Source organism: Balaenoptera musculus, chromosome 7 (assembly GCF_009873245.2).
Source record: "Balaenoptera musculus isolate JJ_BM4_2016_0621 chromosome 7, mBalMus1.pri.v3, whole genome shotgun sequence".
NCBI classification, from domain to species: Eukaryota; Metazoa; Chordata; class Mammalia; order Artiodactyla; family Balaenopteridae; genus Balaenoptera; species Balaenoptera musculus.
This window is the reverse complement of record NC_045791.1, coordinates 53,152,254-53,202,787: the sequence shown is the minus strand read 5'-3', so window position 1 is coordinate 53,202,787 and position 50,534 is coordinate 53,152,254. Positions and strand designations below refer to the sequence as shown.

The window sequence follows — 50,534 nt, the reverse complement described above, 5'->3', positions numbered from 1 at the left end:
CTTACCTTTCCTCCAAGGTGTGTTGTGATGTTTAATTAATGTTTACAAAGTATGTAGTAAGCTGCAGATGAAAGATGCTACTGAAGCATAAAGTAGTGTCATTAGTCCAACTCATCAGTTACCCTTATTAGGTATGCAAAATGAAAGTCATGTTGCTACAACTAAAATAGTTATAAATACATAGTAGGTCAAATATAAATCCCAGAGAAACTTAAATCTATATACCACATCTACAAAGCAAACACCTGAAGCTCCTTATTATTAGAGCATTGTGCTTTTTTTCTCTAACACTTGAAACCCCTTAAGTTTTAAGAATAGAAACTGATTAGAATGTTAGGGTAATGATGAAAATACGATATCTTTGGTAAACATCTGAAGTTCTTTATATCTTAATATGAATATAAAGGTTCAGTCTGAAGTTATGTGAAACTCTATACAACTTGGAAAAACTTTTGATTCTTCTGCAATTGAAACTAGCAAGAATACTCTGAATTTCACAGGAAATTTAAACAATAAAATGATAACCTTAAAAGTTTAAAAAAAAAAAAAAAAAAAAAGAAATGTGTGTTTTTTTTTAAAATTAATTATTTATTTATTTATTTTATTTTTGGCTGTGTTGGGTCTTCGTTTCTGTGCAAGGGCTTTCTCTAGTTGCGGCAAGCAGGGGCCACTCTTCATCGCGGTGCGCAGGCCTCTCACTATCGCAGCCTCTCTTGTTGCGGAGCACAGGCTCCAGACGCGCAGGCTCAATAGTTGTGGCTCACGGGCCCAGTTGCTCCGCGGCATGTGGGATCTTCCTAGACCAGGGCTCGAACCCGTGTCCCCTGCATTGGCAGGCAGATTCTCAACCACTGCGCCACCAGGGAAGCCCCAAGAAATGTGTTTTAAAGGTGCCAGATGTAAAATCTTAAAAGCAAAGTGTGGGAGGAATGATAGTAAAAGCTTAAAACCTAACGTTTTTTAACAAGACTGAAGAAGTTTATCATAAGTATGTAAGAATCATATCAGTACACATTAACATATCACAACTAAGCATTTATTACACTGTTTAAGAAGGGAAGCAAGTGCAGTGGTATTTCAGAAGCTATATCTTTTTTTAATGTAATATATGCTCATAGACTCTAAACAGTATTTTAAAATATACAATCTCTCCAAAAGAAAATATTTAACTAAAGATAACTTTTAATGTAAGTAAAATGTTACAAGATTTTAAAATTAAAGTCATCATCTGATTTTTCACAACACATGTACAGAAATTTTCAAACTTCCTGTACAGAGAAGTATAACCTCTACTCTTGAGCAAGGCGTTCAATAACACGTCGATAATCTTCCACAAGTTCCTGAAAGCTTTCTTCCAGCTGTTCATGTTGCATGCTTATTTCTATTTGGTTCATCTGGTTTGTCAGTTCTTCTGGTCTGAGACATTTTCTCATTTTAGCAAGATCTCTCTGTTTTTTCTAAGCAACAAACACAATTATTGGTTAGACTAAGAAAACTAATAAAATTCTAATATAAAGAAATATAAGTCTCCAATGTTAAAAATAATAGTAGTAGAAATATGCCCGAATTTGTCCCATACAGTTTTTTCTTAAGGAAGCCTAAACATAATGTTAACCGTGAATTATAAACTCTCTAAAAGGAAGGTTCCAGAAGACATGTAATTTGTGTCAATTAATGGTAAATATAGATATGTGACTAACAGCCCCCTCTCCAAAGCATAATAAAGAACTGGCCAGTATAGACACTCAAATACTTCTTTAATAAAAAAAAATATATTAACTGAAGAAAGACAACTGAGATTAAGTGCTATTGTTTCATCTCACTATTTAATCATTAATTACATTAATTTTCATTCCAAACTGGCTTCTGCCACTAGGCTCATTTTTGAGTTCCCTTACCCAGAGATGTATTTATGGACCACATGTTAATTTCAACATAAACTGTTGGAAGAGCTTCAGAAAGATGAGCCCAAAACTGTCACATTTTAAAAAACAATATTAACTAGCATTTATTGAGTCTCTACTGTCCAGACATACATTATCTTATTAAACCCTCTCCATTTTACTGAGAAGGAAACCACCATGCTGAAGAGTTTGCACCACACTGAGGGGCTGGTAACAACTTTTAAACAGGACACTGTATCAGAACAATACTGTTAGTAATGCTGAGGACAGGACTGGGGTGCCAGGTCAGCAGCTCCTGCAGCACTTCAAGTAAGAGATGATGAAAGTCTAGACTAAGTCAGTAGCAGCAGAGATGGAAGGAACAGAACAGATTTAGGGAAGAAAACACTGGGTGATGTGGGGAAAGAAGAATGAAGAAGGACTCCAAGATTCCTGGGTGGGTGGCAACACTGCATTATATAAAACACTGTAATATATGAAACCTTCATACATTTTGGATAAACTGTTCTAGATTATACCAATCCTCTTTTATTAAAGCATATAACGAAGAGCTAACTCTACATAGAGATCAGAAATCACATATATTAACTCATGTAATCCTAACAACTCTATAAGATAGACACTATAATTTTCTTCAATTGATAAAGAAAAAAAAAGATGCAGGAGTTAAATAACTTACAGAGGTAGTAAGCTGAGAAGCCAGGATTCAGCTCCTAATGATCTGCTTGGAAGTCTGTATTCTGAGTCCCTATATCTAACTGACTTCCAAAGACATTTAAAAAAAAAACACACACAACACCCTAAAAACGATATCTTAAATCCATCCTAAAAACTAATAAATGTCCCCTTAAAGGAAACCCTAATAATTCCGGAATATAGACATATACAGTGCTTCTCAAACTTAAATGTGCACAAAGATCACCTGGGAACCTTGTTAAAATGCAGATTCTGATTCAGCAGGTCTGGGGTGGGGTGAGATTCTGCAGTTCTAACAAGTTCCCAGGTGATGTTAATGTTGCTGATCTCCCCCCCCCGACACCCCCCCACCCCCAGCACAGCTTGGGGGATCTTAGTTCCCCAACCAGGGATAGAACCGGTGCCCCCTGCAGTGGAAGCGCAGAGTCTTAACCACTGGATTGCCAGGGAATTCCCAATGTTGCTGATCTTCTAACCACACTTTGAATATTCTAGAGAAGTGATGAAAATTCAAATTTATTGCTCCCAAGGCCTGGAAGGACAGTATATTTCTTACTCTTCAATCATGTGGATGATAAATGCTTTGTTTCTGCTGTAAAAGTTATTTTTTCTGCCAAGAGGCACAACTGCCCTATATAAGAGCATCTAAGTTAAGGAAACAGCTCAGGAACTAAAGGGTCATGCATCCAAAAATTATTGTGGTATGTGGTAGGAATAAAAGCTATTTTTCTTAACTGCTAATCAGTTATAACATTTATGAAATAATCTAACCATACTGCTTGAATATGCCTCCAATCATATTAAATTCTTATATACAATAGAACCATATTAATTCTTAAATATTTCTTGACTATCAATTCTGTTCCAAATAACCTATAGAATGAATCATGTGCCAGTAACATACTGTTTTAAAATATCTTGTTTTTAAATTTCTAAGAGTGCTTACTTCCCCAATTTATCTCCCCCTTCCTTGCCACCTTCAATTTCTTCATTGTCAGTTTTTTTCAGATGGATGTCAGAATTAATCTCTATTATAATTTTTATGGGCATGGCAGTACATCTCTGAATTAAATTTAAGAGTTCTAAGTACCTTGGAATAAAAAATACATGTACTAGCTTTATGGAAAACTGTGCAACTATTATACAGAAGCTCCTCATGAGCATGTAAACTGTGGTTCAATTTTTAAAATAACTTGTTTATTGTTCAGGAATATTAAAATAATTTTAATATTCCTGAAACTATATATACACAACACTTTGTATATGTATGAAATATTACAAATTAATCTTTTAAATAATGTGTTTTTAAAAAAAACCTTAAAAAAATAAACTGGGACTTCCCTGGTGGCGCAGTGGTTAGGAGTCCGCCTGACAATGCAGGAGATGCAGGTTCGATCCCTGGTCCGGGAGGATCCCACATGCCGCGGAGCAACTAAACCCGTGCGCCACAACTACTGAGCCTGCGCTCTAGGGCCCGTGTGCCACAACTACTGAGCTGACATGCTGCAACTACCGAAGCCCAAGCGCCTAGAGCCCGTGGTCCATAACAAGAGAAGCCACTGCAATGAGAAGCCCACACACCACAATGACGAGTAGCCCCCGCTCGCCGCAACTAGAGAAAGCCCACGCGCGGCAACGAAGACCCAACACAGCCCAAAAAACCCCAAAAACAAACAAACAAAAAACTGATTTGGGGAACACCTCTATCCAGCAAAGTGACATACATTGGGAGTACAAATTAAATACTGAAAGACAGAACTCCTTAAGATTGAAATAGACCTCCTGTAGGCTCAGAATAATTCTCACCCTCCAAAAACAAAAAGTTAATTCCTTCATAGATTAGGGCTGTTGATAATTTTAATTAATGCAGACAAATTAATTAAAGATGGTATTAGTGTCAATTTATTTATGTTAACATTTGGCTTTAACACATGTAATGTGTTAAAAGTCCAGAAAACAATTCTTCTTGCCTAGTTTTCACAGGTTCCAAGAGGGTTTACAAATATAATCTCAAAAATGCCACCACCTCTAAGGGTTCCTTAATTTCTATCTGCTGAACTAGTCTCTTTTGTGAACTAAAGAGATAAGGTTCTTTTGTAAGAATTTAAAAATAATAATGGTGTGGAGGCATTGACGAGTCCTAAGACTTCTCAAAAGATTATCTTTAAACACATGTACAATGCATTGTATTTCTTTCTCTTCAGTTCCTCACTATGGAGGCATTTCCATTTTAGAGGAGCCTAATACCCAGACGTTAATAAGCTGTGGACACTCACACAATTAGTAAAAGGCAGAACTAGACCTCAAGACGGAGTTTTCTGATTCCAAATCCAAATCCAAATATTATAATAATGATTCTAAATTTTATACTTGTAAACCAATTATGAATTAAAATATGCCCATGAAACAATATAAAAACTTTAATGCTAAAACCAAGCAGCTGCACCAACTTTTCTTTTTTTAGCCAAATTGTTCAAATTTATTTTTTGAACACCTGAAAATTACTTCTGTACTACAGAGTTTCTTTTTGTGCTTTTAAAAAATGATTCTAGTTAATATAGGTTATTTTTATCCCTTCTTGGCACAGATACAGATGAATTATCAGTGTTTAGAGAACTTTTAAAGTAAGGTACAACTACTACTTTTTTTTTTTTTTTTAATAAATTTATTTATTTATTTATTTATTTTTGGCTGTGTTGGGTCTTCGTTTCTGTGCGAGGGCTTTCTCTAGTTGCGGCAAGCGGGGGCCACTCTTCATCGCGGTGCGCGGGCCTCTCACTATCGCGGCCTCTCTTGTTGCGGAGCACAGGCTCCAGACGCGTAGGCTCAGTAGTTGTGGCTCACGGGCCCAGTTGCTCCGCGGCATGTGGGATCTTCCCAGACCAGGGCTCGAACCCGTGTCCCCTGCATTGGCAGGCGGATGCTCAACCACTGCGCCACCAGGGAAGCCCCAGTACAACTACTTCTAATAGCTACCCAAAAAATTTCTTAGTGGAACAGTGTGATTAAGCTGATACGGAAATTTGAGCCCTCAAATAAAGGCAGCACAGAATTGGTGGACTTTGCTATCAATAAATAATTTCATACCTCAGTAATAACTTATGACAATCTAAATTAGAATTTCTTTTCATAAAATATGTTGAAGTAAAAATGTAAATTCTAAACTCCAAACTTTCCCCATTTGGCATACACTTTAAGACCTAAAAAAATTTGAAACCACACTCAATATTAAGCAATTTTACTTTATTCTTAAATATAATTTTGCATTTGAGAATGCTGTGATAGCACAACAAAGTATATGAGTATCAACTTGGAATGACAAATTGGAGAAAATCACTTGCGTACATTCAACGAAGAAATCTTATAACTCCTCCCATGCCTATAGGGCATTCAACTATTTCTAGGCTTTTACTAAGTTTGTGGTAAGTTTTCAACCACACTGTGGCTATCAACCTGAAGCAGGGGAGAGGACCCTCAAGATTTCTTGGTTTTCTCAATGAGAAAGAATACTGGATAACTAAACTCATTAAAATGTGCATACTATAACTAGGGTTTGAGCAAGTATCTGAAGAATTTATAATTTGTGTATGAGCTTTAGTGCAAGGATGGTGATACCCATTTTGGCTGTTAAGAATTTAAAGAGTTTAATAACCAGTCTTTGGTTGTCTTTTAGATGAGGTGAACTTGCTGGACAGGTGAGGATACTTAATATAAAAAATCATCATTCTTTAAGAGTAGACAATACTTGCTTTTATGAACTACAGAAATTCCCATTGTTTGGCATAACTTCATGACTACTGTATATACTTAGAATTCATCCTCTCTCATTTGCTACATCTGCCTATATAAAATATCACAAGTATCTGAGATGCATAATTCAATAAATTATTTCACTTTACTAAAACAGTTTTAATACTCTTAAATGTTGTCATGATAACACCTAATTATATTGTTCTACATGCCTAATTTCATCATAAAGAAATTTTCTAGCTAACAAATTAATATTAAAGATCAAAATCTTTGGAAAGTACCATTTCTACCAATTTTCTGATGTTTCTGAATTGATAAACATAAGGATTGACAAAAGAATAAAATGTTACTTCGGACAATTTTTGGGAACAGAGACCATTATAATTTATTACAACCTGTTATATGCAGATGGTAGTTCATACGATAGAAAATCAATCCATTAAATTGCTTAATAAAATGGCACTATGAAGAAAAAAACATATATATGAATTCGAGATACAAGGATGTATAGTCATAAGCAAATAATTATTTTTATATACAGAATGTGATATGTTTAGAATTACAATAACAAATTAGGAAATACGGCTGCACTGCAAACAAGATGTGATAAAGGAAAAGAGCTGGGATTCAACGAGTAGTACAACCTATATACCATCAACATTCAAAAGACTGCTCTATAAAGCAGAATCTATGATAAATAAAACTTGGATTAATTTAGAAAAATCAGGGACTTCCCTGGTGGTCCAATGGCTAAGACTCTGCGCTCCCAATGCAGGGGGCCTGGGTTCGATCCCTGGTCAGGGAACTAGATCCCACATACCGCAAGTAAGACCCAGTACAGCCAAATAAAATAAATAAATAAATAAATAAATATTAAAACAAAGAAAAATCAGAACTATGTGTACTTGATATATTAAGTACTCATTATTAATTGACTTTCTCCTTCAATCTTAAGACAGATTCGAATTTGTCATTTATGTTCCCAGCTATTGTGCTGTATAAGCTTCTAGGTATAGTGTATTCAAATGCAGCAATCACATGTCAGGTGCTCAATGATTAGTTGTTGAATAAATAAATGAATATTCTCTACAATCAGATTACTGTCCAGCTACAAGAATCACAGCAAATCCTCCTCCACACAAGCTGGCGTGGACAATATCTACCTTAATAATGGCCAAATGATGATGAGGCCAGACCTGATCTAGGAGGGGAGATTTTTGAGCTAGAGGAAAATAAAGGAGATGAAAAAAAGCGGGGGGAATGGAGCAAGAATAACAACAACAACAACAAAAAAAAAAGAGGTAAACAACACTAAGCTGCAATTTCAGCTATGGTCAAGTATAGAGGTTACAAATGGCAACCAAGGCCACATTAAGGAAGAAAGGAGCAAAGGTAAACAGAATATATATGACAAATGGGAAGACAATTAGAAAAAACTAACAAGATAACTTTGTTAGGGAAGATTCTGGGCATTCAGTTTTTAAAAAGATGCATACAAATGAAAGAAAAAAATAACCATGAGTAGACTCTCCTTGGGATTAGTTTTTAAGTGAATGGAAACAGATTTATAGCTTACATTGGAAAATTATGACAGGGAGAATTCTTATAACTAACTGGAAGAATATTTTCACTTTTGTAAAAGTTAATTTAGCAAAACAATTTGGACTCTCCCATACACTGGCATTTGCTAGATTTTCTTCTTTATTTTAAACAGTGACAAGAATATAATGTTTAAGACCCTTGAAAGTCCTACCTTATATGGGCTAATTAGTCTTCTTTTAATATCCAGTCTATAGCTTCTGTATTGTTCAGCATCACTCATGTCAGTTACCAGTAGTCGAAGAATTTCATAAACCCGTCTGGCATGTTGCTAATAAACCAAACAAAAGAAAAATATGAACATTTCAAATTACAAAATAGTAACACCTTCCCAAAAGAACACAGCATATATTGAATAGCTGTCATAGGCCAGAAATTGTGCTAGATGCCAGACAAAGAGCAATAAAAGATATAATCTTTGTCCTCAAGGAGCTAGCAGTCTAGTGGGTAATACAAATGACTAAGGTATGGTTAATTTAATGATAGAAATATGCATAGGATATTATGGTAGCACAGCCTGGGAATGGGGGAAATGTTAGAAGAGGATTCCCAGGGGAATAAAACCTGAGTGACTCTTAAAGGAATGGGAGCATGCTATACTTGAAAGAGGGGAGGGCACTATGTGTGTGTGCATGTCGCGTGCACACACATGCAGAAGCAGTCTGACACTGCTGGAGCACAAACTGAAAAAACAAAGCGAGAAGTAGCAGCAGAGTGAGGATGGAGCGAGAGCACTGAGCCGTACATACTGGGCGAAAGAGCTGGGTTTTATCTAGTTGGTAACAGGTTTGAGTTTTAAATAAAGCGTTTTCTCAGCTACATAAAAATGGCAGCGAAAGAAGGGGAGGGAGACCAATTAGGAAGCTCAGTTATTAAATCAGGCAAAAAATGATGAGGTGGCACAGTGGTTAAGAATCCGCCTGCCAATGCAGGGGACACGGGTTTGAGCCCTGGTCAGGGAAAGATCCCACATGCCACGGAGCAACTAAGCCCGTGAGCCACAACTACTGAGCCTGCGCTCTAGAGCCCATGAGCCACAACTACTGAGCCCACGAGCCACAACTACTGAAGCCCATGTGCCTAGAGCCCGTGCTCCACAATAAGAGAAGCCACCGCAATGAGAAGCCCGTCAACTAGAAAAAAGCCCTCATGCAGCAAATGAAGACCCAATACAGCCAAAAAAAAAAAAAAAAATGATGAGGGCATGAACTGAGATAGCACAAATAAGAATACTAAGGGAACAAGGATTCTAGAAATATAGAAGAGGAAAGACTGGCTGTGGAGAAGGGTATGGAATGACAGTTTTCAGAGTAGGAGAGATTTAGGAGGCAGCAGAACATATAAATCTGAAGAAAATTCTAGTCTAAGGGTAAGGATTTAAGCAATATCAGTATACAGGGCAAGAGTTTAAACCATAAGACTAGTTAATGGTTAAGATCACCCAAGGAAAACATACACAGTGAAGACAGGGGAGAGGTCAGAACCCTGTAGTACAGTGACAGTTAAGGAGCAGACAAAGAACAAAGAAAAACAGTCAAAGAAATATGAGAAGAATCAGGAAGTTTGGGTAACACTGAAGCCAAAGGAGTAGGCCTATAGTTCTCCTATTTCTGTTATTTCACTTACCTATTTATTGGGAGTGGGGAAGAGGTCAGGTATACAGAGGTTGAGAAGATAACACTGAACTTTCTGGAAGAAACACTTGAGCTGAGCCTGAAAAAATGAGTACTATCTGGCCAAGCAAAGATGGAGGAACAGGAGAAGGGGGGGTATAAGGGCAAAGGGAACAGCTTATATGCAGGGACATAAAAGGCGGAAAGTTGTAGCATAGTTGGGAAATGACATGAAGTTCAGCAAAGCCAGAGCGTGTGGGAAAGCGGTAGGAAGCTCAGGCTAGCAAGGTAGGCAGGGGCCAAATTATGATGGGATCTGTGTGCCATACTAAGGAGTTTTAATCCCAATAATGTGCTCATATTCTGTCTTTTAAAGGCTGAGCTATTAAATAAATTCTCATTAATAAAGGTTTAATACAGTCTGGAAATATAAATTATTTCTAAAATCACATTTTATCTTAAAGCCAGGAAGCCATTAAAGTGTTTTTATGCAGGAGAAGATGGAAAGTTTCAATTCAAATTAAGTTGCTTCTTGAAGGTCAGTGACTAGTAAACTTTTGGTATACAGTTTTGGAGCTCAGGAGGAAAATTTGGATTGAAGATTTCGATGAGCTCTCCCAGGTAGAATTAAGTAGAATGAGAAGAAATGAGGATTGGATAAAAAACTTTGGGGAAGAATTATATTTAGGGAGCATACGGAAGAGTAGAAGCTAGTAGACAGTATCGGAAAAAAGATGAGCACAGTGGTTAAGGGGAAAACCAGGAACTGTAGTACCTTAGAAGTCAAGGGAGGGGAGGTCAACAGTATCAAGTGCTAGTCCTTTTTTTTTTAAATTTTGTTTTATTTATTTTTTTATACAGCAGGTTCTTATTAGTTATCTATTTTATACATATTAGTGTATGTATGTCAATCCTAATCTCCCAATTCATCCCACCACCACCACTAATTGCTAGTCCTTATTACTGGAATACTCTTCATCCCTCATACGTTTATAATCCAAAACCTACCCATTCTTCAAGGCTTAGATCAAATGCATCCCTTCTATGAAATACTCTGATTTCTTGCTTACGTAAATATAACAAATTCCTCTGAACTCCCATATTATTTTTTCTGTACTTAAGATATTTACTACTTTAAAATTCAAACAAACATCTATAGAAGTATAAAAAGTGAAAGTTATGTGTTTTATTCCAACCCTCCTCCCCACCAATACAGTCTCCAGGGGCATTAACTACTTTACCAGTTTAGATAAACATTTTCTTAAAAAGCAAAAATAAGATCCTACTATCCATCTTTGTTCTGCTTGTTACACTTAATATAGCCATGAAATCAATTATCTTTCCATTCTATTAATGAGAAAATTGAAGCACAAGGAGGTAAACTAAATTGCCCTAAGAGCAAGTGGTGAAGCCAAATTTGACCCCAAGCAATTTGGCTTCAGGGCCTGTATTCTTAATGTATTTGCAATGTTTAAATTACGTAAGTACTTAAAAAATTTTTTTTTCAAAATTTGAATGTTTTCCTCCTACAGACTAAAAATACCTTATTTATTTTGAACTTCTGTTGAGCCTCTATTGCCATATCTTCACTGAATCCTTGCATTAACTTCTCCCGGGAAAAACAGGGCAAATCTTGACAAAGCTTTACAAGCACAAAGTCTCTTAATTTCACGTAGCTTTTGGATGGATCTTCCGCTAAAGAAATAAAGCAGAATAACATTTCCCTTACCTAACATAATTTCTTCATCATTTGCAACCTCAATATACATGCTAAGCTTAGAAAGGCAAATATTCTTAAAAGAATTATATATATATATATACAAAAGTTACAATGTGAAAGGATTATTCCTTATAAATCAAACAATAGCACTATTAGTCAAATAAAATTATAGATGCAATCCTTTTGCAAATACATATATATTATTTGTGAAATTAGAGCTACTCCTTTTCAAATGTAAACTTTTTGACTGGTTTGTTATCATATATATGTACCTTAGTTTTATTTTCAGTTAACGTAGCTGTATAAACAAGAGATTCAAGTTTGGATAATCAACTCCAAAAGCAAGTATTTTCTGATACCTAAGGGTTCCAAAGCTCAATTTATAACTCCCTTCTTTAATAACCTTTATAGTCTGCTAGGCTTCTTTCACCCAATTAAAAAAATTCTTCCTTTTACAAAACAAATCTTTTTTATTTAGAGAATAAAATGAAAATATGATTTTGATTCTTTCTTCATTGCATCTGGATAGCATAGATGTTCCTTTATGTTTGTCTATGTTAGCTACATTAGACTAAGTAGTGGACAAGGAAAATATCAAAACATGATAGGCAGAAAAAATACTGCAGTCAGAGAACATGTGTTTGAGTCCCGGTTCTGTCATTCACAGATGTAGGACTTTAGGCAAATTACCTCACTTCTCTGAGCCCTCATTTTCTGATCAGTAGAAGACTTGAAACAATGTTAACGTTTGAGGTAGTACATAGGTCACAAGACAGTTTTGTTACAATAGCAATACTCTACAAATTATTCAATGCAATCCCTATCAAAATCCCAGCTGGCTTTTTTTGTTGCAGAAATTAACAAGCTCATCTTAAAACTGATATGGAGATGCAAGGAACTCAGAATAGCCAAAACAACTTTGAAAAAGAACAAAAGTTAGAGGACTCAGATTTCCTGATTTCAAAACTTACTACAAAGCTATAGTAATCAAGACAGTGTGGTACTGACATAGGATGGACATGTAGATCAGTGGAACTGAGTTGAGAGTTTAAAATAAACCCATACATTTATGACCCATTAATTTTTGAGAAGAGTGCCTACACAATTCAATGAGGGAAAGAATAGTCTTTTAACAAATGGCACTTGGACAACTGGATCTCCACAGCAAAAAGAATGATTTGGTTGGATGCCTTTTCCTCACACAATACACAAAAATTAACTCAAAACGGATCATAGACCTAAGTGTAAGAGGTAAAACTACAAAGAAGAAAACATAGGAGTAAATCTTCATGACTTTTGGTTAGGCAATCGTTTCTTAGACAACGAACCAAAAGCACAAGCAACTAAAGAAAAAGTAGATAAACAGGGCTATAACAAAATTTATAACTTTTGGGACTTCCCTGGTGGCACAGTGGTTAAGAATCCGCCTGCTAGTGCAGCGGACACGGGTTCGAGCCCTGGTCCAGGGAGATCCCACATGCCGCGGAGCAACTAAGCCAGTGCGCCACAATTACTGAGCCTGCGCGCCACAATTACTGAGCCTGCGCTCTAGAGCCCATGAGCCACAACTACTGAGCCCGCGAGCCACTACTGAAGCCCGTGTGCCACTACTGAAGCCCGTGTGCCTAGAGCCCGTGCTCCACAACAAGAGAAGCCACCGCAATGAGAAGCCTGTGCACCACAACGAACAGCAGCCCCCACTCGCCACAACTAGAGAAACCCCGCACAGAGCAACGAAGACCCAACACAGCCAAATAAATTAATTAATTAATTAAATTTTAAAAAAAAATTGTACACTTTAAATAAGTGGATTGTATGACATGTTAACTATATCTCAATAAAGCTGTTTATAAAAGAGTCTGAGCTAAGGGTAATGTTTTATGATTGAGTTATTCATTCATTCAATCCATATGTACTTAAATACCATCTTATGCTTCTATGCAGCACTTCATATACATGTAATTATTAGGTAAACATTATATGACCATGGCTTTAAGGTGGTAAAGAAGTGAAATTCTGTCATGGCATCAGCTTGTTATGAAATTATGATCTATCAGGAATGTACAGATAATGTACACAAAGGAATGTACAGATTCCCCACAAAGGCTGGGCTAGGCAGTATTTGAGTCCCAAGGAGACCGACAAAGAGCTCCAAGCTGAAAAGCAGGCGGCCAGGGAAGAAGAGAACCAAGGAAAGAGGGTAGAGATGGGGCTGCAGGTGACTCCAGAAAGAAGAAATCTCTAGCCTCAGAAGACAGTGAAGATGAAGTTGACCACCAGCAAAGGTGCAGGAGGACTCATTAACATCAAGAACCCCAACCACGTGGCACAGACGATCAGAAAGGTCACACAACTAGATCTAGATAGGCCAAAGGAGCTTTCAAGGAGAGAAGAAGATGACATTGAGAAGAAAAAGCAGAAGAGCCTTACATGAAAATGTATTTAGCGGGGGAAACGGAGCAGGCCAAGGCCACCTTGCCTGGCTAGTGATCGATCATTCAGAAAGAGCAGAAAGCAAGAGAGGCAGGAGGTTGCTAGGAAGAAAGAGGAAAGGAAAACAAATGATAATGTAACTCTGTCAGGAAATGAATGCAGTCGCTCACCCTGAACAAGTAAGCGTGGCTTGTGGGAAGAAATACCAGGCAACTGGGTCCCACTGCCAGGACCTCTGCCCTGTCTTGCCCACCCTATACCCTGGTACCACTGCAGCAGGCCCTCACAGCTAGGAGCCCCTCACTGCACGGGGCTTCCTCTTCATTATCTTGCATGTAAAATCATTTGGGGGAAAAGGAGGACTGTGCTGCAGGGAGGGAACAGCTGCTATCTTTGAGACAAAAAGATGAAGACTATTTCTTCTGGAACCATTTGAATGTTTTTGCTGCTTTCAGAATCTAGAACCTTTTTGGGAGGGGCGTTGTGTGTCTGAGAGGTGGGGTAAGAAGAGTTTCCACTGGTCACATAGATTGCACCTCCGGGGCGGCTGTACCAGGGTCAGCTGCTGATGAGTTTGCGACAACCAGCCCTAGTCTGTGTCGCCTGGGTGCTCACTCAGAGAGGGACTATCTTCTGGGAGCCAGTGCCTCTGGGTCCCTGAGGATCATGGCTCGTCCCAGGCCAGGCCCCTCTGACTGAGGCCTCTCCTCTCTGCTCCATTCCCACCCACCTGGCCAGGGACAGTACCCATTTCTAACTCTACTCATCAGTCATTTGAAGAAACGTCTGTTTATTCTACAGCAACCAGGCTGAACATGCTCCACAAATTCAACTTACATATTTAACAGGTTAAACTTGACATTATCATTAAGGCAAAACATACACACACGAAAAAAACTCATATATAAAGCTACAATAAAAAATCAAGATGGCGTTCTGAATAAACAGCCTCTATTTCTTAAAAAAAAAAAAAAATCAAGATGGTATGGTACTGGCAGAAGGATAGACATAGATCATTAAAGAATCCAGAAATAAATCTTTACATTTATGGGCAACTAATTTTCAACAAACATACGAAGGCAATTCAACAGGGGAAAGGACAGTCTTTTTAACAAACTGCTGGGAAAACTGGATGGCCATATGTAAAGAAGATTAATTAAAAAAAAAAAAAAAAGAAGATTAATTTAGAAACTTTCCTCACATAATGCACAAAAATTACCTCAAAATGGATCACAAACCTCAATACAAGAGGCTGGGGATGGGGACTGACTGCAAATGGACAGGAGGGAATCTTTTTACAGTGACAGAAATATTCTAAAACAGGTTGTAAAACTAGGCAAGTGTACTAAGAATACTGAACTGTACACTTAAAATGCATGAATTTAATGCTATGTATATCATACCTCAATAAAGCTGCTTTAATTAAATCTCTACTAAGTGACAAACTCTTAAGCAAGCATCTCTTAAAAAAATGTTTTTAAGTGCTAATAGTGAGGCACATGCTTATTCAATGTCAGTTTTTCCAAGTCCACCTCTTCTTTAACTGGTTTAGAAAAACTGTGTTGCTAGTATCAGTTTAAAATAAAATTTCGTATGAGTGAAAGCTTAAGTAACTTAAGTAACTTATATACCCCCAGAATTTTAGGAAAAAACACATCAAAGGTAAAAGAATTACAGTTGAGAAAAATCTAAAAAATCTCATGCCACATTCTTATCTGAAATTTTCACATATATTGAAAAATTGTGCAAAAAAAATTTCCACTTAGCTTTAAATAAGCCATTATAGACTAACAATATTTTGTTTGCAGCTTAATATAAGGGGCCAAGTCACCACTCAGTCTTTCAGCACTTTAACTGAAGGTGTCAGCCTGAAAATGAACCTAAAATGGTAACACCCATTAATCTGTGACATCCTTCACAGATGAGTGATGCATTTAAAAGACGAAATTTGCTTGGATATAAATCTATAGTGATACGTGGGATCAAAACTTGAGTTTTTTCCCAAGTTAAATACATCATCTACCAACATAAATGCTCTTCTATCATTTAAAAAAAAAACTTCATATTATAAAAAATTTACAGATAACATTCTAAAAAGCCATGTAACATATTCCAGTACTACAAGGAACATTTAAAGGACAGATATAATTAGTTCTTAATATACAACTAACAGGTTAATAACACTGAGATATATTCTAGCCCAAGATCAATTTCTATTGCCAAATGCAACTCTCTTCATAATTCTGGAAGAAACAAATCACCAATTCTATATGTAAGGTCATACAACCAATATGTGTTCAAACCCTGTATATCTTATGATACCGACATCCTCAAAAGGAAGATGGCACATGATATAAAGAACTGTTTTCCAGTATTTTACTTTAAGTGCTTAAAAAAAGGGAATTCCCTGGCAATCCAGTGGTTAGGACTCGGCTCTCTCACTGCCGGGGCCCGGGTCCAATCCCTGATTGGGGAACTAAGATCCTGCAACCCAAAAGGCGCGGCCAAAAAAAAAAAGTGCTAAAAAAAAAAAAATGGGTGGCAATTACACCACAAACACCTATCTATCCTGTAACATAGGCCATTGATGGTTAAGTTTTAATTTTTACTATATCTGGCTATATGTCAAGTAAGCAAAAGGCCATCTCAATATAAAGAATATCCTGGATTGCAAAGGGAAATCCAGAGCCTCATAAAGATCCAAAAAGTTTAAAAAATATACAAAATAATGGAGCTATAGGCAACTAAAACAACCAAAGAGTAGAAAATTCTGTACTTTTCTTTTTTTAAAGGACTGGGTATGGAAATTGAGGAGAAATATCTTAGAACAGCTGATAAGGCATTTTTAGTAATTTATAATGCTAAGAAATGTTAACACTGAAAATAAAGGCCAATACCCAGTTTTCAAATTCACAAGTCCTTTAGCATGTTTAGCATTTTCTCTTTAGAGACTTCAGTTTGCAATGCATAAAGGCTACCATTATTGATGACTCTTCACTGAGATTTAAGAAATAAAATTCTTTATCTGCTAATTGGTGCTAAGTATCAAGGACTTTATTGGTTGGAGTAGACAGAAGAAAGTGGTTAAGAGGCTGCACAGAAACAACCCCTGCTGGCACATTACCCACTAGAGAAGACAAAGACTACTTATGTGAACTCTAAGTCTCTAGATTAAAATCACCAAAAAAGTCCCTTCATGTAGTACCAAGTCCAAGCTCTATAAGTAAACAGAAGCTAAACAATTTTGAGCTTAGCTAAAAAGAAGTGTTATTGTTTGTATTATGTTTCTATAATTTTACAAGTCACTAAGCTAGTGAAGGTGTCACTTAAACAATTTATAACTTTTGATATAAACTAACTTTAGTAATCACTTCTGTATCTCCCAAGTTTCCAAATCATTTAACAGGAGCAGTAAAGTTAGATGAAAAGATACATCAACTTTATAAACTGTTTGCCAAATAAACTGAACAAATAAGTCATACCACACTTGCAACATATATATGCCTAAGATTTCCCATTATATATTCAGTTCATTATCCTCAATTTGTTCAATTAATGAGCACTTCATGCTCAGAGATGCAATCCAATCCCACAAAGGCTTATGATTTAAAATGTAACCTTAAGCCATCTTTAAACAGTTCCAAAAAGACCTCAGGAGACTGCTGCTATTTAAAATAAAATAGTTATTTCTGACAAAACCAAGATTAGTAAAGAAGAGATTTTTTAGAAAGGCTCTTTCAACAACAAATCAAAATTTACATACCTGTAATATCAAGAACAGAAGGAGATGCAATGTAGTATCTATGAACTGTTTCAAGAAGTTGAGCACCATGGCCTTGACCTTGAAATGGAGTCAATATCAGCATCTGACTATAGTAAAGAAATTATATTCAAATATCACAACATGACCGGTTTACAAATTGCAAGTCACTATAGTAATATAAACACTTTAAAGTTAGTGTGATCTTTTTTTCAATCCACCTTCAAGAATTCCAAAAATTATTGAGCTACTCAAAACTGTAAACATTTAATCTTCCACACTGTTTCAAAGGGAACAATGAAATAAATCAGTACACAGCCAATGAATAATGGTGATTTTTTAAAAACAAATCAACACTATTATAACAAGTATTGGAAACTTCAGCAGTTCCTTCTTCTGAAATAAAAGACAAGGCACGTGTTATACTGCCAATTACCTTACACGTGGCCGGGTTTTGTCTGGGTACACATAGTAATTATAGACTGTCATGTAGCCTACGGTCGCAAAGAGTGTAGCTCCATCCTTATTATACTTCTCAAATCTGCAGATAAAACAGAAAGCCAAGCAGGTCAATTACAGTCGCGCTCCCATGCAGTGTCCATTTTCTTTTCCATTCTCTGACTGAATTTTCAGTGTCAGCAAGCTACTCTGTGAGGGCCCAATGGGTACACCTGCTATGTTCTGAATATACAATTCACTTAATTGGTGTGCAGCAACTTGGATAAATCAGACCTCTTTACATCACTTCAGTGCACTTGCCTATTATAAAGATGAATAGGTGGCAAGTAAAAGAAAACACAGGCAAAGCTCGTTTTACTGTTTAAGCCTACATTCAGGGCCCTAACGGACAACAGCATTTTATTCAACTCTATTCTCAAGGTCTCCCAAAGCATAATGAAGGAAAACTCAAGCCTCATAAACAATAGTTTTTCTTTCCTGGGAAAAATATCATTATACTGTCCTAATAATTGGGCCGCCACAATTAAAATGCTGGCTTTGTGGAGGTAATAAGGTCTACTGTTGCTTTAGAACTGTACTTACACTAGAAAGTAGTGCCATCTTTCATCATCCACGTCAATAAAGCTAGCAGTTTCAATAAACCACATCAAAAAGGTCTGAAGCCTTTCATGATATTCTCGAAAGCCTCTACATGTCATGTCAGCCTAGGGAAAAAGCCAGGAAAAGTCAGGTGAAACTCATCACAGAGGTAAGTGAAAGTCTGTAGAACACAAAACTATTCTGTGGGAAAGTGTTTAGAAGTCTCAGATTAAGACGTGTACACAGACACACATACAAAACAGATCTTTGTTTTTAATGCTGACAAAGACTTGTTTCCTGAAGTTAGAATAAATCACTGAAAAAAAACACATCAAAACAGGATACAGGTTTCAGGCAAATGAGGTACTTTCACCCAGGGAATATTTAGATTTATCTTTACCTTATAAATCTGAAAGGTAAAGTTTTCTCCTCCTGTTGGACTGAGAACAGAGTATGTATGAAGTAAGGTTCCAAATGGCTTGAAATCAACTTCTTTTTCCAGCAACGAAAGAAAATCATTCGTGTTTGTGCAAAATCCAGGTGGAATGATTTGTCTAATTTTGCCCTCAACATCATCTGCCTAAGGAATGGAGATTAAAGGACACAAAAAAATTAATAAATTTGACTTAGTTGAATATGCTTAGTTTTTCTGAAATGGACAAAAACCACAAAAATCACAAAACTTCAATTCACTGTTAAGCTAAAGATGCAAACACACAGCGAACTGGGAAAGGATGAGTTTCATGTGTACGAGATGCTGCCACAAAAATGTCAGATGAACACAAGTATAACACAGAAATAAAAAAGAGGAGGTGGGTAGCCTGAAATCAACTACAAGAATGAGGGCAATCCTATAGAAATTTCTAACATCATGTAGAAAATGCTGACCATGTCCCTTCAAGACAACTTGAACTGGCCAAAACAAAAGGCTGCTTATTATTTTACACGGCTGCTTATTATGTTACATGTGTCAAGGAGAGTATATTATCCAAGACATGAAAGGATCACCAACAGTAGTGAGGTGAGGCTAGAGTCTGACCAAACAAATGGCAACCTCACAATGAGCAAGTAGGTCATAACTCCCTCGTACACGAAACTCAAAATTAAGATAACTTAAAAAATATACCCACTTAGGAAATACATAAATTATATGAATGGATATATTATCCACTCATCCTATAATGTGACACAATTTTTATAGAGTTGGATTTGTGACAGTAAAAAGAGGGAAGCCTGGACAACAAAATTAAACTCAGAGATTAAAATTATCCTTGTTAAATAACCTCAATGAATGTTAAACTATCAGCTGAGCAGACTTCATAATCCTTTTCAAAACCCCAAAAGACCACTTGATTGAATACATTTACTACTTCTCTTTAACCATGAATATTTGATGAAGTCTTACAATAAAGTATTACTGCTTCTCACCAGGCAATAAAACTTAATGAATTGGTCTCAACTTAACAAAACCTTATCCCTCAATACAGTCCCTAAAAGCCTGACATTACATTCAACAAAATGAGCTTGCATTCTATTCAAACTTTTTCCTGAACAATGAGGCCAGGTTTTTACTTAATGGAGTTTGCCGTGAGTTCAGCTGTAATGTTTGTATTGTATCTATTTCCACAAGGACTGACACAAGAACACTTTGTGTTAACTTACTAAGCAGCTCTTTCATACCGTTTACATGCATGATGGGTATTAGTTCTAAACCAAGACCCTTGCTACTTAGCATTCAAAACAGGGAAATTAAGATGCTTAGGACAAAATACACTACAAAAGGCTAATACAACATGCTACTAATTCCTGTCCTTTCAACCATCTTTTAACTAAGCAGAAGCAATGCACCTGCAGATGAATAGCACTTTATTATCATTCAGTTACATTTTAGGATAGAGAACGAAGGATGGAATTTATCACAAACAAGTTTTATTTTCAATGGTCTGGTACTACCAACATTTATATATAACTTGTTTATAGCTATAAAAAAAAGCTATTATTTAAAAATATAGCTCTTTGACATTTTGCCCAACAGCTTATTTCTAATATGTGCACCAGTCCTTACAATCCATTCACCCTCAAGATCAAATAAACTGCATTTGACAGGACCACTTCTGCTTATTTTTAAAGTACTATTTGATAAATTATTTTTCCTTGATACTGCTATCTAATGTGAAGAGACCATCTTAAGCATATTTTACAGAATTTGTACAATTTCAATAATTACAAGAGGAAAGTGTAATAATAAGGGATAGGTTTAATAGGTCTGTTGTGTGGCAATTAAAATCCAAAGTAGCGATGGGTAAGTAAAGTAGTATTAATTCAAGTTTTAAAAAGTCAAGAAACACTACTTTTAAATGAAGAGGTTTACAATCTATCAATTTCAAAAGAAAACACTTCAAGGCATGTACAGTGTATATAATTTTAACTTTTAAAAACTTTCCCTATGTCCTGTCTTCTCAACAAGGCATTGCAAAGCATGATCAAATAACTTCACATATCAGGCACCAAATGTACTTCAAAGATTTCTCAGAAACTCTAAGTTTCAAGTAGCAGTTCAGATAGAAGATAAAGCAGCCAAAGATTTGAGCTCAACAAAGTTGAAAGAAAGTTAGTGTTTAACTTTCAGCCTTCAAAGGATACCTATTTATTGTAATAAATATCTTCAAATAAATATTTTGCTCTGGGCAAGTATACACATTAAGAACTTTTACAGGGGAATAAAAGGCCAAGTTTAAAAACAAGGACTCTGTTACATATAATACATTAGAGAAAATGTATATGTACTACATAAAATACATAACATAAAACCAAACAGCTCTTCAAACCCAGAATTCAGGACTTTGCACCACTAAAGGAAAAATGTCTGCATTTCTCTATTAAATGGATTCTGCTTTAAGAAAAAAAAATCCTATAACTGTCATGTCTTACAGATCTGTACTCTTTTCTAAAAGAATAAATATATTTTAGTTCAGTTAAATATTCATTTTTCATATTGGATTACTGGCCAGACAATAAATTACCACTAGAGAAAACCCCCATATACTCATTTTCAATTGAATTTAGAATTAAAGATTAACTGAAACCTTTTAGTTCCAATGCTAGTGGCTAAAACTTTAGATTCTGTTTCTGAAGATCCCTGAAAAATTCCCTATCTTCAAGAATATTCTAAACTTTAATTAAAATTATTTAAAAATACAGTTCTAGAAAGGATAAGAAATTAAGCTGACTAGATCAAGAATCTAGAATACAACCTGATATATTTAATAAGGATATGCCTTACAAATGTTTTCCTAACCCTTGGCAATATCTTTTTAATAAGGAAAGCATAAAAGTAACTCTTCTATTCAGGTCTTCTCTTAGGTGACTCAAGATGAAATATTTTAGATTGTATACTTTCTGACTATGGTCATCTCAATTTCCAATGTTCTGTACTTTGTTACACATGAGATGTTTCCATGAAGCAATTTTTACTATTCTTCATCACTGCATAAAGCAATGTACCTGAGACTAACTGGTAGTCTGCTATAATACAAATATGTTTACACTTGTACACGTGTACTTATCACATTCGAAAACCAAATTACCTCTTTAGTGTCTTATCTTAAACAGCAGCATTTGTCTAAATTTGTCTATGGTGCTTTAGTTTTGAAATAGCAATTTTAGAGGCATGTTAAATAGTAGTACATGCTATCCTTTACTTGGCTAAAGTGGTGAAGACTTAACATTAACTATAATTCTAAGAATATGCTATAAAACAAGCAAAAAACCTCCATATCTACATAATTTGCTCAAGACATGCTACAAAAACAAGCAAAAACACTCCATATCTAAATAATGTGCTCAATCTTACATTCTCTGACAATATTTAAGCTGTAGAAATTTCCGTATTGTTAGAGAAGTAGAGAAAAAGCGTGAATATTTCAACTACTGGAAAAACAAAGGTCACATTATGTTAATTTATACTGCATTAGTGTTTTGCAACCTAAACTCACAACAAAGTTCCAAGATAAAAATCTAAATACATAATTTTAAAGCTTTTTATGATACTTCATAAAAAAATTACTCATTAAGAATGCTGACACCCTTATCAAAAAAAGAATATAGTGGAATATACTGAAATATTATTAGTCTACCAAAGAGTTATTTTTTCACTTCCTCAAGATTAAATTTTTATAAGTACACAGGATTTTTCTATTAAAAAAGCCCTAAGGAATCCAGAAAATTTTAAAAATCTGCTCTCATCTACTCTCAAATTCAATCCATATTAATGTGAGACAAGAATAAAATAGATGACTGAAATTCAGTTAATACAAACCTTATCCATGTATTTCAACTTTCTCCAACAAAACTTTCCCTAAAATGTTATTAGCAGTTAGAAAGACTGAACAATCTTAGTTACACACCCTTCCACTAAAAAGCAATGAAATTACCTCAAGAGAGGGCAGGAGGTATTGATAAAGGCAAAGATCAGGGACAACCATAAGATGAACAAACCATCAGTGTCTGAATAATCAAGTTTATTGTATCGCAAAATTCAAAATAATTATGTTGTCTTTAAAGAGGATGGCTAGTGGAGATGTTTTACAGGCATCTTAATTGTAACTAAAAAATTTCAGGTGCCACTGGAGAGCATGTAAAAGAAAAAGAATGGATGATGAAAGATTAATATAATGGCAAAATTCTAACAAGCAAATAACTTCTAAGCAGATTTGCTGTGGCTTCTGACCACCTAAAAGGGTATATTTTTCATATGCAAAAATAATGCTACATAGTAGAGCCTGCAAAACTCAATTATGATATATTATATAATAACCTCAAAACAATACATCTAAAACAAAAATCTTGGGCTTTTCCCACTTAAATCTACTTCTCCCATCTTCCCCATCTCAGTGAATAGTACCACTACTGCTTAAGCAATGGGATCCTCCTCGTTCCTCTTTCCCTCATCAATCACATTTAATTCAACAGCAAATGCTACTGGCTCTACCTCCAAAGATATATCCTCAACCAGACAACTAAATGCAGTGTGGCCTATAACACTGCAACATTCTGGTCTCCCTTCTTTCACTCTTGCCCCCTACAGTGTGCTCTCTGCACAGCAGCCAGAATCATCTTTTATAAATATAAACCCTATCATATAACCCCCAGCTACTTAAAACCTCCAACGCCTATCAACTACTCTTACTCCATATGACCTAGTTTTGCCAACCCCCTTCAACCATCTCCTACCTTTCTCTCCGTCACCACAACGACTTAACAACAGTGATCTTTCTGGACAACAAAAATGCCAACAATGTTCTCATTCAGGGCCTCTGCATACGTTGATCCCTTCAGATTATTACATGGCTGTCTCCTCTTCATTCAGAAACCAGCAAAATGTTTCTTCATACATTAACGTATTTTCATACATATTAATTTGTTTATTTAATATTTGTTCACTGACTGCTCCTCTTGACAAGAAGGTAAGCTTCATGAGAGCAGTGACTTTGCTTTGTTTGCCACTAGGTTCCTGGCATCAAGAACACAGAAGGCATTGTGAAATGAACATTCTCACTGCAAACTGAGAAGAGGCAAGCCCATTCCTCCCACATCTGCTACCCATTCTTTTTTTTATAAGGGGAAAAAGAGGTCTCTGCTTGAACGTGTAATTTAAATAAATGATCTTTGACCATGAAGCAAATAAATAGTCCTACAAAAAGGCATTATAAAAGATTGATTCCTTACTCCTAACACAGTACTTCTAAATGGAGAAAGCTGGTTTTCAAGAATGGAACAATTAGAAGTCAATGCAAATACATAGCTATTTTCACTGCACATAATATTTGAAAGATTCATCAATAACTAAGTCAATAGTTCCTTTGGAAGAAATCGATTCAGCACTACCAGCCGGAACTTAAAAAAACAACAACAAAACAAAAAACCCAAAACCAGCAAACCCCTCAAACAAAAGTGAATTTTGTACAACACAAGAAAAAAAACCCACCACTGCATTTTTAAAGAGTATCTAGCCAGGCTTGAAAATTTAACAGTCTAATAAGAAATATTTGATTATAAAAAGCTCCATTTTACTAAGTCTGTGTTAAATGCTAGTTTAGCTCCATTTTACTAAGTCTGTGTTAAATGCTAGTTTATCTAAGATTAAATCTTTTCAAGTATCAAATCACCACAACTACAGTATTATTCAGAATCACTTTTATATCTGCAAATTTTCAAAAATTTCCAAGGGACACAAACCACTGAATAAAACAAATATTAAGTGCAGTTACATATTATTTATCTGACAAGCTTAGTCATCTCAAACAGAGTGGGAAATGGGAACAAAAAAAAGTAAGTGCTCAAAGTATTTCTGACACTGAAGTTGAATAACAGATATAAGAGACTATTTTAGACCTCTTTATGCTATATACGATTCATGTTACAATTCCATTAAGTTTACTAATATGGTATTTTTATAAGGGGACTGTTTGCAAGAGGAAAGTCCCTCACACCAGCAGTAAATTGAGAGCTAAGAGCATAAAAGTATGGGAGCAGGCAAAAATAAATACACATTGTAAAAAACAGAAATAAAAACTAATAAGCACAAGCGCCTGGGCCCATTTAGAACAGGTCATAAACAGTTCTATAATCACATCTTTTAAGAGGGTATTACTATATATTATGCATAGTACAACTAAGTGATTCTCTCCCATGTACAATACGAATCATTTATTGATACTAGTTGTGGGACTTTGGGCAAGTCCTTTACAATAAAAGAAAACCAAAAAGAAAAAATAAATAATAAAAAGGGGGCAAATCAACCAATGCAAGTAATGAGAGAAGGTTTTACAATAAAAGGGTGGGGCACAAGGTTGGCAAAAGGCTTAAGTCAGAAATTTAAAGTTAGTTAAAGCCTTGATAAAGTTGGCTTCAATATCTTTAAATAGGAATGCCCAGGAACAGAACAAGTCTAAAATATATAATTTTTGGGGACTTCCCTGGTGGCGCAGTGTTTAAGAATCCGCCTGCCAATGCAGGGGACACGGGTTCTAGCCCTGATCTGGGAAGATCCCACATGCCGTGGAGCATCTAAGCCCGTGCGCCACAACTACTGAGCCTGTGCTCCGCAACAAGAGGAGCCACCGCAATGAGAAGCCCGTGCACCGCAACGAAGAGGAGACCCCGCTTGCCGCAACTAGAGAAAGCCCGTGCACAGCAATAAAGACCCACTGCAGCCAAAAATAAATAAATAAATAAATTTATTAAAAAATAAAATAAAATACATAATTTTCTGAAGGTCTCTCAGAGATTCACGTCCATCCCAAACATGCCAAAGACACTCAATGCATCCCAACATCCCCCAAAGTTTCCAGGATCAACTCAAGTCCAAAATCTCATCATTTAAGTTATCTAAATCAGGTATAGGTGAGACCATGGGTATGATACATCATGGAGCAAAACTAAAATTCCTTTCCACCTGTGAAACTAGAAAACAAGTTATCACTTCTAAAACACAAGGGCAGGACAAGCATAGGATAAAAGTTACAGACTCTGTCATTCCGAAAGGGAGAAAATGGGGACTTACCTGGTGGCGCAGTGGTTGGGAATCCGCCTGCCAATGGAGGGGACGTGGGTTCGAGCCCTGGTTCGGGAGGATCCCACATCCTGTGGAGCAACTAAGCCCATGAGCCACAACTACTGAGCCTGTGCTCTAGAGCCCGTGAGCCACAACTACTGAGCCCACGTGCCACAAATACTGAAGCCCACACGCCTAGAGCCCGTGCTCCGCAACAAGAGAAGCCACCGCAATAAGAAGCCCATGCACCGCAATGAAGAGTAGCCCGCGCTCACCTCAACTAGAGAAGGCCCACACGCAGCAACCAAGACCCAAGGCAGCCAAAAAAAGAAGTGTCTTTTCCACAAATATTTAAAAAAAAAAAAAAAAAGGGAGAAAATGGTAGGAAGAAATAAGTCACCAGTACCAAACAATTTCAAAATCCAGCTCATCTAATCCATATTCCATTAGACCTGGGAATACTGTGGCCTGTGGGTACACCCTCTGAGCCTGAAGCTCCACCTTCAAAACTGTTCTTCCTTTTTCTTGAAAGGTAGCACATGTTTGCAGCTGAATAGTGCTATCAGCCTGTTTCCTGCCTATAGAATTTTAGAAGTCCATTAGCCTTCCTTCATTCTGTCAGTCCAAACTGGCCGTGTTTCTGCTGATATAACACTCTCGAAAAACCTTGTGGGTAATCTGTGTATACCATGAAGGTTCATGTCAATAGACAAGACGGTCCTCCACAGATGTTCCCTGAATTCATATCATAGAATTCAATCCCTATTCCTAGCTTTGTTGAGATTACTGAGGAGAACAGTAAGTCACATGCCTATCTCTTCAGCAAAACAAGATTACTTAGCCATACTCTTGGCTTTCTCCCCACAGCACACTTCCCTGACAATGAATCTTCTAATTTTAGTGTCTTCAGAACAGGCTGAGAATCTCCCAAATCATCAAGTCCTAGATCTTTTTTGCTTAACAGTTCTTCCCTCAATTTCTCTCTTTCCTCTCACATTTTACTAAAAGCAAGAAACTAGGCCAAAGCTTCAATACTTTGTTTGGAAAACTCCTCAGCTAAGTATCCAAGTTCATTGCTTACAAGTTCTCCTTTCCACATTAATGCAGGACACAATTCAGCTAGGCTTTATACAACAAAGATCTCCTTTCCCCCAGTTGCCAATAACATGTTCCTCATTTCCTTCTGGGCCCTCACCAGAGGCACCTTTTACTGGACTGTTACTAGTACTAGAAGGCATTCCTATTTCTATCAACATTCTCTTTTATAACGATATAGTATGTATTCTCTAAGATGATAAAAAAGTTTTCTCTCCCATGTTCCTAACTTTGCTCTGAGTCCTCACCAGCGGTGCCTTTAACATCCATATTTCTGCCAACAGTTTGTTCAAGGCAATTTGCTTTTTCTATCATGTGTCTCAAAATTCTTCCAGTTTCTACCTATTACACATTTCTAAAAACATTTCTACAGTTTTAGTTGTTACAATAGTATCCCACTTCCTGGTACAAAAATCTGTATTAGTTTCCTGTGGCTGCTGTATTAAATTATCACAAACATGGAGGCTTAAAACAACAGAAACATATTCTCTCACAGTCTAGAGGCAAAATCTAAAATCAATATCACTGAGCTGAAATCAGGGTGTCATCAGGGCCACACTCCCTCCAGAGGCTCTGAAGGAGAATCTGTTCCTTGCCTCTTCCAATTCCTGGTGGCTACTAGCGTTCTCTGGCTTGTGGCCACATTACTTGGCCTCTGTGGTCATGCTGCCTTTGGTGGAGCCATAATTCAGCCTGCCACAGATGCATACGCTTCATATTCTCTGCCTTTACCCTCTTTTGGTTCATTTGCTTCAAATAGTTTTATAATGTAATCAGCTTAATTATCCATGTTCATAACGGAATATATATTAGGAAATTTGGGATTAGAAATATAGCAAGAGAAATTTTAATAAGAAAATTGTACATGAAGTAAATGCAGAAAATTTAGCTAGTTCCCTCCATCTTATTTAACTTTTGGGAAAATAAGTACTTTTAATGTCCAAAATAAAAAAACGAAAGTTGGTAAATAAAATGCAACTCTGATCAAGTGAAGGTTTTTATGGAAAAGGTCCACTCAGGAAACAGATCAGGCTAAGGACCATGATCACAGGGTTAACTGGAATGACAGGCAGACAATCATTTCCATAACTAAATATTAAATATGTGGTTTTAAAGCTGCTATATAACAGATTCTCCCTTCCCTCAAACCTTTACATCTTATAAACTGTTTTATACTCAATTGGAAAACAGTTAAAAATAAATTTATTTCTGTTCTTACCTCTACACAGTCAAAGTTCTCATCAACTTTAGATGCATATTCAACACGGAACATTGTTGACAGGCTACCAGCAATATAATATAACAAGATCTTCAGACCCTTGTAACCAAAAGCAGTTTCACTAAAAGGGGAAAAACAGCAGTAATCTAAGACCCGAAAATGAATCTTTACAAAGTCATGACAAAGTATTAACCCTACATATAAACAAGTTTAACTTCATGGGTAGTTTCAAGATTTTAAACTATACTTATTAAAAACAAACACACAAACAAAGCATCCTGTAATGAAACTGTGCCTCCGCTTTCTTCATTTATAAAATGAGAGAATAATAACACCTACCTCAAGGATGTTTTATGGGTTAAATGAACAAGTTAATACATGTAAACTGTGTATAATATTGACTGGCACGTTGTACAAGTATACTACAGCTACTGTTGCTGCTCTTACTGTTGATACTACTAGGAGGCATTTCAAATCAGAGACAAGTAATGTTAAACTGATTCCTGGCTAGGCAAGCAGCTAAGACGTAGCCTTAGCCCAGTGCTTCCAACTTACCACTTGCATCCATCACCAACATCCAGAGCTGCTGAAAGTGGTGAGTGATAGTACCTGTCTGATCACACCCCACTTATGAACTCAGAAAGCAGATCTGGAGCTGCTGCTATTTTTTTCCAACCTTGCTCCCCGCTACCCATCTACGCCTTGCTATTCCCTTTTTCAGCTTAAAAAAAGTCTTCTAGGACTTCCCTGGTGGTCCAGTGATTAAGAATCCACGCTCCCAATGCAGAGGGCATGGGTTTGATCCCTGGTAGGCAGAGATCCTGCACACTGGGCCAAAAAACAAATCCAGAATAGGTAAATCTATATAGACAGAAAGTAGATTAGTGACTACCCAGGGCTAGGGAGGGTAGGGGAAAGTAAGTAGATTAGTGACTATCCAGGGCTAGGGAGGGTAGGAGAAAGAGGGAACAACTGCTAATTGGTCACAATGGGAATTCTGGTGAGAGTGATGAAAATGTTCCAAAATTGGCAGTGGTGATGATTGCGCAACTCTCAATATGTTAAAACCCATGGAACTTTACACTTTAAGAAGCTGAATTGTATGATAGAGGTTTTTTTTTTTTAAGGTGAATACTGAAAGAGTGCTTAAAAGCAGCAGTGTCATTTCCAGATTTCTGTCTAGGCTACCAAAACAAAATATGAGCAGTGTCCATTCTAGGACTCTGAAAATTATATGTAGTAGAAAGGAGTGGCAATGACACTAGGATCAAGGTCAGTGTCATGGGTCCCAAGATACAGAGTTATCACGATTATGTGATTGTCATCTGCCTACCTTAGAGGAGGGGTATGCAAGCACACCACTTTTAATGACATGCAAAGTGAGTGTGCAAAATGCCATTAAGAAGCGGTACCTGTGAAACTAGATCCTACTAAGATATTACCATAGGAAGAGATTTTAAATAGCAGTAAGAGGAAGAGAATAAAATAAAAAGCTCCTTAAAGACAGAGCTACAAAGAGAAAGCATTCTTATTTTTATGGTGTAATAAAACCTGTTTAAAATATGAAAGGCTCAAATTTTGGCACAAATCAATATATAATAAAATTCAGTTATTAATACTTAAAAGCACATAAAATGCCTAATCTGATGTATTAATAAGAAATTCTCAAGAAACTTGTTCCATGAAGAGACACTTGTCAAGTTAAAAACACATTAAATAAATATATCCAAAATGTTGAAATAATGCATAGAGAAAATAGCAATAAGAGGGAATATTTTAAATGTCAACTATGTCTAAACACCCTTTCCTACTAAAAAAACCATGGTTCCTTGAGAATATGCCCGACTCCAGAACTAGCAGAGGAAGTACAAGGTGAATGTGGGACACCTTATTGTATCACAAGGTAACATGTCCTCAAAATGATGACGATATATCAAAAGGACTCAAAAGCCAGTTTGAAAGAAGAGCCACTTGTTGAATCTGGGATAATTTGAGCATCAAATTAATAACAGTAAAAGATTATAATCCATTAAGTTAAAAAAAAGAATCCCTGAGTCTATTCTGATATAAATAATACATAAGGGGAAGAAGAGAAGCTGTTTTTTATAGTAGAATGCAAACTAATAACTGCTGAAGGTGTGGTAGAGTTAGAAAATCACCATTTTACAATCATAGTAAAATACTGACAGGAATCATTAACAGTTTTAAAACTACTGAGCGAAAGTTTGATGGGAAACAGGATATTGTCACTCTCAGACTATCTCCCCACAGATTACATATAAATAACAAAGAAAAGCCCATTAACCTTTTAGTGGGGAAACCTGGCAGATACCTCTAAACTTAATGACCCAAGTTAGCTTAACCAACAATGGGACAAACTGACATCATGGACTTTCTGATATGACACACTGAGAAGGACATAATACAACTTCTGTTGTGGTACTACAGAAATATGCATTATCAGAATTTAATCATGAAGAAACAATCAAACGAGTCCAAAATGGTTTATAAAACTAGCCTATTCTCTACAAAAATGTCAATGCCATGGAAAACAAAGTCTGAGGAACTGTTTCAGACTAAAGGGACTAAAGAGAGATGACAACTAAATGCAATACGTGATTCTAGATTGGATCCAGGATGGGGAAAATTGTTATAAAAGAATTACTAGGAATCAACTGGCAAAGTTTGAAATGTGGATGATATTTTAGAAAACAGTACTGTATCAATGTTAAATTTCCTGAGTTTTGATAATTCTACTCTGGTTACTGTCCTTGTTTTTAGGAAATACATACTAAAGAATTTAGGAGTAAGAGAAGATATATCTGCAACCTACTCTCAAATGGTTCAACAACAACCTATCAATATATTTATATAAGAGAATGATTAAAGCAAATATAGCTAAATGTTAACAACTGATGACTGTAGATAAAGGATATACAGAATATTATTCTTGCAACTTACTGTAGATTTGAAATTTTCTTCAAAATCAAAAGTTAAAAAAACAAAACGTGACGGACTATTCTAATAATGTAATGAAGGTATAGGAAATTAAAGAATTGTGCTGAATAGCCCAGGACGTATCTTTAAAGTTGCTTCTGAAAATAAATTTCTCTTAATTGCTTATTTACTTGTCACAGAATAAACCTGAGCTTTCCAGATTTAGGGGAGTGTTTTCTAAAAGAAGTATAGGGCTTCCCTGGTGGCACAGTGGTTGAGAATCTGCCTGCCAATGCAGGGGACACGGGTTCGAGCCCTGGTCTGGGAGGATCCCACGTGCCACAGAGCAACTGGGCCCGTGAGCCACAACTACTGAGCCTGCGCGTCTGGAGCCTGTGCTCCGCAACAAAGAGAGGCTGCGATAGTGAGAGGCCCGCGCACCGCGATGAAGAGTGGCCCCCGCTTGCCGCAAGTAGAGAAAGCCCTCGCACAGAAATGAAGACCCAACACAGCCAAAAATAAATAAATAAAATTAAAAAATAAAAATAAATAAAATAAATAAATAAAAGAAGTATAGCAAAATGGTAGGAAAAAAGGAGTAGTTATGAATACGGGCTCTGCAGTCAGACTGACTAAATCTGAACTTCAGCCATTCATATGCCTTAGGCAACTATCCAATCCCACCAATGTTAATGTTACAAATGATAATACCATTGCTAAGATTATGAGAATTAAATGAGATAATGTACCTATAGCACTAAATGATAGGTATTATATAGTAGATTGGTGTCTCAATGTAAAAAATGCCATTCTAATATATATTTTAAAATAAATTACATGAAAAATAACAGTAAAGAAAATAAATTCTCATTTCTAAATTAAAAAAAAAAATGTTTTTGCCATACTAATTTGACAAATATCTTACTAAGTTACTTACTCATCCCCAAAGAGTTGATGGGTATATTCAGGAAAGAAAGTTCTAATGTCATTCTCAAGATCTTCAGGAAAACGAACTGTTTAAAAGAATAAAAAATATAGAGATATTAACAATATTAAAGATGACAGGTATTTCCAGTTTGAGAATTTCAGTATAACTAGGATACAGTCAACATTTTTCTTACTTAAAATGTCACTTTTCCATTATGTGATTTACACTGGATTCTCATGAGAAAAACAATGACAATCAGAATATTACTTTGAGTGCTTCAGCGTCAAAACCGTACTGATTCTAAGAATTAGAAAACTAGGCATGACAGAGGCATCTGATTTAATTTTTACTTTTCTGGTATGTTTATATACAATGCAAAGAGTAGAAGAAAACAAAACCACAAAAGCACTTTGAGATGAGAAAAGCTACAGTACAAAGGAAACAAAAACAAAGTGCTACAGGAAACATTCTGAGAACAAGAATAATCTGAGTTTGAGGAAGCTCATAGCATCACATCATTCTTTATGACTGCAAGATGATGATGTTTATGTTGTTCCTAGTTTTTTTCCTTTTCTTTTTTGCTATTAAAAGTAACGCTGCAATGACATCCTTAACCGTGCTATACTTTTACAAGTATACATAGGGTAAATTCCTGGCAGTACAAGTGCTGAAAAAAGTACTGAAATATTTTTGCAAATACTGCTTAAGTGCCCTTTAAAATACCATAAATACACACCAGCAGTTACTTAAACTCCTTTGTTTCTCCCATATCCCTGAGAATACTCTGTACCCTCAACTTTAATTTCTACCAATCTAAGATGGAAATGTGTATCCTGTTATTTTTATTTGCATTTATTACGAGTACTGATATTACTGGACTTTTCCCCAATATAATTTATCTTATGAAGAAAAACTACCAAAAAAAAAACCCCTTAAGCAATTGAAGAATTAAAAGATAACTGCAGATGAAAAGTTTCTAACGCTGTCCTCATAGAGCAGGTCATTCACAGGGTGCCAAAGTTATCATCTAGCAGCTTACTGATTTACAAAAGGAAAGACAATCTTTTTCACTGTAGAGATCTGGTGGCCACCATCTTTCCAAGTGATCTCAAACTTAGAATCACTCATTGTGGGACAGACCAACAATATGTGCCTCTTGATTCAATGCAACATAATGCATACAGTATCACCTATGAAGTTTTCTTACTGAAAAATTTTATCCTAGCTCTAATCCAGCTTTATATACTCCAATTTACAATACAGAAGTAGGGGAACAAATTAAATACCAGCAAAAGGAAATAGACAAATCCAGAATGCAGATTTGTTTAATAATTCTATGTAATGACTTTACTCTTCCAAATAAATCAACGGCATAGGGAGGGAAAAGTTCCATGGGTAGGAGGGACTGTTCTGGATTAAAAGAGATTAAAGAAACACCCAACACAATGCCTGATTCTTGAGTGGATTCTGGTTTAAATCTTTTTTTTTTTTTTAAGCCACTGAAGACTTTCCAGAACAACCAGGGAAACCAGAAAATTTCATGATACCAAAGAATTACCACTAATTTTCTTAGGTGTGATAATTGTATTGTGGTTATATATGTGCATATTCATATATTAGGACATGTGCTATGAGCAAATGCATGATGTTCAGAAAGCTACTTTCAAATAATTCAGCAAAAATACACACACATTAAAACATATATGGAAAATGTTAATTGTTAAATCTAGGTGTAGGATATACAGGTATAATCCTATTCTCTCAATTTTTCTGTGTTTGCAAATTTTCGTAATGAAAATTGAAAGAAAAAAAAGGCCTGGGCAGGTGGCGCAGTGGTTAAGAATCTGCCTGCCAATGCAGGGGACACGGGTTCGAGCCCTCGTCCGGGAAGATCCCACATGCCGCGGAGCAACTAAGCCCGTGCACCACAACTACTGAGCCTGCGCTCTAGAGCCCGCGAGCCACAACTACTGAAGCCCGTGCACCTAGAGTCCGTGCTGCACAACAAGAGAAGCCACGGCAATGAGAAGCCTGTGCACCACAACGAAGAGTAGCCCCCACTCGCCTCAACTAGAGAAAGCCCACGCGCAGCAACCCAACACAGCCAAAATTACATAAATAAAATAAATAAATTAAAAAAAAAAAAAAAAAAAAAAAAAAAAAGGCCTGGGCAAATACAGCAAAATGCTAAGATTTGAAAAAGCTGAGTGATGGAATCACAGATATTCATTAGTTGCTTATATTTTTTGCATGTCTGTAATATTTCATAATAAAAAAATAAAGTAGTCCAATATGTCTAGATTCATTAACCTAAAAGTTCCCAACTATTGCATCTCTAATACTTTAAAATGTCTGGAAGTCTCTAGAAATTATTAAAAATTAATTTCAAGCTACTGCTTCTAACATATATAGCACTTTGGTAATGATGGGTAAAGAGACATGGATAGAGAAAAAGACAAGTAATGAATAGGAAAAGTGTCGTAAGGTTAGTTATGATAACTATTTCTATCATTTGGATTGGCCTTCTTCCATTACCCACTCCTGTCATCCAAATTAGTGAGGTTTTACTATTTTAGCATGGAATTTAGTCCACAGAAGATAGGAACTAAAAGAAAAAGTAAAGTGATGAATCTTTTAGTTAAAATGAAGTAAAACTCAAATAGCTTAAGGCAAATATATACTTAAATATTTATTGACTTGAGCAGATTTGATTAGATTTTAAATATAAGAATCCAAGAGAAACTCTTTAAAACCAGTGCTATGTAGTTAATAAAGGATTCTTTTACTATCCAATAAGTGAAGTTTTTATATCAGTCCTTATCGTGAAACTTGAAATATGAAAACTTGTTTACCGTACGAACTTTAACCACACTGGGCAGATTTCTAAAAAGTTGCCTATAAATTCCTGGGATTACACATTGAGAAAATACCATGGGTTAAACTTGATGGAGATTAGAATGAAAGTAATCTCCTCAAAAGAGGGTTTTTAAGGTAAAAATTCCTGGGCCTTAGACAAAAGGAACCAACAATTGGTGCTAGGGGCACAAAGAATGGAGGTTAGTCCTTTTAATAGATGGGACAAATGTGAGTTTTCTATTCTCATTTTAGAAACCCTCAACACTTATATAAATGTAGTAATTACTACGAAAGGAATGAAACCAGATCTCTAAATCTGCCTACTCTGGGCATATCAAATAAACAGAATCATAAAATATGAGGGCTTTTGTGTCTGGCTGCTTTCACTTAATATGTTCTCAAGGTTCATCCATGTTGTAGCATGTACTAGTAGCTCATTCCCTTCTCATGGCTGAATATTATTCTACTGTACGGGGGTGCCGTATTTTGTTTATACACTCATCAGTGAACGAACATTTGGGACTATTTGAATAATGCTGCTATGAACATATGTGCACAAGTTTTTGTGTGAAATACATTGTTATTGGATATACAATTAAGGAGGAGTCACACACAAAATAATAATATGTTATTAATAATATTATTAGTTGTCACTTGAACATTTACTGTGTGCCAGGCAATTTGTTAAGGATTTTATAAACATTATTGTAGTTAATCCTTGCAAGAGCTATACAAGGTAGGTAACATTACTACTTCCATTTTACAGATGAATAATACAAAAAAGAATAATTTGCTCAAGGTTACAAAGTTGGTAATAGTGAGTTTAAGGTTGACTCAATCTGACATATATATGTACATGAGAACACATACGAAATGCTGTTATGTCACTAAAGCAAGAGAGTAAGCAAGCAAACCAAATATCAAGCAATAGGAGAATGATTAAATAAATTATATAAATGTGAAATGGTTTATATAATCATTAAACATCATGTTACTGAGATATTTGGTGACAGAGAAAAATGTTCACAATATACCTACAGTTAAGTGAACAGAACATGACACTGTGACCTGAATTTTATAAAAGAGAAATAATATAAGTGAATATATAATATAATTTTAAAAACTAGAAAGAAATATCCCAAATTACAATACTGAAGTAGTTATTCTGGGTGACAGAATTACAGGTTTAATTTTAATTTCTTATATTCTTCAGCACTGTTCAAAATTTCTGCAAAATATGCATTATTCCAATAGAGAAACAGACAATATAAAAACTGAAGTAATTTAAAATAAGCACTAAAAATTTTCTTTCCAAGAAAAATTACGTCACTCACATCTGTGGAGAAAAATGGAAGATCTGGGCCTGGAATACTAAATGGCACCTTATTGCCAACATAGGACCTGCAATGAATTTTCTTTTTGAATATACATCCTATTGTTTCTACTCCTATATATATAGTTCCTATATTTCCTAGTTCTCAGAATCACTTCTGTAATTTTTGGAGGGACAAAGAAGCATAAAAGAAGATACATTCCACATATGTCTTATTAGCCAAAAACAAAATTAAGAAATCACCAATGCATGTTAATCAATTTTTAAAGTTTAATTAAATACTTAGGCATTTAACATATGTACAACCCACTGACAGTTGCTCATATTGCAGATATAATGGGTTCTAGCTCTCAAGCAGCTTCAGAGATGCCACATATTCCCCATTGTATCTAGTTGTACTCTAGACTATAAGTTTATTCATAACCCTGTGTTCTTTAAATAACTGAAATCTTAAGTGCTTTGGCCAACATATATTTTCCTGAGTATACTAAATTCCAGAGCTATGGCAGAAATAACACATGAGCCTAGAACATCTTGTTCCAGAAAGTAATTAAAAAACAAAGTAATCAAATAATAAAGAGGACATGTAAAAAAGACACAGAAGCCAACTTGATCTGGCCTCCCACTGGTCAAGTCAGGGACAAATTGACCACCAAAATAAATGATAGTAACAGGTTATAATTCATTAAATAAAATAGGAAATAAATGAAAGAATTGAAAGTTTAATGAAAAACTAATAGGATGCAATGAGATCTGCACATCACTTCTGTGATAGTCCTACCAAAGATGTACAATCTGAAATAAACGGTAAGCAAACATGTGCCAAACCCAAATTGAGGGACATTCCACATAATAACTGGCCTGTACTCTTCAAAGTGTTAAGGTCAGGAAAGTCAAGAAAAGACTGACAACTGTTCCAGTCTGAAGGAGACAAAAGAGACAGCCTGGAACACTCCTTGAGATATCCTTGAGATATCTACATGATTCACAGATTCACTTTACTTAGCATCTACTCAAATGTCACCTTAGTTGTAAGACCTGATCACTCTCTATTTTCTCCATAACACATATCACAATGTGTCATGTATTTAACATGTCTGTTTCTCATAACAAGAATGTAAGTTCAATGAAAAGAGGGACTGTTTGTATACTGCTCTATCGCTAGTGCCGAGATAAGTGCCTGTCACATAGTACACCTAAATAAGTATTTGCTGAATGGTAGTAAACTTAAAACAAAGATCATCTCAGTAGAACTAACAATACACTGTATTTTTGTAATTGGTTATAGGGCTTTTTAGTAGAATTTAAAAGAGTATACTGGAGAGTAAGGGATAAGGGAAAACAAAACACACACTACATAGGAAAAGAGAAATGAGAAAGTGTAAGGAAGCAACAGAAAAAAGATGACAAAAGCAACAAACAATAAATGTAATGGATATAAACTGGCTAGATTAAAAAAAATTTTACAAATCAAATCCAATATGTTCTCTATAAACGACATGCCTAAAAGGAATGACAGGTTAAAAGTAAATGGAAGGACAAAAAAATGTAGCATGTAAACCACAAAACCTGAAAATGCAATCTAAATTGTATTAAGGCAAAAAAAGCATTAAATGGCCTAAGAGGACAACCTCTTCAAAATGATTAAGGTGAATTCTTTCAAGCCTTTAAGGAACAAGTATACCTAATGCTTTAAAACTGTTGAGAGTAGGAATGGTAAAGTGGGAAGGCCATGAGAAATAGTTACAAAGAGTACAAAAGCTGACCTTCACCTCCCCTAAAAAGAAAGCAAAGAGGAGAAAAACACAGACCAAGCTCATCTATAAACAATAATGTAAAAATATTTAAAGATAATATAAAATAGTCTTCATCAAAACAAAATATCTCAAGGTATTGAAATGCAAGGATGGTTCAAAATCTAAAGATTAAAAAATAAAATTATTTAAATGTTATGTTTTACATTGTATATAAGATAATATAATCAAAATTATTTCCAGGGAAACCAAAATGGCGCTCAGTAAACTCTAATATGCTTGTTTGAATAAAAACTCTTGGCAAACTGAAAAATACTCTCCAATGTAATAAGCCAGGATCACGTTTAGTGGAGAAATAACGAACCATCATCATTAATTTAAGGAAGAGGAATGACGGCTATCATTTTTTAACACTGTTCTGAACATGCTAGCCAATGCAAATTGAAAAAATAAGAGGTATATACAGAAAAGAAAGTGAATTTACTAAAATATTCAGATGCTACGATTGCATGCTTGAGAAAAACAAAGAAAATCAACTGAAACCACTCTCCAAAACAGTAGAAGAATCCAGTAAGATTATCTGTTTCTAAAATATATTAAAACAACAACGACAACAAAAATATATTAAAGACAAACAACTCAATTAAAAAATATGCAAAGGATCTGAACAGATACTTCTACAAAGAAGATACACAAGCAGCCAATAAGCACATGAAAATATGCTCAATGTCTTCAGTTATTAGGGAAATGCAAACTAAAACTGCAGTAAGATGTCATTTCACACCTACTAGGATGGCTATATATAAAAAAATAAGAAGTGCTGACAAGGATGTGGAAAAAGTGAAACTCATACATTGCTGGTGGGAATGTAAAATGGTACAGCCACTATGGAATATAATTTGGCAATTCCTCAAAAAGCTAAACATAGAAATATCATAGGACCCAGCAATTCTGTTCCTAGCTATATGGCAAAAGAACTGAAAACAAGGACAACAGACAACTATACCTCGATGTTCACGGCAGCATTATTCACAATTGCCAAAAGGTGGAAACAACCCAAGTGTCCATCAACAGATGAATGAATAAACAAAGTGTGGTATACAACAGAATATTATTCAGCCATTAACAGGAATGAAGTTCTGATACATGTTACAACATGAAACATTTGCTAAGTAAGTTGAAAATATTATGCTAAGTAAAATAAGCCAGACACAAAAGGACAAATATCCCACTTAAAAAAATATCTAAAATAGGTAAATTCATAGAGATAGAAAGTAGATTAGAGGTTACCAGGGGCTGGAGGGAAAGGTGAATGGGGAATTACTGCTTAACAGATATACAGAGTTTCTGTTCGGGGTGATAAAAAAGTTTTGGAAACAGATAGTGGTGATGGCTGCACAACACTGTGAAGGTAGTTAATGCCACCTAATTGTATACCTAAACATAATTAAAATGACATATAGAAAAAAAGATTCACTCTTTCTACAGTAACCCTAGAGCACTGGACCCGTGTGGGAAAAGTGTGCCTATCAATCCCTCACACACGAAGTGAAAATAGCTTGCTATGGGAGAAGAATCTTGGGATAAACCTTAGTGGAATTATTGGTATGCAGTCAAGAGTTAAAGTTATCCCATGTGTCTAGTACAATGCCTGTCACATGGTAGGTTTCAATAAACATTTCTCCAGAGAAAGTAGAAGGGGAAGGGAAAGAGGGAGACAGGAAGAAAGGTTGGTTTGAGGGAAGCAAATTATTGCTGCTGACTGTAAGGGATTAGACTGACCAAATAACCCAGTCAGTTTTAGTTCTGTCAAATATGTATAAAATTTATGTAAACTAGATTTTGATGTGGGAAAAAGATATATATTAAAAATTATTTTCCATAGTTCTCCCATACACAATAAAGATAGAAAATATAATGGACGAGGAGATCCCATTTATAATAGCAGTAAAATAGATGAAATACCTTGGAATAAACTTAAGAAATGTTTATCATCTGTACATAAAATTTAAAACTCCACAGCTAGACATAAAAAAAGACCTGAATAAATAGAAAGATATTCTTGCTATTAGAAAGGAAGATTCAGCAATGTAAAGATGTTGATTCTCCCCATATTAAACTTAAATTTTAATAGGATCTCAATTTTAAAGAAATCAACCAAAGATCTCTTTGGAACTCGATAAAATGTCCCTCTAGAAGAAGACATTAGAGAAAACTTAGGAAAACTCTTAAAGAAATGAGTGGGACCCAGTCACACCATATACTAATCACAACATTTATTCTAACAGTACACTAATGGCTCAGGGAAAAAAAAAAGGCCCCAAAGTAAACCCAAGAATATATATAATACTTTAGTATGATTAAAAAAGAAATTTTAATTGTTGAAGACAACAAATCAGCAGCTAGATAATTGACTAAACCATCTGGAAAATTATAAAGCTGGATTCCTACCCTATGCCTAATCAAGATAAAGATTCAAAGGTTTCAATTTAAAAAAAGAAAAAAAATCAACAAATTATTAAAAGAAACAATAGATAAATCTTTTCATAATCTTAGAGCAGGAAGGACCTTTTTATAAGACACAGTGAAACTCATAAAAGAAAAAGAAATTTCCTTAGATAAAAAATTTTAACTTCTACATAACAAACTCACCAAAAGTCAAAACAGGGAAAAAAAGTACTTGCAACATATGACCAAAGAAGGGCTGATTCTTTTAGAATATAAAGGATATACTTCTCTTAGGATTAAAAATCAATTTTAATTATCAAATCAAAAAATGGTCAAAAACAGTGGGGAAAAAAATCCTCAGAAAATAATGTGTTGGCAAGGATGTGGAGAAAGTGGAATTTTTCTGCACTGTTGGTGGAAATGTAAAATGGAGCAGCAACCACTATGGAAAACAGTATGGAGGTTCCTCAAAGAATTAAAACTAAAATTACAATATGATCCAGCAATCCCACCTCTGGGTATATATCCAAAAGAATTTGAAGCAGGATCTCGAAGAGATATTTGCACACCCCTATTCACAGCAGCATTATTCGCAATAGCCAAGAGGTGGAAGCAACTCAAGCGTCCATCAACGGATGAACGGATAAACAAAACGTGGTATATACATGTAATGGAATATTATTCAGCCTTAAAAGGAAGGAATTCCTGCCACGTGCTACATGGATGAATCTTGAGGATATTATGCTAAGTGAAATAAGCCAGTCACAAGAATACAAATACTGCATGCTTCCACTTATATGAGGTATCTAAAGTAGTCAAATTCTAGAAACAGAATGTAAAAAGGTGTTAGCAAGGGGCTAGCAGGAGGGGGAAAATAGGGATACAGAGTTTCAATTTTGCAAGATGAGAAGGTTCTGGAGATCAGTTGCACAACAATGTGAGTATAAATGCTAAACACTACAGAACTGTGTACTTAAAAATGGTAAAAAATAGTAAATTTTAAGTTACGTGTTTTTCACTACAATTGCAAATTAAAACAAGAAGCTATTTTTCACCCATCACAGGGGCAGGGTGTTCCGCTTTGTTTTTTTTAATGATAATATGCAACACTGACCAGGGTATAGGTAAAAAGGCAATCTCAAATTCTGGTGTAAGCACAGGTAATTTTCTGGAAGGCAATTTAGCAACGGCTACTAAAGTAGAATATGTTTGTAACCCTTTGACCTAGCACAGTGGTTCTTAAACAGAGACAATTTTACACACAACCCTCAGGAGATGTGACAACGTCAGAAGACATTTCTGATTGTCACAACTGAAGGAGAATGTTACTGGCATCTAGTTAATAGACAAGGAATGCTGCTAAACATCCTACAAAGTACAGAATAACAAAGAATTATCTAACCCAAAATGTCAATAGTGCTGAAGCTGAAAAACTCTGATCCAGCATTTCAATTTCTAGCCACACACTCTACAGATCACTCACACAAGTGGGTACATACATATGAAACGATATTTACTGGAGAATTACTTTTAATAGCAAAAGAGGAGAAGGGCATCTCCCAACAGAGAATACTTAAGTTATTATACAGTCATACTATATTACATAATTTAAAAGAATGAGGTAGATCTATATAGTTACAAGGAATGATATTCAAGATACTATTAAGCTAAATAACAAAACAGCCTTACAACAGGATCCTGGTTTTAGAAAATTAATGTATGTACAAGAAAAAAAAACTTAGACCAGTATTACCTTTTTAGTGAGGCGTCAGGGCACCATTATCTGTCACTTTCTTTGTATTTCTGTTATGTTTGTACTGTTTTAAATAATAATAGCTAACATTTATTGTGAATTTCTAAATCAAATTGTTTAAGCACTTTACTTGTATTTAACCTCATATTTAATCTTTACAACCACTATACAGTAAGTGATATTAACTCCATTTTAAAGATGAGAAACATAAGGAATGGAAAGTGATGGAACCAGAATTCATGAGTTTATAATTATTTTTTAAATAGCTTTATTGAGTTATAATTTACATCCCATAAACTCAATTGCTTTAAGTGTATAATTCAATGATATTTAGTAAATTTAGAATTCTGCAACCACTACCACAATCTAATTTTAAAACACTGCCATCACCCCCAAAACAAATCTCATGCTTATGTGTAGTCATTCTCTGTTCCCACCCTTGGAACCAGGCAACCACTAATCTTTCTGTCTCATGGATTTGCCTTTTCTGAACATTCATACAAATGGAATCATATGGTATGTGGGCGGGGGGGGCTGTCTGGTTTCTTTCACTTTAGAATGTTTTTGAGGTTCATCCATGTTGTAGCATGTATCAGACCTTCATTCCTTTTTATTGTCAAATAGTATTCCATCACACGGATATACCACACTTTGTTTAACCTCTAACCAGCTGATAGATATCTGGGCTATTTCTTTTGGCTATTGCAAATGATGCTGCTGTGAACATTCATGTACAAGTTTTTGTATGGACAAACATTTTCATTTCTCTTGGGTAGATACCTAGGAGTTGAATTGTTGAGTCATATGGCAAATATATATGTTTAACTTTTTAAGAACCTACCAAACTGTTTTCCAAAGTAATTGCCTCATTTTATGTTCCCATCAGGAACATATGCGAGTTTCCCCACATTCTCCCCAACACTTATTTTCTATTATTTTTATAAGCAAATAAGTAAAAGTAAATATTTTTAAGAGGCTGAGACCACTTATACCTGTCACTTTTTGCCACACTGAACTTTCTATATGTAAACTCTGCCATCTCTCAAACATCTACCCACACCATGACATAAACCAAGAATTAATAAACTCTGAATGCGTTCAATAAGTGTAGAAAACTAAACATTAAATTGCAAAAACAATACAATAACTATACAAATGACTGCAATAAACTGCTCTTACATAAAATTCTACTTCAAATTTAAAAAGAAACATTATATATACATACACAATACACACGTAATACTACTTAGAAAAGGCATACATACCTAATTTTAGTTCAATTGCTGTGTTGGTGTTACATTTGTACTCTGCCAGTTTCTTCTCAACTGCACTCTTGTATTCAACCAAAAATTTCTCCATAGCACCAAATCCTAAGAAAAAAGGTTTTTAAAAAGTCTAGGTGGAAGTGGTTTAATTAGTCAAAACTACAAATAGGGTTCTTATTAGAACTGGAATAAAGGTAAGACTTATAACATGCTAATAGATCATAGATCTCCATATACTCCTACTTAAATGTACTGAGTATGACTGTCTCATTATAAAACAGAAAAAAGGGCTTCCCTGGTGGTGCAGTGGTTAAGAATCTGCCTGCCAATGCAGGGGACATGGGTTCAAGCCCTGCTCCAGGAAGATCCCACATGCCGCGGAGCAACTAAGCCCGTGTGCCACAACTACTGAGCCTGTGCTCTAGAGCCCACAAGCCACAACTACTGAACCCACGTGCCACAGCTACTGAAGCCTGTGTGCCTAGAGCCTGTGCTCCGCAACAAGAGAAGCCACCGCAATGAGAAGCCTGTGCACCTCAACAAAGAGTAGCCCCCACTCGCCACAACTACAGAAAGCCCACGCATAGCAACGAAGACCCAACACAGCCAAAAATAAATTAATAAAATAAATAAATAAATAAATAAAAATAAATAAATAAAACAAAAAAAAATCACTTTTGAGATAGAGGCTTGTGAACTAGACCTGCTTTACATAAATGACTAAAACTGATAACTAAAATGACAGACTACTGACATTTCTGAATATTTAATATTAATATAAATTACCTGCTAGGATTTATACCTAAGTAGCCTTTTTAAAAGAAATATAAAAAGGATGCTACTGCTCCACTAAGAATCAAGGTGAGAATGTCCTTTGATAATTACAAGATAGCATTTTATTTCTAAAACTGAAAAAATTCCACCCAGAGTACTTCCAGATCAACTATTAAAAAAACCAACAATGGGGCTTCCCTGGTGGCACAGTGGTTGAGAGTCTGCCTGCCAATGCGGGGGACAAGGGTTCGAGCCCTGGTCTGGGAAGATCCCACACGCCGCCGAGCAACTAGGCCCGTGAGCCACAATTACTGAGCCTGCGCGTCTGGAGCCTGTGCTCCACAACAAGAGAGGCCGCGATGGTGAGAGGCCCGCGCACCGCAATGAAGAGTGGCCCCCGCTTGCCGCAACAGGAGAAAGCCCTCGCGCAGAAACGAAGACCCAACGCAGCCATAAATAAATAAATAAATAAAAATTTAAAAAAAAAATACCAACAACAGAAAACAGGCATAGAGGGAACCTACCTCAACATAATAAAGGCCATATATGACAAACCCATAGCCAACATCGTTCTCAATGGTGAAAAACTGAAACCATTTCCTCTAAGATAAGGAACAACACAAGGTTGCCCATTCTCACCACTATTATTCAACATAGTTTTGGAAGTTTTAGCCATGGCAATCAGAGAAGAAAAAGAAATAAAAGGAATCCAAAGCAGAAAAGAAGAAGTAAAATTGTCACTGTTTGCAGATGATACGATACTATACATAGAGATCTTAAAGATGCTACCAGGAAACTACTAGAGCTAATCAATGAATCTGATAAAACAGCTGGATACAAAATTAATGCACAGAAATCTCTTGCATTCCTATACACTAATGATGAAAAATCTGAAAGAGAAATTAAGGAAATACTCCCATTTACCACTGCAACAAAAAGAATAAAATACCTAGGAATAAATCTACCCAAGGAGACAAAAGACGTGTATGCAGAAAACTGTAAGACACTGATGAAAGAAATTAAAGACGATACAAACAGATGGAGAGATATACCATGTTCTTGGATTGGAAGAATCAACATTGTGAAAATGACTATACTACCCAAAGCAATCTACAGATTCAATGCAATCCCTATCAAACTACCAACAGCATTTTTCACAGAATTAGAACAAAAAATTTCACAATTTGTATGGAAACACGAAAGACCCCGAATAGCCAAAGCAATCGTGAGAAAGAAAAACGGAGCTGGAGGAATCAGGCTCCCTGACTTCAGACTATACTACAAAGCTACAGTAATCAAGACAGTATGGTACTGGCACAAAAAACAGAAATATAGATCAATGGAACAGTAAAGAAAGCCCAGAGATAAACCCACGCACATATGGTCACCTCATCTTTGATAAAGGAGGCAAAAATATACAATGGAGAAGACAGCCTCTTCAATAAGTGGTGCTGGGAAAACTGGACAGCTACATGTAAAAGAATGAAATTAGAACATTTCCTAACACCATACACAAAAATAAACTCAAAATGGATTAAAGACCTAAGTGTAAGGCCAGACACTATAAAACTCTTAGAGGAAAACATAGGCAGAACACTCTATGACATAAATCACAGCAAGATCCTTTTTGACCCACCTCCTAGAAAAATGGAAATAAAAACAAAAATTAACAAATGGGACCTAATGAAACTTAAAAGCTTTTGCACAGAAAAGGAAACCATAAACAAGACAAAAAGACAACCCTCAGAGTGGGAGAAAATATTTGCAAATGAAGCAACTGAGAAAGGATTAATCTCCCAAATATACAAGCAGCTCATGAATCTTAATATCAAAAAAACAAACAACCGAATCCAAAAATGGGCAGAAGACCTAAATAGACATTTCTCCAAAGAAGATATACAGGTTGCCAACAAACATGTAAAAGGTTGCTCAACATCACTAATCATTAGAGAAATGCAAATCAAAACCACAATGAGGTATCACCTCACACCAGTCAGAATGGCCATCATCAAAAAATCTACAAACAATAAATGCTGGAGAGGGTGTCGGGAAAAGGGAACCCTCTTGCACTGTTGGTGGGAATGTAAACTGATACAGCCGCTATGGAGAACAGTATGGAGGTTCCTTAAAAAACTAAAAATAGAACTACCATATGACCCAGCAATCCCACTACTGGGCATATACCCTGAGAAAACCATAATTCAAAAAGAGACATGTACCACAATGTTCATTGCAGCACTAATTACAATAGCCAGGACATGGAAGCAACTTAAATGTCCATCGACAGATGAATGGATAAAGAAGATGTGGCACATATATACAATGGAATATTACTCAGCCATAAAGAGGAACAAAATTGAGTTATTTGTAGTGAGGTGGATGGACCTAGAGTAAGTCAGAAAGAGAAAAACAAATACCGTATGCTAACACATATATACGGAATCTAGACAACTGGTACCGATGGACCTAGTGGCAAGGCAGGAATAAAGACGCAGACGTAGAGAATGGACTTGAGGATGTGCGGTGGGGGAAGGGTAAGCTGGGACGAAGTGAGAGAGTAGCACTGACATATATACACTACCAAATGTAAAACAGATAGCTAGTGGGAAGCAGCTGCATAGCACAGGGAGATCAGCTCGGTGCATTGTGACCACTTAGAGGGGTGGGATACGGAGGGTAGGAGGGAGGTGCAAGAGGGAAGGGATATGGGGATATATGTATACATATAGCTGATTCACTTTGTTATACAGCACAACTAATAATGCATAGAAAGATTATCTCAAGAAGAATACACAAGAAACTAGTAACCACTGTTACTTCTAGGATAAAGAGAAGGAACGGGGACAGGGTTAGGAAAGAAAATTTTCACTGTATTAGCAAAATTTTTGTAACCATGTGCATGAAGTCATAGGCTATTGGAATAACAAAATGGTTTTAGTACAACGTGGCTACCCATCAATGTATATAATAATTAACAATGGAAAAAACCATTATGAAGAGAAACTTTCAAGCAAAGATGACAATAAATCTCCTGACAAAATGATCATAAAAATTAGGAAAAATTCAGGGAAAAAAGGTCACGAGCAGAAATGAAAAATGGGGTACAATGACATGCCGCAAACTTCAGTAAGCGGTTAAAACACACATATACAGAATATGGGGAACACTTGAAGCAGTATAGATTAATGGTTTGGAGTCAGAATTGCTGGATTCAAATCCAGGCTTCACTATTTACTTACTAGATCTGTGAACTAGAGCACATTACTTGGTTTCTCTGACCCTAATGGATAAAAATGGTATAATAGAACCTATCTCAAACATCATCTATAAAAATGAGATAATAGAACCCACCTCAAGGCATTTATGAATAATCTAAGCAACAAATCATACATTAGTTTAATCCCCACAATTCTATAAGACAAGTCAATACTTTATCAGCCCCATTTCATATTCAAAAGCTCAGTTAGAAAGGGGTTTGGTCGGCCTTCCCTGGTGACGCAGTGGTTAAGAATCCGCCTGCCAATGCAGGGGACACGGGTTCAACCCCTGGTCCGGGAAGATACCACATGCCGCAGAGCAACTAAGCCCGTGCGCCACAACTACTGAGCCTGCGCTCTAGAGCCCGCGAACCACAACTACAGAAGCTCGTACGCCTAGAGCCCGTACTCCACAACGAGAAGCCACCATAATGAGAAGCCCGCACACCGCAAAGAAGAGTAGTCCCCGCTAGCAGGAACTAGAGAAAGCCCACACACAGCAACGAAGACCCAACGAAGCCAAAAATAAATAAATTAAATAAATTAAAATTAAAAAAAAGAAAGAGGTTTGACTGCTTAAAGGGCACCCGATTACTAAACGGTGGGACTGAGATTCGAATTTAGGTGTAATTCTTATAACACTACACTCTGTGCAATACACATGTCCCCCCTCTTTTATAGTACCAGTGTACCCCCAAATCCTACAGTCTCTATCTGGTAGAAGAGCCCTTCCTTAAACACCTGTAGAGCTCATGCTATAGCCTGTGTATCCAGCACATCCATAGAAGTGTACTGAGACTACTATAAAGTCAATGGACAAGATAAAAGAAAAAGAAACTGTCCATCACTTCAAAAGATATGTAACTGGATAAAAAAAGCATATACTCAACCCAAAACAATCTTTATAAACGTACAGAATAATGGCAATTATTAGTTATTAAATGTTGTGAACTGAAGAGACTCAATAAAGAAGAGGTGAATAGAATAAACAAGAAAATTAAAATAGACACCCCCTAAAAGAGAAGTTTAGATTAAGGAAGAATGCTTCACTGTCTCTCTCTCAAAGGAAATCTAAATAGATCTTAGTAATACTAAAGTGTGAGAGATTAAGGAGACTATTACGGAGTCAATCAAGATTCAAATGAGAGCCCTAGTGCAGGGCAAGACAGCAATGCGCTAGCTCAGAAGTTGACTGTAGTGGAAGGCGGAGAGAGACCTGGAAGAGAAGTCTGAGCATTAAAATCAGCTGGCGGGAACAGAACCAGACTAGTGGATGAGGCAGCAGTAGGTAAAGAGAACGAGAAGAGAAACAGGCGTCCAGGCACCTGGCACCTTACAAGCCCAAATCATGACGCTTTCTCCTGGCCTCTTCGGCCCTCGTAAGGGCCGAGTTCCCCGCAGAATGTGCAGAACCCCGAGCCGTTGGGGGCGGGGGCACGAACCTCGGCGGACAAGGAGCTGAGCTGAGAGTTCCGCGCTTCCAGGCTGAAACAGGCCTTCTAGAACCCAGGCTGCAGCCCGAAAGTTCCAGGCGGGCACTGTCACCACCGTCTCGGCGTCCTTTCCCAAACCTGCCCGCCCCCTCCCCTTGGTAAACTTTTCCCGGGAACTTACCCGCCATTTCCGAGCTGCGAGCACCCGCGGCCGAGGAAGGACGAATCAACCCGCGCGCTCCCTGGCCGGAAGTGAGCACACTTTCTGACGCATTTCCCCCGCCCACCCCTGGCCTGGTGCTGGCCAATGAGAGGAGGAGGTTCGAGGCGCGGGGTGGTGGAAGCTCCTCGAGAGGCGGGGCTAACACGGCCGGGAAGGCTCGGACGGTTGCCTAGCCAAGGCCAGCACCGTCAGCCTCTTTGAGGCTTGAATTGGAGGAGGAGGCCGCAAAGGGATATTCTCTTGTTGAGATGCCCGCCGGCTCGAGGAGAGTTTCTTTGGGGTTGATTTGCATAATATACATACCTCTGGCAGTTTTCTGTTCCCCCTTAACGATGTTTTGGAGACTGTTAGAAAAACTTTTCCCTTGGCCTGGACAGTAGATCCAAACACCTGAGCCCTAGTTTTACAGGTAAAATATAGGGATTGAGTTCGAGTTGCCGGAGAAATTTTCCCGTATTTTATTTGTTTCTATTTTTGCGGTAAATAGTTGTTTAACATCGTTTTTCCTTTATGTTTTTAAACAGTATGTATACGGTGTGATATCTAGGTACTCTGCTTCCGCATTTTAAGGTTATGAGGCAACAATTTAGTGTAAGGAAATTGCTACCTAGTAATAATTTAGGTGACCAGAACTGTTCTGGTTCTACATATCTCAAGTCCTAGTGGCGTAAACCACATCACAGGATGCTACCTGATTTGGGCCATAGGGCTTGTTAGTGTTTAGTAGCTGCTGAAACGGTTTGTCCCAGAGGATAAGCCACTGTTTAGGTATCCACAAATACTCCCACGATGTCTGTACACTAGAATGCCTTGTCTCAACAAATGGTGGTTAATAGGTTTTACAATGATGATACTAGAGCTAAAATGGACCCTTGGGATGATAATGTAGAACTAACACACTTCCTCGTTTTAGAGATGCGGAAACTAAAGCTCAGAAAAGAGAAATTACCCAAATTCATACTCAGTGTACAGCCTACACAAGAGCCCAGTTCTCCAGATACTCAGCTCAGTATTTGACTACATGGAGATGGCCCTCCGGAAGGTAAAGATCAGAAAAGGTACTGAGAATGCTCAGATCGTTTTTCTTTAAGCTTTAATGAAACATAAGAAATTACGATCATAATGTTAAGAAGAAAACTGAAATCGTTGTCACTAATGATATTATGGATCAAAAACGGAAAACAATCTTTT

General features: G+C 36.3%; 1 protein-coding gene and 1 pseudogene across 2 annotated transcripts; one reads left to right on the top strand and one right to left on the bottom strand.

Annotated features, from left to right (window-relative positions):
• Positions 1 to 1,014: 1,014 nt before the first annotated feature.
• HAT1 (histone acetyltransferase 1) lies at positions 1,015 to 49,390 on the bottom strand. 2 transcript variants are annotated; one of them, XM_036858965.1, is made up of 11 exons: positions 49,302 to 49,390; positions 43,657 to 43,761; positions 32,257 to 32,332; positions 28,383 to 28,503; positions 18,914 to 19,093; positions 18,517 to 18,638; positions 17,912 to 18,016; positions 17,479 to 17,585; positions 11,106 to 11,257; positions 8,104 to 8,220; positions 1,015 to 1,457 (listed from the first exon to the last, which is right to left on the bottom strand). In XM_036858965.1, the coding sequence occupies exons 1-11, from the start codon at positions 49,306 to 49,308 to the stop codon at positions 1,290 to 1,292; spliced, it is 1,260 nt and encodes a 419-aa protein (XP_036714860.1). In that variant the 5' UTR covers positions 49,309 to 49,390; the 3' UTR covers positions 1,015 to 1,289. The 2 variants fall into 2 exon arrangements, with proteins under 2 accessions (XP_036714860.1, XP_036714861.1); XM_036858966.1 differs by lacking the exon at positions 49,302 to 49,390 and adding an exon at positions 49,130 to 49,267.
• LOC118897764 lies at positions 13,269 to 14,361 on the top strand (annotated as a pseudogene).
• Positions 49,391 to 50,534: the final 1,144 nt, after the last annotated feature.

Coding starts and splice junctions, on each gene's coding strand:
- HAT1 (XM_036858965.1), bottom strand. Junction 32,333..43,656: donor AGCAATTGAACTAAAATTAG/GTATGTATGCCT, acceptor TCTTTTAAACAG/TTCGTTTTCCTGAAGATCTT. Junction 1,458..8,103: donor GACTAATTAGCCCATATAAG/GTAGGACTTTCA, acceptor TTTGTTGCTTAG/AAAAAACAGAGAGATCTTGC.